Source organism: Citrus sinensis, chromosome 8 (genome assembly GCF_022201045.2).
Source record: "Citrus sinensis cultivar Valencia sweet orange chromosome 8, DVS_A1.0, whole genome shotgun sequence".
NCBI classification, from domain to species: Eukaryota; Viridiplantae; Streptophyta; class Magnoliopsida; order Sapindales; family Rutaceae; genus Citrus; species Citrus sinensis.
Window position 1 is genome coordinate 24,691,343 of NC_068563.1, and position 70,532 is coordinate 24,761,874.

General features: G+C 34.9%; 6 protein-coding genes and 1 long non-coding RNA gene across 10 annotated transcripts; 5 read left to right on the forward strand and 2 right to left on the reverse strand.

The window, feature by feature from the left end:
• Positions 1 to 12,051: 12,051 nt before the first annotated feature.
• Positions 12,052 to 19,349, forward strand: LOC102619745 (protein transport protein Sec24-like At3g07100). 2 transcript variants are annotated; one of them, XM_006487831.4, is made up of 14 exons: positions 12,058 to 12,488; positions 12,591 to 12,656; positions 13,534 to 13,587; positions 13,690 to 13,862; positions 14,116 to 14,302; positions 14,461 to 14,606; positions 14,686 to 14,840; positions 15,122 to 15,203; positions 15,288 to 15,403; positions 15,510 to 15,608; positions 16,946 to 17,069; positions 17,675 to 17,952; positions 18,424 to 18,638; positions 18,720 to 19,349. In XM_006487831.4, exons 1-14 carry the CDS (start codon positions 12,161 to 12,163, stop codon positions 18,929 to 18,931), a joined length of 2,235 nt encoding a protein of 744 aa, XP_006487894.1. In that variant the 5' UTR covers positions 12,058 to 12,160; the 3' UTR covers positions 18,932 to 19,349. The 2 variants fall into 2 exon arrangements, with proteins under 2 accessions (XP_052287654.1, XP_006487894.1); XM_052431694.1 differs by lacking the exons at positions 16,946 to 17,069; positions 17,675 to 17,952 and having other exon boundaries at positions 12,052 to 12,488.
• A 1,538-nt stretch (positions 19,350 to 20,887) lies between these two features.
• On the forward strand, positions 20,888 to 26,293 carry LOC102619248 (heterogeneous nuclear ribonucleoprotein Q-like). The gene is made up of 10 exons (XM_006487828.4): positions 20,888 to 20,906; positions 21,102 to 21,151; positions 22,554 to 22,977; positions 23,063 to 23,179; positions 23,429 to 23,569; positions 23,771 to 23,944; positions 24,220 to 24,427; positions 24,520 to 24,695; positions 25,691 to 25,776; positions 25,995 to 26,293. Exons 3-10 carry the CDS (start codon positions 22,588 to 22,590, stop codon positions 26,140 to 26,142), a joined length of 1,440 nt encoding a protein of 479 aa, XP_006487891.1. The 5' UTR covers positions 20,888 to 20,906; positions 21,102 to 21,151; positions 22,554 to 22,587; the 3' UTR covers positions 26,143 to 26,293.
• Positions 26,294 to 26,819: 526 nt separating this feature from the next.
• On the reverse strand, positions 26,820 to 29,072 carry LOC102618948 (DNA polymerase II subunit B4). Of its 3 annotated transcripts, none has more exons than XM_025101970.2 (4): positions 28,755 to 29,072; positions 28,369 to 28,487; positions 27,898 to 27,962; positions 26,820 to 27,214 (listed from the first exon to the last, which is right to left on the reverse strand). In XM_025101970.2, the coding sequence occupies exons 1-4, from the start codon at positions 28,928 to 28,930 to the stop codon at positions 27,146 to 27,148; spliced, it is 429 nt and encodes a 142-aa protein (XP_024957738.1). In that variant the 5' UTR covers positions 28,931 to 29,072; the 3' UTR covers positions 26,820 to 27,145. The 3 variants fall into 3 exon arrangements, with proteins under 3 accessions (XP_024957738.1, XP_006487890.1, XP_024957740.1); XM_025101972.2 differs by having other exon boundaries at positions 27,154 to 27,214; positions 27,860 to 27,962; positions 28,755 to 29,070; XM_006487827.4 differs by lacking the exon at positions 27,898 to 27,962 and having other exon boundaries at positions 28,755 to 29,055.
• A 1,115-nt stretch (positions 29,073 to 30,187) lies between these two features.
• Positions 30,188 to 33,463, forward strand: LOC127899412 (uncharacterized). The gene is made up of 8 exons (XM_052432790.1): positions 30,188 to 30,290; positions 31,073 to 31,203; positions 31,289 to 31,387; positions 31,493 to 31,654; positions 31,740 to 31,985; positions 32,072 to 32,527; positions 32,624 to 32,938; positions 33,009 to 33,463. The coding sequence occupies exons 1-6, from the start codon at positions 30,188 to 30,190 to the stop codon at positions 32,198 to 32,200; spliced, it is 870 nt and encodes a 289-aa protein (XP_052288750.1). The 3' UTR covers positions 32,201 to 32,527; positions 32,624 to 32,938; positions 33,009 to 33,463.
• LOC127899413 (putative ubiquitin-like-specific protease 1B) lies at positions 32,372 to 33,407 on the forward strand. The gene is made up of 4 exons (XM_052432791.1): positions 32,372 to 32,527; positions 32,624 to 32,719; positions 32,810 to 32,938; positions 33,009 to 33,407. The coding sequence occupies exons 1-4, from the start codon at positions 32,372 to 32,374 to the stop codon at positions 33,405 to 33,407; spliced, it is 780 nt and encodes a 259-aa protein (XP_052288751.1).
• A 5,699-nt stretch (positions 33,464 to 39,162) lies between the features above and the next one.
• On the forward strand, positions 39,163 to 41,521 carry LOC102608263 (probable calcium-binding protein CML48). The gene is made up of 5 exons (XM_006487873.3): positions 39,163 to 39,873; positions 40,164 to 40,210; positions 40,685 to 40,863; positions 40,975 to 40,993; positions 41,279 to 41,521. Exons 1-5 carry the CDS (start codon positions 39,480 to 39,482, stop codon positions 41,387 to 41,389), a joined length of 750 nt encoding a protein of 249 aa, XP_006487936.1. The 5' UTR covers positions 39,163 to 39,479; the 3' UTR covers positions 41,390 to 41,521.
• Positions 41,522 to 51,145: 9,624 nt separating this feature from the next.
• LOC127899182 (uncharacterized) lies at positions 51,146 to 52,544 on the reverse strand. Its single transcript, XR_008051135.1, has 2 exons — positions 52,362 to 52,544; positions 51,146 to 51,843 (listed from the first exon to the last, which is right to left on the reverse strand). It is a non-coding gene; the product is annotated as an uncharacterized LOC127899182 (long non-coding RNA).
• Positions 52,545 to 70,532: the final 17,988 nt, after the last annotated feature.

Below are 70,532 nucleotides of genomic sequence, written 5' to 3' on the forward strand. Positions count from 1 at the left end.
AGCAGAAACGTAGGCAACATGACAATGGCGAAGCAGAAAGAATGATGTGGAGATTGATTGATTCTCAATCAAATCTCCAAGTGGGAGAAATGTCAAACAAAGTGGGCATCTAGATAGTATAAAGTGGTCATCTAGATGGTCAACAACAACTTTGTTTGAAGAAGAATTTAGCAGCAGCAAATTTGGAATGAAGAAAAAGAAGAAAGAAGAAGATGGAAAAATAGGATGCCGCCCAAGAAAATTAAAATATAATAATAATTTAATAGCCAAAACTTTGGCTATAAATAGAGAGGCTCCCTCCTCATTTTATTCATTCCATTTTTCTTAAGTTTCTCTTCTCTGTTTTGTAAAAGAGAAAGAGTTGTGTGAGAGATTAAGAGTTTTAATACTCTTGTGTAATTAGTGAGTGAGAGATTGGGTGTATTGGGGTTTTGGGTAGTGAGCCAAAATATTACAATACTTGTAATCCTTATTTCACTAGAGATATATTTCCCTTCTGTCTTCGCCCGTGGACATAGGCTAAAAGCCGAACCACATAATTTCTGGTGTCCTCTTTTGTGCTTGTTCTTTATTTTCTTCCAATTTTATTTTAGCTGCGTGTCTATTTCACTCACCAATTTCCTAACAGGATAGATAAACAAGATAATGTCGCCATCCAAGCACATCTCGGAGTAGAAAATGAGATGAGCTGAGATTGGACGCTCTTGTAGAACCACATATTAAAATGCAATTTCGGCTCAATTACAACAAGAACAAGAGGGACTTCAAGTGCCGGGAGAATCCAATTAATGCATGCACGCATGCATGCATTGCCCATGCTACAAACTCAAATTGAAATTAGCTAGATTTCAGCTCAACTTGTTGAAAAAAGGGCAATATTAGTTTTTCACTTTTGTTGTAACTAATATGTTATGTATGGCTTTCAATGTAATTAAATAATTTTTTGGTTTATGAGAATTCATCTCCCGATTCTTGTCATTAACGAACGTTGTTAGAAAAATCTTTGAAGAGCTTTGAATGAGATCCATTTTACTCCATTCACAAATAAAAATTAAAAACAAAAGTTTTATATCTAAAATCAATTAAAAACCAAAGTTGTATTTCTTTTCGGAAATTTTATTTTCCTTTATTTTATTTTTGTCATTAAGAATAGAACATTAACTAAATGAAAAAATTCAATATTGTTACGCTAACTAGATTTCCTTTTTTGTTCTGATAAATAAATTCCTTTCACATTGACATGTCGTTTAAGATTTGCTAAAAGAAGAAAAAATAAATTTAAAGTAAAGTTAATCTATTGAATAAAAATTTTAACATGTACATATATCTCAATCTAATCCTATAATACATATTTAGAGTTAAAAGTAGTATTTAAAATAATATTAATAATAATAATAATAATAATAAGCGGACCAATTAACGAAATTACGTGAGTTAATAGATAAAAAAATTATAATACAACAAACTAAGCTAACAATTAAAAAAAAAAAAAGATTGAAGTCCTTTTAAATATAGTTGAAAAATGACAAAACATTTGATCACATAAGTTCAAATTAGATCAAGCCATGTAATATATGGTAGGTTTATCATTAATGTAGCTTTCCAATTGAGGGATATGTTGCAATAATATTATTCCTGTAAGGGAAATTATTATTGCACCACATTTATTTTGCCTTATGTCCATCCAACCACTACAAAATTTTAACATGTACTTTGCACCACTTTTTTTTTTTCACATTTGTATCAACTAACCACTTTTGCATTAACACTATTAAATAATTTTAATAAAATGACAATTTTACTCCTAAATAAATTAAAAAACTATTTTATCTTATAAAAACTTTTAAAATTAAAAATTATAATCATAAAAATATCCCTAAATTTAATAAAAAAATAAATCATAAATAGAGGTGCTCAACTGATTTTTACTAAATTTAGATTTTACAAAATTTTAATAATTATTTTATTAGAAATTATAATTTTACAAAATTTTAATATAAATAAATGAATTTATTTATTAAAAAATTATAATTTTGTAAAATTTTATTAAAATAACTGAATTTATTTCTTAAAAGAATAAATCCTAAAATTTTAATAATTTAGGGGATTTTTATTAAATCCCAAAATTTCGCAATTATTTTTATAATTATAATTTTATAATAAAATTATTTTTTAAAAAATAAAAATTCTAATTTTGGGATTTATTTTTATTAAATTTAGGGATATTTTTATCATTAAATTTTTATTTTTTAAAATTTTTATAAAATAAAATAGTCTTTTAATTTATTTGGGGGTAAAATTATCATTTTATTAAAATTATTTAATAGTGTTAATGCAAAAGTGGCTAGTTGATACAAATGTGAGAAAAAATGTGGTGCAAAGTACATGTTAAAATTTTGTAGTGATTAAATGAATATAAGGCAAAATAAAGGTTGTGCAATGATAATTTCCCTTCTTGTAATGTATCGAAATAATTGTGTTATTCTATTATTTGATGACTTGCGTGTGATTGTTCACTTTATTCCTCCCATACACACACATGTAGTATTGATTTATTCAAAGATTTTAAACTTTATTAAAGGAAAAGCGATTATCATATGGTGTAATAGCATAATAGTATTACCCAGTGGCAAGGCTACATGTGGACTGGGTCGGGCTACAACCCGTCCAAATCTTTGGCAAATTTACAAAAAAAAATGCCATTGTGAAAAATTTATAAAATTGCCACTATTTTATTTACAATTGTACCACTCTATTAATTTACAATTTTGCCATTTATATAATAAATAAATAAGAGCGAACATTTACTTTATTCGAGATTCCAGAATGTGCTTTCTTTCTTGACTTCTTCAGTTCTTCATTTTCTTCTTGGTAAGAATAGATAATAAGTTTATATTTTTATTCAATCATTTACAATATATTTATTAATTATAAGGTTGTATAGACTAAAGATCATATTCTTTAAGTCTTGTTCAAATTTCATTGTGTAAGATCAAGTTATTGTTAGGTCAAATGAAGATAATTTAACCATTAAATTCTAACATTAAATTGATTATTGATAGATTAGATAGAGATCATTTGAAATTGATTATTGATAGAGATAGATCATAGATTCGATCCAGCATATTATAGATGATATTAATTTATTAATTAAACTTATTCTATGGCTTTTGGATAGTGCCAATGTGTCATTAGTGATGGGCTGACGATTTTATGGCTTTTGTTAGCGAATTTGTGATTGCTTTTTTAACCTTTTTTTTATGTTTATCTATAGTTTCGACTGCAACGACTGAACGAGCATTGACACCGCCTTCAAAATAAGATGCAGAAGGAGTTTTAATCAGATTGTATGATTATCTACATTAAAAAAAATTTGTAGATACTATTAATTCTCGAAAATACGGTAAGACACAATTCAGATAATGTTTAATCGCAATTAAATTTCTTTTTGAATATGATGTATTTTCTTATGTATTAATGAAATTTTCTTTAAGATTTATATTTTTAATTGAGACTATATATATATATATATATATATGAGTGAGGATATTTTCATTTTAGTAAAGCGAGGATATAAAAAAAGCAAAAAAAAAAAAAACACATATTTCGATACACCAATAGACAAAAAAAATATAGTTTCAATGTATTGAAATCTATATTTTTTTGTTTGTATTTTGTGACATCTTCACTTTAACAAAGTGATGGTATCCTCACTAGAGAATATATATATATATATGTATGTATGTATATGTATGAATGTGTGTGTACACATACATACATTTTTACTAAAACATTAGACATAATAATAAGAAACGCATAATTTGAAAATTTCATACATAATACAACGATTTAAGTAATGTCCAATGTTAATGTTTTTATTTTGGTTTTTGAAAAGGTTCGCTGGCCCATTGGTGCGCTAGTAATTTCCACATACAAGATGGTAAAAGATACATATAGAGTTCTTTTAAGGCAATCGATTCTGTTGTTGAATGCTTAGCAAATTTAGGATTGACTCGAGCTGCTTTTGTTTGGCGTGATTTGTACAAAAGGTGCAAAAGATAATGAAATTATTCTCTATAGTTAATTATTTTTAATCTTTGAGTGATGGTTTATATTTTTGCGCTATTTTTTATGTACATATCACTGTTCAAAAAAATTGTATTAAAAGATAAGATCTGACCAGATTTTGTAAATCTTATCTGTAGATATGCAATAATGAATATATTTATGAACCATTAAATTCATGCATGCAGTGCACCAATATGCCATTTTAAGTCTCCTGCCTTTATTAATTAGAAGATTTTTTAAAAGTGTGGCAAAATCGATTAATCCGGCACTACTCAATTGCCCACGCATATAAATTCCCTGGCTTGCGACAAATATTTTCACAACAAAATCTCCTTTTCAAAATGATATGGAGAAGAAATACTGGCTTGAAATTTCTTCTCATCAATATGTCGATGATCATTCAGTTAGAAATTTTATTAGCTTGCTAATCAAGCACGATCGATCGCTGTTCATGACATTTCAGAAGACTTTTACCCCATTGCCTACTCCTCCTCAAGGTATATTAAAAAAAATCAAGTTATTTATCCACGTTTAACACGTGTAATATTTCTTTTATAATTCTTTAATATTGATGCCTTTTTTGACGCGTGTTTTCTTTGTACTATATTTTACATAAAATTACATCATTTAATTATTGTATTTACATGAATGCAGAAAGAAGCTTGGAGCGAGAAACAAAAATAAATTTATAATCCAAGCACTCCGAGGAGTAAAAATTGAGCTAAGATTGCACCCTCTTGCAGAACTACATCAAGGCTGCAATTTCAGCTATATGTGTATATCAAGAACAGGAGGGATTTAAAAGTGCCTGCGGATTCTACAGAATCAAATGGAAATTACCTAGATTTCACCTCAACCAGTTATTGGAAACCCCCCGGATATATGTTACAAATTAAGAGGGCAATATTGGGTTTTCACTTTTGTAACTAATATGTTGTCTATGTCTTTCAATTTTATTAATAAAACAACTTTTTTTTTTTTTTTGGTTTAAGAAAATTTCTCTTTCAATTCTTTCATTAATGAATTTTATATATAGCAAAACATTTAAGTGCTTTGAACGGGAAGTACTACCCACAAATACAAATTAAAAAGGAGATCAATCCAACAAAATTATACAAAGCAATCATAATGAAGTTTTAAACTCCATTATGGAACACCAAAATTGTAGTTCTTTGAGAGATATTGTTCTCTTTTGTGATTTTTTTACTTAAGAATAGAAATTTTTAAAACTTGAACACAAAAAAAAAAAAAAAAACATATAAAGAAACTATTGATTCTCCATTTGTGAAACTGATTCTATCAACATTTACTTCTTGATTGATCGACAAAATCTTATCTTAATTAATTAAAAACTTGAAAAAAAAATTGATTGCATTAGATTATGCCACATATTTTCATTTTTAAATGTTAAATGTTTCTTGCTAAAATACCCTACATATATCAACAAAACATATTATCAGTTTATAATTTTTTTATAAAAAAAAAAATGGAGTGTATTTGTACACTAAGGTGTTGTTTATTTTTTGGTCTAAAATCTAAATTTCAATTATTTTATGATATCTAGAATTTTTAGCTTATTTGTTTTCTATAACTTATGTCTGATTATAAGATAACTAGGTTTGAATGAAAAAAAAAAGCTAAATATTATGACTTTTATCTGAATTGCAAAACATCTTAATGGAATTTTAATATTCTCTTTCATTAATACCCCTATTAGATACATTTATTTCCTACTATATAAATTATCCATTTATTTTTTTATTTTTCAATTTTCTTTGTTTTGTGTGCATTCAACTACCAATTTTTCTTTTTTATTGTGAATGAGAATTTTAAACATAATAGGACTTTATATGTGTGTGTTTTGTAATAGTTTTATCTCTTTGTACTTATAATTACTGTTTTTCTAATAATTTTGAATATTATTTACTACATTAATTTTAATTCAAATGATTAAATAATTCTTGGTTGGCTTCCATAATTAACAAGAAAAAAATCATTTAATATACTAAAAATAACGTTATAAATATCATATATTAATGTCAAAAAATACATGTATTAGATTTATTTTTTTTATTTTTCATGCTTATTTAAGGTACACATTATCAAAGTTTTTATTAATCAAATAATTTATTCATAACTTGTCACGTGTTTTTTAGTGTTTTAATCTGCTTATAACCCTTAAGACAAATGAAAACACTTCCCAGGACCTTTGATAAAGAATAACTCCAAGATGCACAAATGAAGAGTGAACCCAGAAAAGTAACAATGTACCCAAGAACTAGAAAGAATAAAGAATCAAGAAACAAAAAAAATCACAGACACCACAAGAATCAATTACGTGGTTCAGTTGCACCAATTGGTACAACCTACATCCACGGGAAAAGTTTTCTGCAGAGCTTATATTACCCAACAATGGAGGATCTTTCTCACAGAGAGTGGTTTACAAGATTTCAGAGAACTCTCAACCACTCTTCTAATATGAATTTACAAGCTTAAACTAATTCGTTTCATCAGCCTGCTCTTATAGCAACCAGAGCAACTAACCAGCTTAAACCCAGATCGAACAGATTGCTCACACGTAGCATAACAAACTTAACGAACTGAGATGAGACCTTCACGCATCTGTCACGTGCATCACTTATAAGCTTCCTTTAAACGACATGGGTGAACTGCCGTTTTAAGCTTTAATCTTAAGTGACAACACACGTGCTTTTCTCGTGTCTTTTAAGTTCTCCTTCAATTGCCAAAACGTCATCGTTTGGTTCTGATAAGTTTGATTCACCAGCAAACCTCACAATTCTCCACCTTGAATCAATACTCCTCTGCATACTCCTTCTCCAACACTAAGTATCACTTAGACAATACCTAGTCCGAGTAAGTCTAAACTTAACTCAAACTTAGCTACAGGAACAATCTTTGTAAGTATGTCTACAGGGTTTACATTAGTATGGATTTTAACCATTTTGATCTCACCCCTTGAGACTTCATGCCTTATGAAATGCAGCTTGATGCCTACATGTTTTGTCTTCTCATGGTATGCTGGATTTTTGCAGAAATGAATAGCATTGGAACTATCACAGAATATAGAGACTGTGCTCTGCATTTTCCCCAGCTCAGATATTAACCCTCTAAGCCACAAAGCTTCTTTAACAGCAGCAGCAGTTGTATATTCAGCTTCTGTTGTAAAGAGTGCCACTACATGCTGTAATGCAGACTTCCAGTTAACAACACATCCCTTCAGCATAAACACATATCCAGTCAGAGACCTTCTTCTGTCTAAATCTCCAGCAAAATTCGAGTCAACATACCCCCATAAGCTATCTCCATTTTCCCTGTTTCTCCCATACACTAGACCTTTCTTCAAGGTCCCATTTAGATACCTCATTACCCACTTCACAGCCTTCCAATGTTCCCTTCTAGGTGAGGCCATATACCTGCTTATTACACTGACAGCATGTGCCATGTCAGGTCTTGTTAAGAACATGTCATACATCAGACACCCTACTGCATTTGCATAGGGGACTGACATCATCTCTTGCTTTTCTTCATCAGTAGATGGACACTGGGAGCTGTTGAGTCTGAAATGGGAAGCAAGAGGTGTCTGGACAGGTTTTGAATCAGTCATTCCATAGATGGTCAATACCTTCTTTAAGTAGCTTTCTTGTGACAGAAATAGCAACCCACTTTTCCTGTTCCTTCTGATTTCTACTCCTAGAATCTTCTTAGCCTGCCCCAGATCCTTCATTTTAAATTCTGTGCTGAGCAGCAATTTTAATTCTTTAATTACCTCTCTATCCTTACTTGCCAGTAATATGTCATCTACATATAACAGCAGATACACATATACACTTACATTTATCCTTTTAAAATAAACACAGCAATCATAGTTACACCTCATAAACCCATTTGACACCATGAATTCATCAAACCTGAGGTACCATTGCCTAAGGGATTGCTTGAGCCCATAGAGTGATTTCTTCAACAAGCAAACACAGTCCTTCTTCTTAGGGTCTTCATACCCCTCTGGTTGACTCATGAATATATCTTCTTATAGTCTCCCATGCAGGAATGCAGCCTTGACATCAAGTTGATCAAGCTCCATGTCTTCAACTGCTGTTACGGCTAGGATCACACTTATTGAGGCATGTCTGACTACTGGAGAGAACACCTCCTTAAAATCAACCCATTCCCTTTGAGTATACCCCTTAGCTACAAGTCTAGCTTTAAACCTCCTTGGTTCTGCCTGAGTTAAACCTTCCTTGACTTTGTAGATCCATTTGCATCCAACCACTCTTCTGTTTACTGGCTTCACAACCAATTCCCATGTTTTATTTTTATATAGAGAAGCAATTTCATCATCTATTGCTGCCAACCATTCCCTTTTATTTAAGCTCTGAACTGCCTCCTTGAAGGTCTTTGGTTCTTCATCAGCTATATTATGTGCTACAGCTAATGCAAGGGCAGTTAGATCTGCATAACCAAACCTTTTTGGTGGTTTGATTTGCCTTCTCTTTCTATCTCTGGTTAGTTGATAGTCTCTTATCTGAGAATTTAATTCTGTCTCCACATGTTGATAAGGTGCTTGTGCTTCCCTTGAGTCATTTTCAATATCTTCAAAGTATGTTGCTTCTTCTATGTTCCTCTGATCAGGCTGCTCCACCTCAAATTCCAACATCTCAGGAGGTTTTAAACCTGAGTTAGTTTCTTCAGCTGGTTGAGTTTTTCTTATCAACTCATCTTCATTGAAGATTACATCCTTGCTGATTATACACTTTGGGGGTCTTAGATCAGTGCACCAGATCTTATAACCTTTCACTCCATCTGGGTAGCCCATAAAGACTCCTTTCAATGCTCTTGGTGCAAGCTTTCCCTGTTTGATATGAGCATAGGCTGAACATTCAAATGCTCTCAGGCCTTCATAGCTTGCTAGTTTACCATGCCACATTTCAAAAGGTGTCTTGAAATCTAGTGCTGAGGAGGGACTGAGATTCACCAAATAACTAGTTGTCATCAGTACCTCTGCCCACAAGGACTTTGGAAGCCTGGACTGTATCAACATGCATCTTACTTTCTCCATAAGTGTTCTGTTCATCCTTTCAGCTAGCCCATTTTGTTAGGGTGTAAACTTCATTGTCCTATGCCTCATTATTCCTTCATTTGCACAATAACTCCTAAACTGTTGGTTGCAAAATTCCAACCCATTATCTGTCCTCAGCTTCTTAACTTTCTTGCCTGTTTGATTTTCAACCAGGCTCTTCCATTCCTTAAATTTTTCAAACACCTGATCCTTATGCTTTAAAGCATAAGTCCAGACCTTTCTAGAAAAATCATCAATGAAAGATACAAAATATATATTCCCTCCTAGAGACAACTCCTGAGCTGGTCCCCAGAGATCTGAGTGTATATAGTCTAGGACATTTTCTGACTTCTGGTTTGATCTCTTAAAGCTTGCCCTTGAAGATTTGCCAAACACACAGTTTTCACAAAACTCTAGACTGCCTATTTTTTCTTTGCCTAATACACCATGTTTCTCTGACTCCTTTAAACCTTTTTCACTGATATGACCCAGCCTAAAGTGCCACAACCTGGTGTGATCTGTTTTGACACTTCCAGAAAAGCCTGATTCACTAACTATGATTTCTCCATTTAGGACATACACTCTATTTTTCCTATTTCCTTTCAAGACTGTTTTAGAGCCATCTAATATCTTTAGATAACCAGATTCAAGCCTAATGCTATACCCCATTTTATCAAACATCCCCAAGGAGATAAGGTTCCTTTTAAGGTCAGGCACATGTCTTACTTGCTTAATCATCAATAGGGTTCCATCCTGTAATCTAAGTTTAACAGTACCAATACCAATGACTTTACACATGGCATTATTCCCCATCATTACCTTACCACCATCAAATTTATGGTATTCAGTAAAGTAATCCTTGAAAGGGGTCATATAAAAAGTGCATCCAGAGTCCAAGATCCATTTACATTTTTGGTTGCAGTCAGTTGCTACACATACACCTACTGACTCATACCCTTCTTCTTCAACTATGGCTGCATCTCCACTTCGATTCATTGAGTCTTTTGGCTTAAGCTTCCTTTCAGGGCAATCCCTTTTAAGATGCCCCTCTTTGTGACATTGAAAACATTTCCAGCCCTTCTGTTTCTTCTTCTGCTTCCCTTCGTTCTTCTTCTTTTCATCATGTTTATCAAATCTACCCTTTGCTGTCATACCTTCACCAACACCACTCTCTACAGCATTTTGTTTTCCTTGTAGCTCTCTAGTGTTAAGGGCAGCCTTAACTTCATCAAGAGTCAAAGATTGCCTCCCATACATCAAGGCATCCACAAAGTGCTCATATGATTTTGGTAAGGAGCTTATTAAAAGAAGTGCTTTACTTTCATCATCCAGGCCCTCATCTATAGATTCTAAAGTATCACAAACTTTATTAAATTCATCTATATGATGATCCAGAGATGAACCTTCCACCATTTTCAGAGTGAACATTCTCTTTTTAATAGAGAGACGATTTGCTGGGGACTTGGTCATATAGATACCTTCTAGTTTAGCCCATAAACTAACAACTGTTTTTTCTTTAGCCACCTCTCTGATAATTGCATCTCCAAGACTGAGGATTATAATGCTTCTGGCTTTCTTATCCACTTCGGCTAATTCCTTTGTAGTCTTGGAGGATGAAACTTCTTTTCCCTCATTCTTGTAAATAGGCTCGAGTGCATCCCCCAAACCTTGAGTGATCAGCAAGGCTTCCATTTTTATTTTCCACATGTTAAAGTCATTCTTGCCATTGAATTTTTCTAGATCTATCTTCAGTGTGGCCATTCTTGGTCTTGATCAAAGATGCCAAGCTCTGATACCAATTGTAGTGTTTTAATCTGCTTATAACCCTCAAGACAAATGAAAACACTTCCCAGGACCTTTGATAAAGAATAACTCCAAGATGCACAAATGAAGAGTGAACCCAGATAAGTAACAATGTACCCAAGAACTAGAAAGAATAAAGAATCAAGAAACAAAAAAAATCACAGACACCACAAGAATCAATTACGTGGTTCAGTTGCACCAATTGGTACAACCTATATCCACGGGAAAAGTTTTCTGCAGAGCTTATATTACCCAACAATGGAGGATCTTTCTCACAGAGAATGGTTTACAAGATTTCAGAGAACTCTCAACCACTCTTCTAATATGAATTCACAAGCTTAAACTAAATCGTTTCATCAGCCTGCTCTTATAGCAACCAGAGCAACTAACCAGCTTAAACCTAGATCAAACAGATTGCTTACACGTAGCATAACAAACTTAACGAACTGAGATGAGACCTTCACGCATCTGTCACGTGCATCACTCATAAGCTTCCTTTAAACGACATGGGTGAACTGCCGTTTTAAGCTTTAATCTTAAGTGACAACACACGTGCTTTTCTCGTGTCTTTTAAGTTCTCCTTCAATTGCCAAAACGTCATCGTTTGGTTCTGATGAGTTAGATTCACCAGCAAACCTCACATGTTTAATAAATAAATATAAGTATAGTTAATATTTATGAGGTTATATATGTCAAAACATCGTATTTTAGATTTTTTTTTTTAAAACAAACAACTTAACGATTATATTCAGATATTAAAAAGAATGTCATTTATATATATGTGTTCATACCTATTTAAACTTTAATCAAATTAAGAGCTATTTAAATTTTATATAAAAAAAAACATATGCAACCTAAGACAAATCTTCACTATGCTCAATCAATACATATATTTTTGAGCTATGCTCGACGAACTCTTCTATTATAATTAAATGGATTAATCTTTAGTAAATTTCTATTTTGTAATATATTATAATTCCAAAAAATCTTTAATATTAATTTTCTTCAAAAAAGAAAAAAGAATACGGAATATATAAGTCAGCAGTCTACATTTCCGATGTGGCGCAGTTCTACTGGTTAGTCCTACGTGCCTCTGCGCAACGAAACTTTGTAAGCTCCCACCTTACTCCCCCACTCTTCCACAGTCCTGTTTATTTCCCCAGAAAACTAAATAAGAGGGGAAAAAAAAAACTAAAAAGAAATTTCAGAACCATGGCGGTTCGAGCCACGGTGTCACGGTTTCCATCCGACCCGGACGCGCAAGAAGCTTCGGGTCTGCCATGGGGCGTGACGGTGACGCCGTTCGCGACGAAGGACGAGAACGGCGCAGCTCCGGTCTACGGATCCGACGGTCATATGCTTCCTCGTTGCGAGAACTGTTACGCATACTTCAACACGTACTGTGAATTGGAGCAATGGGCCTGGACTTGCTCTCTCTGTGGGTCCCTCAACGGCCTCTCTTCTCAGGCCATTGCCAGATACTCCCATCCTCATTCCTGCGCCGAGATGATCTCCTCTTTCATCGATCTTGACTTGCCCTGTAATTCTTTTCTGAAAAAAATTGAAACCTTTGTTTATTAGAATTTTGTTTGTTTTCGTTTCTTCCTTTTTTTTTTCATAATGTTGCTGCGCTGCGTTTCAGTGGAGGGTTCCGAGGAAGAGACGATGCAAGCGCGTCCGGTTTATGTTGCTGCTGTTGATTTGTCATGTAAGATTTTGTTAATTGCTTTTTTACTGTTATTATATAATCATCTTTATAGTTTTACTCATTCAGTTACTTGAGTCAATTAGATGAACATTATGATGCTAATCGTTTGAACTGAAAGTAATTTTGACTTAATAGAAGCTGAATCTTGGATCTCCTTGTGTTTCTTAGATTTGTTTTTACTATTTATGTTGCTAGTATATGTTCGAATGAAAGGTATTGTTAGGTTTTTTTAAATTGTAGAAACATGCATGGAATGTGAATTTCATAAGTAGCAGTAAATTGCTCTGCATTGGAAGATTTCTATGCATTACAATTTCATTGATAAAATCATAGTGAGAATGTATTAATTGTTTGCAGCTGATATCAATTGGAATTCAGTTTGATTAGGGATCCTCGTTCCTTTGAAATTTGCATTTTTTTTCTTCTTATGTTAATTTTATGTTGATGATGCTACTCATTGTTGCCTCTCCTTTTGCGCTTAATTATATCTAGCCTAGCCTAAGCTCTTTATCATGAACAACATGATAATGACTAGTATGTATCTTTGATACTTTTGATAATATGGGGAAAAAATTATGCCAAATAACATAGAATGAATAAGAATATTGAGCTCGTTCACATAACAATTCATGATAAACGTAATAAGAAATGACAATGTTGATCTTTTACTTGATAAATCTGATTTAATAACGTAACTTTTAATTAGAAATCGTGGTGATTGATTCTCACTTTACATACTTTACTTGGAGCTTATACTTCATTTAAAATATGATTATTCTTTTTTGTTAGAACAGTAATATATGTTTACTTTTTTTAATGTGCATGTGTAACATTGTGTTTGCATATAATATTTTAATGATCTTGTATTTATCTGCAGCTTCAGAAGAATTTTTAGAACTCACTAGAAGTGCACTGCAGGCAGCTTTAGAAGGTTTGCAATTGCTGATTCAAAATGATATTCTGATCTCTCTTCTGTATGAGCTTTGCCTTAGAAGCGTGGACTTTTCTTTCATTTTTTTTCCCTCTTTTGCAGCTGTTCCGTCTGGTGCGCTCTTTGGGCTTGCAACTTTCAGCCATAAAATAGGACTGTATGATGTTCAAGGGGCTATTCCAGTTGTAAAGAATGTCTTTATTCCCTCAGATACAGAGGACACCCTGTCACTTGAGCTTGAAGATGTCATGCCTTTGTCACAATTTTTGGCTCCAGTATGTTAGTTCGGGATATCTCTCCATCCTTTCTCCCTTGTGTTTGTTCACATTGCCGTGGCCATTGCTCAATTAGAGCTAAATGGCTAAAGGGTCTTTTGCTGAGCCCATGTGCCCAAAATGAGGAATAGTTGACTAGTCTTCTTTATTATTCAGTGTTTTGATTGTCTGGACCCCTGTTATTAACTGAAACCACACTCATGCCATGTGATTTTTCATCAGTGCAGTCCTAAGCTCAGAAAATTTGCTGCAGGTGGAAACTTTTAAGGAAAATATCACATCTGCGCTTGAAACACTGAGGCCAACAACTTCATGGGAGAGAACTGCTGGAGCAGCTCAAGGACTAGATGGTGTCTTGATGGGTGGGCGAGGTTTTGGTCTGGCAATGGAATCCCTCTTCAATTACCTTGGATCAGAATATGGAAACACATTTGCACTAGGTAGGTGACAGAGTTTTGAAGCTCCTGTCACTCATTATCAAGCTTGGATTATGTTCCTGAAGACCCTGCTTTGAAACACATGACTTTGCCTTGCTCTTTTGATCTTGTTCTTTCTAAGATATGATAAACATATTCATCTCCATTGAACATGAATGCAGCCAGAGTGTTTGCCTTTCTATCTGGTCCTCCTGATCATGGAGCTGGGCAACTGGATACACGAAGGTATGGTGAACAGTATGCTAGTAAAGGAGAGGATGCAGACCGTGCTCTACTTCCTGAACAGACACCATTTTATAAAGATCTGGTCAGTTGGATTTGGATTTTGTTTACTTGAACAATGGTCATGTGGTTTTTGAACTGTAGCATTAACATTTATTTCACAGGCTGCTGTCGCTGTTCAAGCAGGTGTTTGTGTAGACATATTTGCCATTACAAATGAATATACAGATTTGGCATCCCTGAAGTTTCTTAGTATTGAAAGTGGAGGCTCATTGTTTCTGTATTCAAGTACTGATGATTCAACTTTACCTCAGGACATGTAAGTACCAAAAGGTCGTAGTGGAACGTTCTGGGATCCCAGTGACTCTTAAAATGGCATTATGTGATCATAGTTTTCAAAATAAGATAGTGCTAAGATTTAAAAATGCATTATGGCAAAATAAAGGGCTTACTTTCATAAATTGTATAAAATATTAATATGTCGACTGCAAAGTAAGTTCATTTTTCACTCTCTCTTATTTAAGAAATGACCAGACATGGTTCATTTTCAAATAATCTATCATCCAGAAGATAATCTTGGAAATATTGTTCTTTCTGCAGCTACCGGATGCTAAGTAGACCATATGCTTTTAATTGTATAATGCGGCTGAGGACATCTTCTGAATTCAAACCTGGGCATTCTGTAAGTAAGACTATAAGTGTGTCTATGGATCATATTTTTCAGGGTTTAGTACTGGTATATGCTTATGACATTTGCATTTTGCAGTATGGGCATTTCTTCCCTGATCCACAATATGAAAATGTTCAGCACATTATTTGTTGTGATTCTTATGCAACGTATGCTTATGACTTTGATTTTGCCAACGCCGCTGGTTTTGCCAGGTACAATTATGTCATGATGTACTTGATACACATCAGAACGATTTATTACTTTCTATAATTTGTTTAGATTATCAATTGGTTTGTTAAATGTTATCTCATTATGCAGACATACTTCTGAACAACCTATGCTACAGATTGCATTTCAATATACAGTTGTTGTGCCTCCTGAGGAACTTTCAAGTGAAGGATTGGGTTCTGTAAGTAGGTATGGTTAATCTAATAGAAAGCTTTCCTCAAGTTGGTTTACTGCTCATTTTGTTTATGATATTTTTTCTTTTTCGGTTTTATGTGAATGTCAATCTTTTATATATTATTCTGAGTATGTTTGTAAGATCTCCCTCTGTCAACCTTGCATGTAAATGTCTGGTGCATAGTATTAGTTAGGGATGGCAAAATCCGGGTGCGGGTCCAGGTTTGGCCTTCCCGTTTCCGGACCCGGATGCCAATTTTACTTTACCGGACCCAAATATAAACCCGGTTTTTTCGACTCCGGGTCCGGTACGGGTTGAACCCGGAAAAAAAAACCGGGTTTCCGGATTCCGGGTTTTGAACCCAGATTTGATTTCGGCTGTGGAAAACAATCATCTTTGATTATTTCTTACAGCTCTGAATTTCTAACTGCAAACAGATGAACACACAACGACAATAGACGTATGAATGCTCACACCCAAATCTGCCTATGGTTCTCCCTAAGCTCCACCCGCAAGTTGTCACAGAGATAAACTTTTGGTGTAAAAGGAATCTTTGGGCCTTACCATTCCACACAGCCAAAGCTCCCAACGACACCCAAAAAAAAAAAAAATAATAATAATAATAGATAATCCTCCAAAGCATCTAACCCAACGTTTCCTCCCATGATCTGCGTGCAACTTCAACCCGTATCACAATCATTGCCAATCGCGACAGAGAAGACTAGAGAGGCGGCTGATGACGATGATGATAGTGAACACAACTGCGAAGGACAAGGTGGCGAAGCGATGAGAGTGACGACGATGAAGATTTGATGAAGGGAAGAGGAAACATGCGATGCGGCTGTGAATTGCAATTTGCAAATTAGGGCACATGATTTTTTTTTTTAACTTCTCTATTTATAACTTAAAATAGTTTTAAAACTTAATATAAAAATAAAGATATACGGGTCCGGGTTCAGATAAAACCGGATCCGGACCCGAATATATGCGCGGTCATAGAATTACATCCGGATTCCGGATAAAATTAAATCCGGTACGGGTTGAACCCGGACCGGATTATCTGGGTTCGTCCGGGTCCGGAAAATATTGCCATCCCTAGTATTAGTTTTGATTGTGATGGTTCTGCTCCTTTTCATTACAATCTTGCAATATCAACTTTTGATACTCTACAGTTTAAGAGGAGTCTTTTGTTTGCACAGATTTGCTTCTGCGGTCGTTCAATTGTCTTTGAGATCCTGGAATAGACCCTGTATATTGATTTCTCAAAGTTTTCATTTGGCCACATCTTGCTTGCCATACTTTACTACCCCTTTAGAACTTTTTGTCTTAACTTGACATTATGTTTATGCAGAGGCAAGCATTCCCTAAAACGACGACTAAGGATTAGGACATTGCAATTTGCAGCTGCTCAAAACATTAATGAAGTTTATGACAGTGTTGACTCTGAAGCTGTTTTGTCGGTACTTGTGCATAAGGTATTTTTTTCTCCCTTCCATCACTCTCAATAATAAAGAAGATAATGATATAAATGAATAAAAATGAGGAAAGAAAAGATTTAGCTGGTGCCATATTCCTTTTGTCAAACTTTTCAAGGTCTGACGAGACCCTGTTAATTCTGGTAGTTGACTACATATCTATGTGTTTGTCTTATCAATTAATCTAATTGTAGACATGAGTTGAAAAAGATTTATGGGGAGGTTTGGTGTCAATAGAAATCCATTTGGCCTTGCACAATGGCATAGTGAGAATGGTGGCAAACATCTTCCTTTAATTCGGGCTCTAATAATCCTTAAGGAATACTATGCTTGCCAGGTGCCGATTGTCAGCAAATACGATTTGGTGGAATGCCCAGACATAATCATGATAACTTCTTCTTTGTTTTTTGGTCAATGTTGCATGATTAAGTTGTGATGTTCAATTGAGTGGTGTAAAGACCTTTGGATTCAACCAAGTAGTCTGGGGTTCAGTCCCACACATGTCCTGATCTCCAAGGCTGTAGAGTACGAAGAAGGTTTATTTCTTTCTTTAATAATGAAAATTGCTTTCTGACTGTCAGTAAATGTACTGTTTGTTTAAATAGGTTATATTAGCCTCTCTTGAGCAAGGAGTTCGTGAAGGCAGGATGTTGCTTCATGATTGGCTAGTAATCCTTACAGCTCAATACAATGAAGCTTTTAAACTTGTTCAGCACAATATTGGAAATTCAGTAACTTCTCAGATTGATGTTGAATTCCTACAATGCCCCCAACTACAGCGTTTACCTCGTTTAGTTTTCGCATTGCTTAGAAATCCTCTTCTTCGATTCCATGAAGAAGGCGTTCACCCTGATTATCGGATTTATCTGCAGTGTCTTTTCAGGTATTTCATATTCTCATTATGACATTAAGGTTTTCTGAGCAATCAGGAGTTGATTTTTATTATCAGGAAAAGATATGAGTTCAGTTGTCCCTGTAGTTCAGGATATGAAAATTTATGGATTTTAGAATTTTGAGAGTAAGACAAAGAATTTTCAAAGCACAATGTCCTTAACAAAACAGCTAGTCATTCCCCTTTCTTTCATTATTATGCAGCAGGCATCTAAAAATTTGGCATATGCAATTATGTGTAGTGTGTTTTGTGACCTAATTTATCCTTCTTTTAATTTTTTATTCTTATCTTTTCTGTAGGAAACTACAGATTTGTTGTTCAAGCTTGTACAATTATTCTGGCTGTTACTATTGATTTGTCGCATTTTATACAATGTCTCTTTGGAGGATATTTTTGACGTCCACAATTGTAATTCATTGATGACATTATCATGTGAATCATTACCTATAATTTGTGATGCAGCGCACTCGAACCAAGTTCTCTTCAGCGTGCTGTTTATCCGCTGCTTACTTCGTATTCTACACCAGATAAACAAGCATTTCCGCGCCACTCACTGAGTCGTGCAGCATTGATCACTAGTGGCAGTCCAATATTTTTGCTCGATGCTTTTACAACTATAATTGTATTTTATTCTTCTACAGCAGACCCTACACTTCCTTTTCCTCCACCCCAGGATTGTAAGTTCTCCCTCATTTCTTTAGGATTTACATAAGCATACCATTTTCCTCTCTTTCACGTATAAAATTTCATTTTCTCAGGTTTGTTACGGACAACAATCAACAAAATGAAGCAAGAGAGAAGTATCACTCCTAAGCTGATATTTATCCGGGGAGGGCAGGATGATGCTACAATTTTTGAGAACTATCTTATCGAGGAACAGGATGTAGACGGAAGTGGCCTCACCAGTGTCATGGGTTTTGTTTCCTTCCTTGAAGAAATCAGCCAGAGTGTTGTGGAATACATGAAGTAGAAGTCCCATGCTAGATACAACTGGCAAGTCATGCGATCCATTCTGGAAACAGTAAAACTTTCACATTCATCAGACATGCATATAAACCAGCCAAAGAAATAGGCTAATATTTATACAAATGAATTTACTTCAACACTGTCTGGTCAGTTTAGATTGGGAAGTTAAACATTTTGTTAGATCCAAGTTGGAAATGGTTCTTCGGGAGTAGTGTGTACCATTCTTCGGCCTTGCAAATTTTACAGAGAGCACATTTAGGAACACATATATTCATCATTTTGTAAAACAAAAGTAGCACAGATTCAGCTAATTAGCTGACTGTACGAATAATTCTAAGGCTCTTTTTCAATCTCCTCAAAATGTGTTGGAATGAAACTCTATTCAGTTTGATTAGGAATGGTTGGTAGCTACCATTTGATAATTTTTCCTTTTATCCTGAAATACTGCATTTCATACATTTTGTTTTGACGTGTAATTTTGTCAAATGGTTCAAAGTGATTCCAGGTTGATCGAATTTAGCTCGTCGTTCGTCGTTGACTTTGTGTTTTTTTTTTTTTTTTTTTCAAATCGGTGTCATCCGGAGCTATATTCCAAGGGTCTATTAGAAATTTAAATATATACACTTACATTTACAATATGCAGGTCTAATAAGCATTGCACGTTAATATGTTTCTACTGATATCGGGAAAATATCTACTTTTATATCATATTTTTTATGGAAAGCGAATAAGACTCAAATTAGTGCTTTCAACAATGCTGAAGGCAACTAATGGGTCTTTGGGTCTTTGGTCCAGTGGGAGAATCCTTACACTTAGAATAATGAGTGCAAGGGTTCAATCCTCCATAAAAGTATTTATGAGACTTATTTACAATCATTTTTCAATTATCAAATAATTGAGTGGAACTAGTCTATTTCTCACGAAATGTGAGTAGAGTGGACAGCTCTCAAATATTTTAAAATTATAGAATCTTTTTGTAAATATTAATTATAATACATACAGTCTTATATAACATTATTAAAAAATTGAAGAATTTGGGCAGCGCAATAAGATCCCAATTGTAGAATCTGTTTGTAAATATTATTAAAAAATTGAAGAATTTGGGTAGCGCTCCAGATGAGTACATGTCACGAATAAGGTCCCAATTATAGAATCTGTTTGTAAATATTAATTGTAATACATACAGTCCTGTATAATATTATTAAAAAAAAATACAATACTGAAGGCACCAGTCTATCATCATTAAGCAACAATTCCAGTGATGAATTTATTTATAATTAAATGAGGATATTTAAATGAGGGGGATTGTGACTTTCTCCCTAATATTTTTTATTTTCACCGCCACTTACCCCTAACAATTTTGATTGTTCTCAATATAACATTAGACAATGCATTACAATAACTATGGAAATAATTGTTTAGATAATTTTAAATGCAAAAATGGCAATGCTTTAAATGAATTTTCTTTTCTTCAATAACGCACCGCATACTAGTATAGTTCAAAACTAATATTGAATCTTAAGAAACCATACTTTATTACTAGAACTAGGCCTTTTCAAAACTAATATTGAATCTTAAGAAACCATACTTTATTACTAGAACTAGGCCTTTCCTCTCTAAATGAATGAAGTTATGTTAAAATTAATTATTTTTAAAAAAATTAGAATTATTAAAAGTGTTTTTGAAATGAACAAATATATATATATATATATGTATGTATGTATTCTGTAATGAGATGCTAAACTTCTTTTAAATATCTACTTTGCGTCAAGATCTTTATTATAATATATTTGTCAAACAATTTCCTTTTTCCTAGTAAATTTGGTGAAAAAAAAATTAAACTGCTTTCATCGAAATTTAAATTCTTTTAAAAGATTTTATTTCATGAAAATTGAACCCTCAAGTCTCATTCAGTCATTTGTCCTGTATGATCGCCAATCATTTAACTGACTGGAGCTAGATAAAAGTATTCTTTATAAGTAAGACAATGATAAATAAAAAATTCCTTTAATGATAAATTTATTATTATTCAATTTAACTGTCGCTCTCTTAGGGTTCTGTTCCCTTTACAATTGCATCAAATTAGACTGAGATAGTGCTATTTAATTCAGTTTAATTTAATTTAATTTTTTTGATTATTTTGCATGCAACACGACTAATCGTCGTTTCGACAGTCAGTCGGTGATCAACTTTCTCTGCAAATCTTCGCTCTTCAGCTTCTCCGGTACTCTCTCTCTCTCTCTCTCTCTCGCGTTAGGGCTATGGCTTTGCATTTTTCTTTATTTTGTTATTATTATTATTATTTTTTTGGGGGTATGATATGGGTTTTGTCCAATTTCATCTGGGTGTAAACAAATATTAGTGGGCGTGATTTATAAGTGAGGATTGGAGTAGTAAATTGTAAAAGTTGAAGTGAGTAAGAAATAAACCGTTTGGAGGCTGTTCATTGTAGAGTCAACCCATCCCTAATATTAAAATTTACTTTGTTTTTTTTTAAGCTAGAGAATTGCTCTAGATTTTAAATGTAGTAACAAATAAAACTGTTAGGGAGGCAAAAGAATAGAGATAAATTTAAGTGGATGCAAGTTGCAACACCTTGATAGCATCGTAAAGCTTATGGGTTCATCGTTTAAGTTAATAATTTACATCATAGCTTGATGATGGATCATTCTAATGAGTATTCAGTATTGCAATCCCTTACCCGGTTCATGATAATATATGTGTGTTTTTTAGTTATAGGAAATTCTTCATTTATTACATTGTTAATAGGGGTATTGAACATATTCTGTTTATTGAATCTCTTGTGTGTCGTTGGTTGAAGAGTCTGGATTATTGATGACTAGCAAGTCTGGATTATGTTTATGGAACTAGCAAGTGTGATCGTCTGAATTCTGATTTTGTTTACTGCATTTTCAAATCATGCCTATCAATGTCCATCCCAAAATCCCTGTCTCAGTTACCATGCATTAATCCTTTACAGGGTAGGTGCAGTGATTGTCACATTTAGTTTGAACCTGGTATATTTTCTTTTTTGTGAGATTGGAGAATGTTCTGGTTTGGTTCTCCTTTTAGTTGCCGCAGTCTCATTCCTTTTTTTTTAATAATGATTGAATAATAAAAATCATGGAAACGTCTTTGTTGCATTACCTTTGCATTATCTTCAAACATTATAGTTGTATGCATACTTCAGTTTTTATCTCTAATTTAGCTTCATATTTCTTACATGCCACTTCCTTGTTATTCGCACTTTTGTTAAGGGGTTATATTTACCCCTTGGAATGAAGCTGATTAAAGCTTAACTTGCCAATATCTCTTGTTTTTGGCAGCACTCTTGTTCTGTTTTCAACAAATTGATTTCTTGATATTTTGCACCACCTTCATAAGCCTCATAATTATCACTCAGATATCTCTTTTGCCTGTCTCATTTACAACTACTACTAATGTTAACATTATTCCTTTAGTACAAATTTCTTTCACATTGCAACACCCTTGAAACTTATATAATGACACGTTTCAGTTGAGATTCATGCTCTGCAACTCCTTTTGGCCATTCATATTGTTGCCTCCTTTCAATATGTCTATATTTCTTCCCATGAATTCTTCTGGCCTCTGTACCTTCTTCACAGTTGCCTTGCAAGCTTGTATAGTTAGATACATAGAATGCCAAGGGAAATGGAAAGTGCATCTGCTGCTGCTGAGCCCGTGGAACTTGAAAAGCCAGTTGGGTCTGATGAGAAGGTTAATTTTGATGAAGACAATGATCCTGAAGAGACAATGGAAGAAGAATATGAGTATGAAGAAGTAGAGGAAGAAGAAGAAGAGGAAGTAATAGAAGAGGAGGTGGAAGAAGAAGTGGAAGAGGAGGAGGAGGATGCTGATGCTGGGAAAAGCGGTGATATGCAAATTGAAGATGAGGATGAGAAGAAAAAACATGCTGAACTTCTTGCTCTTCCTCCCCATGGTTCTGAAGTGTACATTGGTGGCATTCCTCATGATGCTTCTGAGCACGACTTGAGGGATTTTTGTCAGTCCATTGGAGAAGTTACTGAGGTAATATTTATCTTTGTATAGAAAGTACCCTGTTTTCTGCTCTTTGTCAATACTTGAACTAATCCTATTTCATCTATGACAACAGGTCAGAATTATGAAAGGCAAAGATTCGAGTGAGAACAAGGGATTTGCATTTGTGACCTTTAGAAATGTGGAATTGGCCTCCAAAGCTATTGATAAGCTAAACAATACCGAATTTAAGGTAATTTAACCTTGTTTGTCAGACCTATATTGTCCAGTCTCTACCTGACTTTATGTGATGATTTGACTTGTAAGAAAAGTGGTGCATTCTTATCTTGAAAATATAGAAGACAATATGTTTATAGTTCTTTCTTCTCTTGGTCTTTCACTTTATTTCTCTTCATTTGTCTTCAATATCTGTGTCTTTAAGAAGTACTTGGTAGTTTGTTGTAGTTTTTAAACACCTTCCTGTATTCTCTCCATCTCTCAGGGTAAAAAAATACGATGTTCTACATCTCAAGCAAAGTATCGGTTGTTCATTGGTAATATTCCTAGAAACTGGGGATCAGAAGATCTGCAAAAGGTTGTGTCAGAAGTTGGACCTGGAGTAACTGGTGTGGAACTAGTGAAGGTTGGTGTTATGTTGGGCCACTCTCAACTTTGGTTGTTTATATGTTTGAGATTTTTTATTGACATCTTTTCTTTCTTGTGATCTGACTGACTAGTAATTCCCTTAAAAGATTAAACTTATGCCACTGCTTGAGGTTTTTAGTTATTTTTTTAATAGATTTAAGCGTATTTGCTCATTGTCAATTCTTTTGACTGGTGACAGGATATGAAGAACTCGAGCAACAACAGGGGTTTTGCCTTCATTGAGTACCATAACCATAAATGTGCTGAATATTCAAGGCAGAAGATGACTAACCCCAATTTCAAATTAGGCACTAATGCGCCAACCGTGAGCTGGGCTGACCCTCGAAATGTCGATTCTTCTGGTGCTTCTCAGGTCTTGTTTATTTATTTATTTATTTATTTTTTGTTTCATCGGGAGATTGGCCTTTTCATCAGATTACAGCAGTTATGTTATGTTACATGAACCATTATTTATCTTTTAACTTTGTAAGCTGGTATTCTATGTTGGTGAAGCATCATGACCTCTTCCATTTTCTTTTAAAGACCTTGGGACATAAGTTATTGCCTTTTGTTGCAAATTTTTTTCTGACATTCCTTGCTTTATGAGGTATGAATATTGTCAGTTTTACTTGAAGCTATCTTGTACAGGTTAAGGCAGTTTATGTGAAGAATTTACCAAGGAATGTTACCCAAGACCAGTTAAAGAAGCTCTTTGAGCACCATGGGAGAATCACAAAAGTGGTTGTCCCACCAGCAAAGCCTGGACAGGAAAAGAATAGGATTGGTTTTGTACATTTTGCAGAGAGGTCTAGTGCCATGAAGGCACTGAAGAACACTGAAAAATATGAACTTGATGGTGATCATTAGCTTGTAATCTTATTGGCATCATTTGTGTTCTCAAAGCCAATTAACTATCAGTAATTTTGACTGGTTTGCCCTGATGGTCAGGCCAAGCTTTGGAGTGTTCTCTTGCAAAGCCACAGGCAGATCAGAAGTCAGCTGGAGGGTCAGTTTCCGAGAAGCCCAGTTTACTTCAAAATTATCCACCTCATATTGGTTATGGTTTAGCTGGGGGCACCTATGGTGCTCTAGGTGCAGGGTTTGGAGCTGCAGCCTTTGCCCAGGTGAGAAGATGTGTGTGTGTTTAGGTGCTTCTTCAGTTCTGAGTCAAAACTTTGCTTTGTGTAATATTTACATTTAGAGCCTTTCATTGCATGAGAATCAATCAATTCATGTTTATTGCTAGTTGCTTGTACTTAGGCCATGGTTTTGTCAAATATTTCTTATCTTGTGTGCTTTTTCATTGAGATTTGAAAAGAGTTGGGATAATCGTGAAATAGTGACTAATGGCTTTCTGGGATTGATTTCCTCTCGCTGAAATAATTTTCTTCTTTGGTACATTAGCAGCTTCATAGCTGTGGGCACTCCTAGACAATGCTGGTGTGCATTAAAAAGTAATAGTTTGCAAACCATTTTAGCGAGCTTGTGTAACATAATTGATTACAAATTATAATTATTTAGTGTAGCCACTTGTTCTGAGCACTTCCTTTGGTATCATTATTGGTTTTTATTGGTTGTTTTACACACTTTACTTTAATGCCTATTACGGTGGACGGTGTGCTGTAGGATGTTCTCAAATTTCTAGGTTTTTCCATCATGCTCAGTGACACTATGAGTTGTTTATGGTATAAACAAGTAATTCAGTCTTTTAATGGGCTACAATATAAGTATCTATTGTTGAGGTTGTAAAATTTTTAAAAGTTGAGTGTGCATATTGAAGTAGTGAAATAGTTATTTATTTTTCTTCCTATTTATTTTAACTAATTTCGTTTAAGGTTAACATGCAATACATATAATGATACATTTAAACTCCTGTCGTGATTCTTGGTCAAAAGCTTTGCAGTGCTAGGATGACTGATTGCCCTTTGTTCTCTTTATTGAATCCCAGAAGGTCTTTTCTGTTTAATGTAGTGGTGACAATGGTAGTAGAACTGTGTTGTGAGTCTGTAATTGGAGGCTGTATTGCCCTTTATTCGTATTTCCATTTCTTTATTTAAATGATCACTTGTAACTTCTCACTTAATTGATGTTGTCTGTTAAATATGTATACTTCTTGCAGCCCTTGGTCTATGGAAGAGGAGCAAGTCCTGCTGGCATGGCAATGATGCCAATGCTTCTACCTGATGGGCGTATTGGATATGTCTTGTAAGCATGATTGCATCACTTTAGCTACAATGCTTAGTTTAGGAAAATATATTAAAACCACCATTAGGAAAACTGAACTTTTTAAATGGAAGTTACTGGCTGTATGCACATATAATTTTAAATTTTATATGAATAAAATTACAGCTGGCTGTGACACTGATACCTTGTTTAGGCTGTGCCATTTTAAACGGAAGCTCTTACTGTTTTTCTCATTGTAGACAACAGTCTGGAGCTCAACCACACAGCTTGCCTGCACATCATGGGAGTAGTGGTAGAAGTAGTAGTGGAAGTCGCAACAAAGGAGGCAGTTCAAGCCGGGGGAGGCACGGTGATGGTGGCCATGGGCAACGATATCGTCCATACTAGTAGCCTTTTTTAAAAAGCCTATAATTATATATTGGGAATGTGTCTGCATTCCTTTACTGTTCTCATTGTAAAGTCCCAAGATTTTCAGGCATCTGATTGTGGCAACATCTTATTATTTAATAACGTGGTTATGGTATTAGTCTTCTAGTTTCATACTGTCTCTGTACTTAAAATACCATGCAGTCATTTGGTTTCCCAGTACATTTATATCTGTACTAATTAGGAAGGCTAATGCAATCGTTCTTTGTGCAATGCAAGGCTCAGTTCGGAAACCCAAATGTACAAATCTAGCTTATTCTGTCATTGAACGTTAAGGCCATCTAATTTGCCCACTGCTTTGTAGCTGAGTTGCATTTGCAGCCAGTTTCCAAGAACACGTTAAAGTGGCTAGAATTAAGTTTCTCAATTAATGAATTGCGTAGGTTTCGGAGAATTGAACTTTACATTGTCTCCTAAACCACGTGCCTTTTATCATAGCTATCACCGGAGGAGTTAGTAAATGAATTAGCTAAACTCTCGAAAATGTTAGTTAATGTACCAGCAACCGGGCATCTGTAGGCAGTTGCTGATCCATACAGAATTCAAGCTAACACTCTCCACGGACTATGGACAATGCATGTTATTCAACTTGACTGATCTTCATGGATACATCCAGCAAAATGACTAGAGTGTTGAGATAAACAAAAAATATTGTAGTATCTCGAAAAGAAAAAATGTAAAATTTTACAGGCGCAATTCAGTGTCTAAGACAAATGGCCTCTCTTTAGCCACCTCTGCAGCAAATAGAAAAATTGATGCTTGTTTAATCTTACAAGACCAACCTACAATAGAGATTACATCTTATAGAGATTTCGTCTTGATTAGTATTCTACACTTCAGTTTTCTTGGAATGTAGATAATAATGTTCTTGCTCACTCCTTTCCACCAGCATAATCCTACTCTTCATTCTTTTTATCTTTTTCAGTTTTACCACAACTTTTCTTTGATGCCTCACCTTCTACTTTCAGTTTCTTTTTCTCTTCTTTTGACTTCGATGTTCCGGCTCTCTTTCCAGCATTCTTCTGCCTAAATTCTGAATGGAAACCAAGGATCCATCAATCACTCAAAACAGGGGAAAAAGAAGTTCAGTCAATTGTTACAAATAAAGAGTTGATTCCGAGCATATTCACACTCAAACTCAAACTCAATTTCGGGCATGCATCATCCCACCATTAACAAGATTAAAACAGTTGAGTAGCTCTATTAGGTGGGATTGGAGATCATTAGAGGTTGCAGCAGGCCTCAGCTATAAAAATCCAATGGTATCACAACAAGCTGTTTGCAGGTTAAATAAAGCATCCTAACATTGGTTTATGGCAGAAACAAAAGGTTAGCAAGGTAATCAGCCCTCACTGTGCAAACGTAGACAAGCACATTTCCCTCCTTAAAAATAGTCCAAATGTTAACACAGAGGGAAGCATTTCAAAATACGCATGTTGTTCAATTAGTGCTTGTTATAAGGGTCATGTAGTTGAAAGGTCAAATGGTTCTCATGAACGAGCAGGAAACAAGATATCTCTCCACCTTAGAGTCAAAATACATGTTCCTATTGCAAAGTATCAACATACAAGAGATAACACGCGTAACTGATATATATCTTAAGCAAGAGAGGTATAGCATCAGCTGAAAAGTTTTTGCTTGAACAAGCAGAAAGACACTAGAAAGATACAAGATGTACCATTCCAATATGATGCAGTGACAAATGATTCGTCTTACATGGTTTCCTCGAAAAAAGAAAAGAGGATTTGAAGCAACCACCTTTTGGGAGACAATTTGTTTTGCTGAAAAGACACCATATTGCTTATCATGTTTCCGTTGATAAACTGGCATGACTTAAGTAATAGATTGCAAAACTACTTTCCCATCACACTAAAAGTTATTTTGCTTCTGATACAGGTGTACCCTTGACAGGTGTTGAGGGTGATCACTGTGACTATTTTGTAACAAAAATATATTAAAGTTATTAGTCTACCAATCTTTTATATTTGACTAACTCAAAGATACTTCACAAGCTGCTCAATTAAAAATTTCAGTCATTAGTTAGGTACATTTTATCAGAATCAAGTCTTTGCAGCCATAACCAGACAATGAACTAGATCAAAAAGTACTAAGCATTCCTTCTTTTAAAATAAAAAGCAGGAAAATTACAGCAGAAAATGAAAATCCAGTTTCTGAAAGTTAACTGACCATCAAGGGAGTCTCTAAGAGGGTCTACAAACTCATTAAAGTCGATTGCTTCAATTGCTTTTAACACATCCTCAGCGTTAATCGTTTGCCTCTTTGACTCCTTGCATATGTCATTAGCCCTGCAAATTATCATGAAACACTTTGATATGAGCTAGCATAATACTCTTTGCAAACCAAACGCACCCTTACTAAACAACTTGTTTCGAATCCGAATGTGAGCTTCCACAGAATATTTTAATTTAATTTAGTTGATACCCACTTCGAAGATTTTTCCCAAAATTCAACCTTTTCAAAGAAAAGTTATCAAATTTGCTTAAAAAAATTCTAAATTCAAAACAATTAAAACCATAAATAACGAAAATTGATTAGTTGGGGGTTCAGCTTACGTGGCGGAGAGGTAATGGATGAAGATGCGGGCGCTTTCGCAGAAAGCAAGGAGCGCGTCTTTGTGAACGGAGATGTCGGTATCGGGAGAGCAATCGTGCAGCTTATCCTTCACCACACGGCGCACGATAGTCTTCGGCAGCTCTTCTGCTTCCGGTACTACTTTCTCTGTTTCCATTTGCTGATTTGATTTATTTTTCCTCGGTCACAAAGAAAATTTTGGGATTTGGGGATTATATATATAATTTGCGATCGTTTCTAGGTCTTGTTTCCCGCCATTACTGTCTTGGGCCTTGCATTATGGGTAAAACTTAGGGCGGCCCCATTGGGTGGCATCGTATGTCCGTGAGTCCGTCATATGACAAACACATAAAACAACTTTATAACTTTGCGAATGATACAGAAATTGTAAACCAATTATATAATACAATGTGGCCGTGGTACTCTTACGGGAAATTTACAAAAATAGCCAAAAAAACTAGGCACTTTTCAACTTTAACCCCTCAAACTTTTTTCTTTCAACATTAGCCAAATCACCAAATTATGGATGAAATTACCCTCCTCATTCTCACGTTTCCCTCAAGCAAATTCCTTCCCCTCTCACCAAAATCTCATCACCGGAAGTTCTATAGATTGTCGGCGGTGGCGTAGATCGGCAGCGGAGGAAGTTGTTGGCAGCTGAAAGAAGCTAAATCACGTTGAAAATCTTCAGAGATCTCCAAAATCAAAGAAAAAAATTGAAAACCCTAGGTGAGTTGTTATTGCTGTTTTTCTTGTTGTTGTTGTTGTTGCTGCTGTTGTTTGGGATGTTGTTGTTGTTGTTGTTGTTGTTGTTGTTTGGGATGTTGTTGTTGTTGTTTGGGTTGTTGTTGTTGTTTGGGATGTTGTTGTTGTTGGTGATGTTTTAATGGCGGTGGTAGGTGAGATGCATGTGGGAAAGGGAAGAGAAGAGAACGGGAAGGGGAAGCCAACTCGCTCGCGCAAGGGCGTGGCGTCGCACGCGCAGCGCGCATCTCACATGCGACATGCCCTGCGTCGCACGTGAGATGCGCGCGGCGTGCGCACCTCGCGCGCGCGACATGCCCTGCGTCGCACGTGAGATGCGCGCGGCGTGCGCACCTCGCGCGCGCGACATGCGCCTGTTGCACGCGAGATGCGCGCGGCGTGCGCACCTCGCGCGCGTGACATGCGCCTGTCGAACGCGAGATGCGCGCGGCACGCCCATCTCACGCGCGAGGCCGCGCCCTCGCGCGTAGGCTTGCGCAAGGGAAGCCAAGCGCGCGCGAGTTGCGCGCAGGCACGCAGTTCGCGTGCACGCTTGGCTTCCCTCGCGCGAGCCAGTCGCACCAAGAGGCAATGCGTAGTGTTGCCTTAATTTTTTTTTCTTTTGTTCAAAATTTTTTAATGTGTGATACTTTTAACTTGTACCAGATAAATGGGCAAATCAAAATTAGCATTGCATAACCCACCCGGACCGATTAAAGAACCGGGAATGATGAAGATACCTTATGTTGATCACTTCCCTGGGCGTATCACGAGTATGTGCAAATTAGATGTCGTTGTTAATGCCATCCGGGAAAAATTAACAAGGCAACAGTTGCAACTGTTCAAAGACAATATATTTTGCATTTCCTACAGTGCCGAAGCTATCCGTTCAGTGGCGTAATTGTGCACAATATATTGCTTCGGCAAGTGTCACATGGCGATGGAAATGACAAAGATGAGTTATGGTTTCAAGTTGGCGACCATTTGATACAGCTATTGATTGAAGAGTGGTGCCTTGTAACGGGACTTTGCTGTGGCGAAAAAGTATTCCTGACGAAGCATAAAACAAAGCATAGGTTACTTAATAAGTACTTTGGAGGCAGGAATCGGGATATAAATCTTGGGCAGTTCGAGGAAATATTTATGAACTTACACTTCAAGACTATAAATAACACTGATGCACTAAAAATTGCCATGTTTTACTTTGCCGATAGAGTGCTACATGGAAGAAAGGATCATTGTCAAATCAATTTCAATTTGCTTAATGAGGTAGATGACATAAATTACTTTCGAAGTATTCCGTGGGGTTGTTTGTCATGGGAAACAATATATAAAAGCATTGATAATCTATTGAATGGCAAAGCCAAAAAATTTAAGAAGGCAAGCGCAGAAAATCCATTGCATAGAATTGAGAAATACAACTTTTACGGCTTTACGTCAGCAGTGCATGTGAGTGAAGAAGTTTTTTTTATAACTTAGTTTTGTTATAATAAATATTTAATGACACGTTTTTTTACTTCATATCTTTCCTTGTTGAAGGCATGAATTTTTTAAGCGGTTGAAGGACTACCATTAGAGTGGGTGGAGAAAATTAGGAGGAAGGGTCCTCGGATCGTGCGATGGAAGCTCGTGGCTTCTTCAAATATTAACTTCGGCGAAGTGTATTCATACCTGAACGAGCGTCTTGTAAGTCATTTATATGTATGTCTGTATATAACTATTACATAAGATATGGTTATACTAATTGGAAATTTAGTAATCTTTACGACAGGATGGTACCATTTTCCAAACCCTCAAACCGGATGCAAAGGAGAGAGCCACAAATTATTGGAAGAGTGTTGAGGATTACGTGCCATATTTGCCAAGTTGGGTCCGTAATATGGGTATCATCTACAGTATCATTGAAAACCGGATGCAAAGTCATTTATATGTTTGTTTTTTTGGTATTTACTGTTTTCTGTTTTACTTGGTGCAGCACCAGCCTTTAATCAATGCGCCATCCAGTACAGGGCCAAACGAGGTGGATCCTGACCCCACGAGCCAAATAGGACTGGAGCAGAGTCCTGTTGAGGATGCCGGTGCTACCGACGACCATTATGAATTCGTACATGATTCAGATGACAGAAATGAGCCAGAGGTAACTTCTGTTGTCCTGAACATTTACAATGCACATATACCTATCCGGCATTTTGTCATTACTTTCTTATTTGCGTAAATTGTAGGCAAGGACTAAGTTCCACAATGATTATTTCATTGGACGACTGGATAAAATAGAGTCTTCTATTCACGAGTTGAGGTCAGAACTTCAGACTGGACACAGTTCCATTAACGAACTGAGGTCAGAAATTATGGCGGAACGCAGAGAAGCACAACAATATAGAGCATCGGTTATGGGGTTTATGGCTTCGTTTGGCGCGGGTGCTTCAAAGGGCGCGTACGGTGATTCTCCGTTTGGCCCCTCGCACACAGTGAGCAAGTTTCATATGTTTTCGTTATGTTATTATGATTTCAAACCCGAACTTATGTTAATATGTTCATCTCCTCGAAACAACAGGCCCCAGATGGCTATGGTCCGAACGTTGATGCTGGCTATGGTACGCATACTGATGCTGCTAATGACGACGAGCACACCCATATGTCCTTGTACAGTGTATATGGGGACATAAGTGATGACAATGTATAGATATTCACGGAGGCACCTCCCGACGTTAGTAAGTTTGGGCGTCCGTACTGACCGTCGTATATATTTGGCAGTCCTTACTTCATTCCTCCTTTCAAGAGAGTTAGGAATGCCAGGCCTATACCCGCACTCAACATTACGGACTATGAAATTGATGAAAGATCGAGTGTGGATATGAATCCGCTTAGGGGACTAGAAGACTCAAGGCTATGTGAGGAGTTTGATCAGTGGTTTGCCGACAACATTTCCGTGGATCGGTCTGTCCAACAATCTCGAAATTTCTTTGAAATACTCATGGGCAATGCTTCGATGGGGTGGTTTGGTGACGGGGTAAGTGTGTTTAATGGTTAGTACATTACAATACACAATAATATTTCTGCTGCCATGGATAATGATATAAATTTACTTGGTATAATCCCTTCACAGCATATTCACACGTATTACCGCTTGATCAGTGAGAAGCAACGGCGGTTTCCAAATGCACTACCACAGCGCGTCACGCATATAGATACATTCTTTTGGGCATCTTTTCGAATTTTATACTCATTAATTAACATTTCGATGTTTTAAATATCTCGAAATGTTATTAATTTTCTACTCATCGTGTAATAGGTGTTCCTAAAGCAATTATGGAACAATGGTAGTTGTAATGTCCATTCATTACAATATGGCAACAACTTGAGCAGCTATATGGATGGGCGGGAAGATCTCATGTCCAAACCGTTTACGGATGTCGATATGGTAAGAATTGTCACTCAATCTTATGGTAATTGTGTATAAAATATACTAATTTACCAATTTATTTATGTAGATATTTATCCCTGTGAATTTGGGCAGCGATCATTGGGTACTAGCTCGAGCGGACCTTCGCGTGAGGAGGATGCTGATTTACGACTCGTTGGTTACCTTTCGCGAGGATAAAACATATTTGCATAAATTCAAATCTCTTCAGGTCGTCTTCCCTCAATGGCTTCAAGATGTTGGATTCTACAACATTCGACCTGAGCTGCAGAGTGCCGACTCTTGGAAAGTAAGAATCGTTAAGGATGTGCCCCAACAAGAGCCTGAAAGTGGTGATTGCGGTGTATTTATGTTGATGTTTATAATGTATTTGATGTTCGGGCTAAAACTTGATTTTGATAGTAGCCACGGGCATTACTTCAGGAAGAAAATTGCTGTAGATATATTCACTGGCGATATTGCCTTGTAAGTCGTTGTATTGTATTCAGACTTGATGTATGGATGTAGATTGTTTTTCTAATAGATATAAACTTTTGATATATTCATATATTTAGCTATAAGTAATTATTCATCTACTTTAGTACTCATTATGCAAATGAACATAACATAATATACCTCATTACATATAATTGTAATATAAATTAAAATAAGAGTTCAGAATCCATAATTAGTTACAATAACACAGTCAGTTTGGATTCGACACAATGGGATTTTTACATCTCTTGCAGTTATGACCGGGTTGGTTGCATCGACCACATCTCACAGTTCTTCGATTAACATCTTCACCGATAGAAGGAATTCTTAACTCTGGACGACGACCAGGTGGTGGTGCTTCGATCGGTGGGTTAACTATGATTTCTTGGATTTCTTCTGGAATGTCCCAATCTGTCATGTCCCCAACCGGCTCCACTGGTTCTGCATATGCCATGACCAATGAATCTTTAGAGTAATAATCAGAGCAAAGACTTATGTAATCCACACGGACGATCAAACAAGCAGCAATTGCATGCGCACAAACAAGCTGATCGAGTTGGAATACTCTACAAGAGCAAGTTCTTTCATGAATGTCAACTATCCCTTCCTTCATACCACCACCCAAAACATGAAATCGATGCTGAGACACTGGCCGAACGGTCATTCTTTCGGCCAAAATTCTCCTTTCGCCGACTATCTCATCTGCCCACGTCGTTAGACGAGTGCTCATCGATTCAGCCACAAGTTTCCTATCATAAAACCATTGCTGTAATGTTTTTCTAAAGTGATCAATAAGATGAGCAATAGGAAATTTTCGCGGTTCCCTCATTAAAGAATTCACGCTTTCTGCAATGTTGGTGGTAAGTATATTGTATCTCCTACCTTCAAATTCGGACCTTGCCCAATTACACGTGCCCACATTATTCTCTAAGTAATCAGCCGCGGCCGAGTGGAGCATCCACAACCCTTCAAGTTGTCTTTTAAATTCTTCGTGTCCATATGCCTTTGCTGCATTAATAAAAGCTGGCTCGAATTGATCCCAAATAGCTTTGGACATCCTGAATTTAGACTTAATGTTGCCTTTGACATGGTAAAAACAAACTCCATGACCAACAATGTGAAATGCTTTTAAAACGGCTCGCTTGATGGCAGTGCATCGATCAGAGATAAATACTAACTCTGGCCTATCGCCAATCACTCCGTGTAACTTCGTCATAAACCATTCCCAAGCATCATTGTTTTCTGAATCCATGACCCCAATAGCTAACGGATACAGTTGATTATTACTATCCAGACATGTTGCTACAAACATGCTTCCACGATATAGCCCCTTCAAATGAGTGTCATCTACAGCGATCACATGCCTTATGTACTGTGTGAAGCCCTTGATGGAAGATCCAAGCGCAATAAAGTAGTATAAGAAATTATCATCTTCATCCCGCTGGAGGTGTGTCACTGTGCCTTCATTCGCTTTAGTCAAAACGTGAGAGTATTTGGGAAGTAAGTTGTATGACTCTGCAGAGTTCCCTCGTACTATTTCAAGACCGACTTCTTTAGCTCGATATACTTGCTGATATGTTAACTGAATCCCATATTCTTGCTGCATGTCTGCTCTAATATCATTCGGCGTGTATATCCGTTTATCCTGAATAAATTTATCCGCGATAAGATGGCTAACAACCCGATTCCTAACTTGACGGAGGCCACTAGGCAAAACCTCATTAGAGCACGTATGAACATTGTCAACTCTTCTCACTACCCAAGGAACATTATGCTCATCCGAACCTCTTGTTGCGCGAAGATGCCAATTACATGATTCCGAAGAACAGTGAGCCTCAAAGCGTGTTGTTGTGGACCGTGCAATCTTGAAATCAAACTTTTCCCGCAAGGCCACTTTGCGCAATTCCAGTATTAACTCATTCTTCTCAGCGAACAACTTTCCCACACCAATGTCGGCAGAATTACAGCTTCTAACTAAGTCTGGAGCAACCAAGTTTGAAGGCAAAATTAGAGCAAGACTCACCAGGGGATCAACTGTTGTCCTCCTCCTCGAACGGGCCATCGGAGGAATAGGTCGATTCTCTCTATTGTTAACAGGAATATTATACTGATGCTCATCCTCATCATTGATAGGAATATCGGAATGACCAGTGTCCCTATCATCAACTTCAGTATTGGAGTTCATGCTTTGCACATTATCAGCTTCTGTGTTGTTGGTGTTATAACCAGGATCATCATAACTGCGGAACTCATTATTCTGAAATGGAGAGTAATGTTGCCCTAACGATGTCCGTAATGGTAACACATTATCTTCAACATCCGCTAACGTAATGTCATTATCATCAATAGTGTCATTGTTTTCGTTGACTGGTGAGTAATGTTGTTAGAACGACATTTGTTGTGGTATCACATTTTCCTCAATATCGAGGACAGACTCGTTTGCTCTAAACGAACTTTCACTTTCCACAAGTGGCTCAGGATTTTCGGCCGGAACTCGAGGATGTGTGGTGACAACTATAGGGATGCATCCATAATTGACCACATCAGAGGCCATGTGCAGCACAACATTAACCATTTCATCATTAAATATATCCATAGGTAGTGAGCATGCACGATACATTGTGTTACTAGATCTCAAAGTTGTCTTCATTGACAAACTATATTCATTAGGATTTATCTGTAAAACTTCATACACTCTTGCCATAAATTGCTCAAACGTAGAATCTTTCCGAACTAAAAATGTTGTATTCTTCGCATTCACGTACTCCGTACGGCCATCTGCTAATGTCTCCCACCAACCGTCATAACATAATTGAAATACAACGGAATCCATTAAACCTAAAAAAAAATAAAAAAGATAAGATTTCACGCTACAAAACCTAGTAAAAATGAATATGTAGTACATTTATGTGGATGAAATGAAGTATGCAATTTTGAATTTACTTCGTCTCATCGTAAGCTTCGAAACGATATATTATACACCTAAAACGGACACATGTAGCCCACGTTATTACTTTCAGAAAATAACTTAAATTTAGTGAGACAGGCAGTGGGACAGGTGTCTGTCTCACATAAAACCAGCAGATTTATGTGAGACAGGCGCCTGTCCCGCTTGCCTGTCTCACATAAAACCAGTGGTAACAAGTGAGACAGGCGCCTGTCCCGCTTGCCTGTCTCACATAAAACCAGTGGTAACAAGTGAGAAAGACGTCTGTCTCACACGCCTGTCCCACTTGCTTGTCGCACATATTTTGGTGAGACAGGCAAGTGGGACAGGTGCCTGTCTCACATAAAACCAGCAGATTTATGTGAGACATGTGCCTGTCTCACTTGTTCTAGGCTTCTGTTTTACTCGATTTTTCAGGGGTTTCAATGATTGATTTTCATTTCTCAACTCAAACTAACTACTTTAACAAGTCACATTGTTTTGTTAATGAAAAATAACAACATTTGCAATAAAAACTCACTTCAATTTCGAACTCAAATGATAAAATCAATAGATTAAAAGTTTAGGTTATGGTAAGAGTATAAACTAACCTTAAGAAGCTCTCCAATTGATAATTATATCTTCAATTATGTAATGCTTGTTTGATGAAATTTGCTAATTTATTGAGAGTAATGGAATTTGTTGAGTGATGAAATTTGTTATGTTGAAAAGAGAAAAGTGGTGGAAGTGCTGGAATTGAAAAGGAAATAGTGGCACGCCTTTGTAAATTTGATGAAAATGATGAGGGTAATGTAGTCCAAGAATAGGGTGTTTGGCTACTTATGATAGAAAAAAGTTTGAGGGGTTAAAGTTGAAAAGTGCCTAATTTTTTTGGCTATTTTTGTAAATTTCCCTACTCTTACGGTGAGATTGACACGAACTCAGAGTGCTGTCTAAATTATTTTATAGTCTCACCCGTGCCTAGGGGTGGGTGGCAAAATGAATAAACAAATTGCATTTAAATAGTAAACGAATTGGATCAAAATGTTGTTAATCTCGATTTGATTTATTTAATTCATTTAGTAGAATTAATAAACAAATCGAATCGAATTTGGATTCGTTTACAATTCGTTTATCCTATAAGGAAGCAAATTGAATATGAATTCTTTTACAAAAATTATGATTAATAAACAAAAATTATGCAAAATAAAATATAAAAGACTATAAATTTAGCATCATATAAAATATGAACTTATTATCATTTAAAATTACCATATTAGTCTTCAAATTTTAAAATTTTTACATACATATTTAAGTATAAATAAGTAAAAAAAAATTTCTACAACTTGAAACGAAAAGCTCCAATTTACCAAATATAAAAAAAAAAACAACAATTGAAAGTCAGCATTATATACAAACCATGGGAAGAGACTATCAAGCAACAAATAATTCTAGTATAAATAAGTAATTTAATTAAACAAATTTTAAGCAAATATAGATCATATTCAATTTGTTTATAACTCATTTATTAAATGAATCCTAAACAAATAAATCAATGTTCTCAAACCCAGATTCAATTTATTTAATTAGCTAATCGATTCGAATCATCTATTTATTAAATGAATTAATTTTTTCAAACCCAAACTCATTTAATTTGCATCGAATCGAATCAAATAAACGAATCTTGACCTAGATTGCCACCCCTACAAGCTCCCACGTCTCCCTGAAATGGACGGTGTCGTTTTAAGTAATGAACAGAAACAACATCCTTCAATTCAATTAAAATTAAAAGACTTACCCTCCAAAAGGTATTTTGGACGAAAATACCCCTCATTTCAAATCCAAATCCAAACGAGTTAATTATAGGTTGTTAGAGGACAAAAATCAAATGAAATTTTATTAACAAGTTATAACTACTGCACATAAGGTGCTCGATGAAATTGTCTTAGGCTTTAGTTTTTTTTATTTATAAATTAACTGTTAAAACAAAGTTTAGTTGCTTCTTGTGTTGGTTTGAGTCAATGGAGAAAGATATGTTGATTTAAACCATTTGAAGATGATACTGGTTCGATAGGCACCATGTGTGCCTTTGTTTTGGTGCCTATGGCACCTGTGATTGATGGTGCTCGGCGGCGTAGAGCTGCTGCTGCTGCTTGGTGTGGATGAGGCTTTGGTGGGTGAGGTTAATGCTTTGGAACTTGAGCGGGCTAGATGCCAGTGAGTGTGATATCGTGTTCATAAAATGGTGCCGTTTTTCAGGTTCGCGCGGAATGCTCGTGGGAAAAGTATCATTTTGGTCCAAACATAAATAACAAATGACGAGAAATCACAAATGTTATTTAATAAACGATTTGTAATTTAGGGATAAAAATGTTATTTAATAATTTTGTAGTTAAATAAAAAGAATTTAGATATATTTTTTATATAGTAAAAGATTTATAGTTTAGTGATAAATGTATTATTTGATAATTTTAGAATTTTAATTCAAATATCAATAGCCACGTCATTTTATTTTTTAAATATTTTACAAAAATTACCTAAAATAAGGATATTTATATGTATTTAAAATAAATTTTTTTATATTTTTATAAAATTTAAATAACTAATCAAATTTGAGTTTTTGAGTTTAAAATGAATTCAAGTAAATATTTAAAAAAAATCTTAAATCAAATAAATTTTTTTGAACTCCTCCTTAATTTAAGTTTCTGAAGCAAAGCCAGAAAGCCATAACGTTCGTTGTGATAATAATGATCAGACGAAAGTGAAATTTCAGGCACGCGCTTACGCAATTAAGCTGACCACGCACGTTCTCATAAAAAATGACTGAAAAAAATATCTTAACCGTCTATCTTCCCATCGCAGCCGGTTACCGAACTCTTTCAACGATGTACAGCAAATCTAATTACGTTTTTAAAACGACAAGCCACCACCGCCAACAATCATAATTTGAAAAAATTTAAATAGCTTCGAATTTCATCCATCACGTTCCTTCAGGAATTCCAGAAGTCTCTCTCTCTCACTTCTCACGTTTGTGATCTTGTTCTGCTTCTGCTCATAGCGTTGACGTTTTAATTTTTGTAAGTAAATTATTAAAAAATCCGGTACCAAATCACAAATCATAATCACCATCAGCATCATTGAATGTCAAATTACAGCGGATCCTACTCTTCATCTCAATCCTACGCGCCCTCTGCGCCTTCGCTGCCGGAGACCCACAACAACTCCTCTTACAATAACTCATCTTCGGCTCAAAGCTATTATGCCCAGCCTCCTCCGCCTCCGCCGCCGTCGCAGCAGCAGCCGTACCCCGCGCCGAGTTACGGGCAGTTTTCGGCATATGGGCACTCCGCGTTTCCGCCGGGGACCCACCCAGATGTGATAAGGAGCTTTGAAATGGTTGATAGAGATAGAAGTGGGTTTATTGATGAGAATGAGTTGCAGCAAGCACTTTCTTCTGGGTACCAGAGGTTTAGTCTCAGTACTATTAGATTGCTCATGTTTCTTTTCAGGAATCCCCATGATTCGTTGAGAATTGGTAAGTTTTTAGATGCCCTTTAAGGGGGGGAAAAAATTTAAGTTCATATTTGGTTAGAATGAGATTTCCTTTTTTTGTGAATTTACCTAATTAATACAATTATTGAGATGGGTTTTTGGATCGCAAATTGAATAGGTGACTTTCAAATTTTAGATTACAATTTTTCATTTCTATGCCAATGGTTTTGACTTCTGTATCAAATTGGCTTTTTGGCTTTTTGCTTTACTTTGTTGGTATCTTTTAACTCTCCATGAAGATGAATTGATGTTAGCCTAAATCTACTGTTGCAGGGCCTAAAGAATTTGCTGATTTGTGGAGTTGCCTTGGTCAATGGCGCGTAAGTATCCTTACTGATTATTCTTTGAATTTTCAGAATCCTTCCAAGTAATTGATGAAAAGTTATATTCCAAATTTTTTTCATGCAACTCTCTTTTGTCATGCCTTTAACAACTAGCTTTTCCGGCTATGCCTGTTTTATGTTGGCATGATGGTTTCAATGTGTCAATCCTCTCTGTGTGGCTGGTTGGAATCTTTTGAAGGTTGAGTAAAATAGAAAGAAGTAATTTGCATTCTGTTAAAGATGTTGATCTTTGTCTTCTTGAAAACACTACCAAGCTTTTTGCTAAGGCAGAGTTTCTGAAATTCATTTTTGTCACTTGTTCAACATAAGTTTGATGAAGTGAATTCCCGCCTGAGCAATGAGTTTTATTCACTGCCGTGACTATCTAATGTTTTTCCAATATGCAAATTTTGTTTATATGATGTGTGGTACTGTACATTTTGTTTGTGCTTATGAAATTTGCTCTTGTAGGCTATATTTGAGAGATATGATCGAGACAGAAGTGGGAAAATTGATCTGATGGAATTGAGGGATGCTCTCTACAGCATTGGGTATGCAGTCCCACCTTCAGTTCTCCAGCTTTTGATGGACAAGTATGATAATAGAAGTGGAAGGCGGAAGCTTGGACTCAGTTTCGACAGTTTTGTTGAGTAAGGCGCCTCTTCCATTAATATCAATAGTTATTTTTGTTTATTCGTTTTCAGTTTTTTGAGAATTTTGATGTGCTATATTCATGTTGTTCTGTTTAATTTGATGTGCAGATGTGGAATGGTTGTAAAGGTGAGTCCACAAATTCCTACTATTTCTGGCTTTGAAGCTACGTTAGAATAGCTGTTACTGACCTCTTCAAATAAATTATAATTGGGTCAATCAATCGCCAAAGTTCATGTTCTGATGGCAGTTTGTAAATCTAATTTGCTATGCCAATGTGCATAGACGCCTATGAAAGATAAACTCAGTTTTTCTATTTGGAACCTAATAAACATTCTCTATTTAACAAGTCCAACTCCCCTCCTTTCATATTCATGCATTTGATCTCATTATGCAAACTTATTGTGATTTCAGGGTTTGACTGAAAAATTCAAGGAGAAGGATCCACGGTATACTGGGTCAGCCACGCTTACCTATGAATCATTCATGAGTATAGTCATTCCATTTATTGTGTCATATGATTGATTTAATTTGTACAATTAGCCTTGCAATGTTGATTTCTTTATTGTTAAAGTTCAAATACTTATCTGGGTTTGAAGTTGTATATTGAGAAATGGTAGGTATGAATGTGATATGGGATTCCCTCTTTTGTGAGAAGCGAGTATGACAATAATTCTTCCCATTTTTTCATTTTTAAAAATCTGAAAGGAAACATACTGTTGTTATTTTAATCTACAAAAAATTGAAAAGTGTTTTTTTTAGTTTTTTCTCTTTCGCTTAATAATTCGCTCTTCTCTTTCAAATTTCATTGTCTTCTTGGTTTCATTATTTTACTTTTTATTTAGCAAGAAGTGATTTCCATTGCTTCACTAAATAATAAAATCCCTTTTTTAATTTGCCTCAACCCACGCAAAATATAAATTATTAACGCTAAAACTACTTGATCTCACTGTCTTATTTGATCAATTTGATGAACTGTGAGTATGTCAGTTTAGTTCAGCTTGCTCCAGTTCCAGTGTTACTCTTCGAAGATTGACAAGCTTGGCTTAAAATTACATGCTACTTCCAACCATTCTCGTGACCCTCCTACATGCTTCCCTTCACTAGCACAACGGAGCGAAGGCAAGTAGAATTCCTTTGAAGAAGAGTTAAAACCAATTGGTTATCTCCAATATCTCGTATAAAAAATTAAAAATAATAAAGAGCCATTCATTAGTGTTTACTTGGATTGGATGAGATTTGTGTCGATAATTGCTTTTTATATTAAATGAATCGGACATTAGTTTTATATAATTTTTCCTCAGCAAATACACTCTCATAAATAAATCATGTAAATTGTTTAACTACTACTTCACGATAGCATGATTGTGGAACAATAATGAAATTTGGAAAGCAACGCGATGTGATAAGAGCTGCACTTGCTCGTCATAATGTCATATAAAAGCAAGCATATAATTATCATTAAAAACACGCACACACACACATTTCGTTTATTTGTCATGATATCATTTTTGTTACACTCATTTTGGTATGTTTTATAAAATATGCAAACGTGGGATGATTGTGAAGTTCAGTCCAGCCACACTTATCAATGACTCTGTCATACGATTGACAATCGAGTTTATATAATTTCATTAAATTTTTTTTCTCTAAAGTTTTTACTAAACTATTCGATTAAATTTATATTTAACGAAGAAGGTGTTGATATTAAGATTTTATTCACACATTGCTTTAAATTATAATTAATATAACCTAATATTCTGCTAATTAATGCATAAATTAATACTAATTTGAAATTAAATACATATGATATGTACATAAGACTTTTATCATATAACTGTTGCTTACTTCTTCTTAAAATTGATTTCAACTCGAATCTCGTCTCTAACTTTTTGTAATATTGAAAGAAGTTCCAGCATAGTATTGTCACTTTGCAACAAGAAATTATCCAATGCTACTATTGTTTTGAGAACTTATTTACATGGGAGAGGCTCATAGTAGAACTATCATCTTCAACTTTTTCTTAAATATTTAAGGATTATCAAGGGATTGCTTTACTCGATCAAGATTAAATCAAAATCATATCATGCAACTTAATAGAATCACTAAATTATCTAATTATACTACCTCGCTCTTTTTTCATAAAGATTCTTATTATGAATGCGATATTATCTTTATAAAATAATAAATTATTATTAATTTATTGATATATTAATATTCGTTAAATTAATAGTTTTTTCAATAATCCAAAAACTATTAATTTATCGAGATTCTATTGTGCCATATTATCCCATCATGTTAAAACTGGCAGAGAGAAACTCATTATGTCATAAAACAATCACTTTTCTATTTTGGTTTTTAAAAAGTATATTTTTGATTCATTTTAAAAAATATGAGAATCAACTGAGCATTTGGTGTAAACCCTTAAGGATCAAAAGATCAGTCAGCATGTTCAGTATACAACCGAAAAGGCTTTACCAAGTGTTAATGTTTAGCTTTAAAAAAAAAAAAGGAATGTAATAAGATTTCGACACTACAAATTGCTTTTCCGATATGCATCCACTTTAAGCACATCCTCGTCAGTCAGCACTACTAGCAATTTTTTTCCTTTTTCTTCTTTTTGGCAGCCGAACTACTCGTACAATAAAAATTTTTATTCTTTATTAATACCATTATCTTAACAATAATTTTATTAGGTATTTGAAAACTATTTTATTTTTTTAAAAAAATAATAGATTCTTTTTAAGACAAAAAAATAAAAATAGATGTTGAAAGCATTTTTGTGAGTAAAATAGTCGCATGTTTTTAACATGTTAGTCAGCGAATTTTGATAAATTACAAACTTTCCTTTACTGGAAAGGAAAATTTTATGAAATAGCAGAAAGTTCCATGACTAAGTGAAACTATTTAAAACTATATATCATTTAATTCATGTATAAATGAATTATAAATTACATGATTAATCAATTGTCTACGAAACTTAGAAAGGAGTTCATATACTTTGTGAATAAGGAAAATTATCATAATCTGACGAATTTGAACATGAAGGTGCTGTTCGTTCTTGTTAGATGAATGCACTTGAATAAAGTTGTGTGATCATTGTATCAACTTTCTTGTTTTCTCGTTTTTGTCATTTTTAATTGTTTCTGTAGATCCATAACCGAGCATGGTTATAACATTGATATACTCAGTTTGGTTTCGTGCACAATTGAGCTTCCTTCACATTTATATATTGTTACTTAGTTTTCTCTAATATCTCGCACGAGAAAATAACAAAAACATTTATTTGTGATTATTGAATGATGTTTTTGATAATAATCACTTATTATATAGAAAGCAATAACACTAGTATCGTTTGTTATAGATAAATACATTTTCATAAACAAATCATTTATATTGCTTACCCACTACTATACTGGCTGTGTATGAACGTCACACAATTTAGGTTTGTAATTTTTTTTTTTCTAGAGAGATTGTGTGTTCACTTGTAAGACGTGAGAATCAGATTAAGAATATGAGGGCTACCACCGTGTTTCCATTTCGTTTAGGCGGATTAGGGATTTTGAATCATTGATAATTTTTGCTGGAATGGATTAAAGAATCGGAATTATTCATAGTTTTAACGGAAATTGAAATTAAAATCGTGGTTCCAGATAAATTTAGAAATGGGAAATTTCCCATTTGTTAAGATTTTTTTATTTTATCTCCATTAAAATTTTTATTATAAATTGCCTTCAACCAATTTTTGTTATTTTTATATTTGGTCCTTATAAAATTTATGAAAATACTCAAAAATTTATATAATTTGCAAGTAGATCTTTTATTATTTTTAATAATAATTAAAATAATATATTTTAAATAACATTAATATAATAATAATAATGAAATTAAATAATAATATTTATTATTATTATTATTATTAAAATTTATTAATTTTATTGTTTTAATGAATATTATTTTCATTATTATTGAGGATTTTTTAGTAATTTGTAACAATATAATTTATTTCGATTTCGATTCCAAGATAAATTAAACACAATTAATAGTAATCCAACTCATTCTGATTTCGATTCCTCCATTTCAAATAAACAATTTATTTTGATTCTCATTCTTGCATTCTCTATTCCAATTCCAATCCATTTCTATTTATGCACATTCCGATTTCATCTCATTTCGATTCTATTTTAATAAACGCAGCATTACTTTTTAAGAATTTGTTTATTATTATTATTATTATTATTATTATTCTCCACTATAGGCTAGAATAGTTTGTTCCCTACATTCTTTAGAAATCATTAGAATAGTTTGTGTTTGAGGGATAGAGGGGGAGCACGATTGGGTGCATTTCAACAAAAATCATGTTCTCCTCGACATTCGGGTGGTAGAAAGCCTCCTCAAGGTATTCTCAGATGGAGCTCAAATAATAAAGAGGCAAGCAGATTTCTTTGCAAATGTGCTCACGAAAGGATTCTGTGAGAAAAGACTTAAACCCAAGTCAACCTGGAGACACGGCAAAGAGTCAACGCATAGATATTCTCTCAAGAATCAGGACATGACCCACATCCACTAGTGGCTACTCTACTTATCAGTAACAGGAGTCTCGATCCTCTATAAAAACCCTTGAAAATTCAAAACCAGGTAAGTAATCTTTTTTCCTCTCTACCGTTGAGCTCTTTTCTTCTTTTTCTTTCTATCTCTAAAACTTTCTCCAATTTCCTTTAGATTTCTTTTAAAGCTTTCTTGTTTGAAAGTAAATGGTACAAGTTTTTCTAAAAGGCCGAGATAATTGACTTGAGCATCAGAGGATCCATATTGAAAAATCTCTAGCATCTCCCTAACCATTCTCTGTGAATGCAGATGATCTTTCACAGGACATGCTCGAGGTTGACATTACCTGCTCTAGTGAAAAGCTGCAGCGTCAAGCCATCTCCTCGAAAAAAAATTAATGTGTTGGCGTGGATATTGGCCGTAACAAGCTTGATTAAATTTCTAAATCAACATTTTGACGACGCCATCTATGGGGATGAGATGAAAAGTTACTTCTACCAGAGCAAATTTAAGAAAGAAAATTTGTATTTAAAAGAAAGCGCAAATAAACATGAATATAGGGGATAACGACGCCCAAGGAACTAGATCCAGTGGAAGAAATTCAGTAGAGAACCAAGACATCTCGGAGCCTAGCAATAGAATGTTTCGAAACGAGCAGAACCTAGGGGCAGGAAATCTAATGTGAGGCAAGCAGAATCCAACAATGCTGCAGGAGGGGTGAATATTGAAGAAAGAGAGCTACGGTAGTATTTGCGAGACATTGAGTAAGAACGTTAATAGATTGCCGCGCAAAATCCTCGTCAGGTAGGAGAATTAGAAGGTGAAGTGCGAAGGCTGGCCCAAATTATTAAAGAAATGCAAAGTCAGGGAAGGGCCGAAGCTGAAGAATCATGCTAGATAACGGATCCTCACTGTCAGCGAAAATTATGCGAGCAACAATGCCAAAGGACTTTCGATTCCCCAGTCTAAAATATTCCAGGAAAAGCGTCCCTTCGGTGTACATTAAACGTTTCAATGACATGAATGGGGTGCAAAGCTTAATGCCATTACAAAGGTGTAGAGTATTCCCATTGACGTTGGAGGGGCGAGCTTGTGAATGGTGTCATAAGTTAACACACGGGAGTAATGGAAGTTTGGAATAGATGTGTAGGGACCTTATAGAACAATTGAAGGAGCAATAACTCCAGAAGACAATATGATGGAGCTGATGGGGATCAAACAAGGAAAGGATGATTCTTTTAAGGCGTTTGTCAAGAGGAATCGCCATGCAGTCCTCGATCTTGGAGCCTTCAACCACCCCTAAGCTCTAAGGGGATTAAAGGAGTAAAGATATAGCGGTTGTGGTACAACATGAGGAGTCTAGCAATACACACTTATTTTGTCACTTACGAGCAAGCAAAGAGGGATATTGAGATCGAGGAGGAAAAGACAGCAAGGGTTAGGAGCGAACAATCGGAGGAGCTGAGATGCAGGGAGAAGAGAGCTTAGAAAGGGAAGGGGCCAGTCAGGCACAATGAAGACCATTAGCGAGCAGGGGAGCAGAAGGCCGAGCAGCTCCTTACTCCTGTTACCAGAAACCACCATCATTTCCTCATAGCAAAGACCCACCTTACCATTTTCTGAACTAGCTCTATAACCACCCTACCACACAACGCTCCAGCAGCTAACCCCACACAAAATACTAGATTCTATAGGCCGAATCCGCAACCATCAACCCCTGCTCACAACAGTTTTCCAAGGGATAAAATGATGCAAATGATTGACCAGAGTACTACTTATGGGCAGTATACACTCTTGAAGATCTCGCTGCAGGAGTTGTTCTATGCAATAAAGGATCGGGGTCTGCTGCATCCTTCAGCACCATTTGCAAATCACATTTTATTCTCGTGTAATTACTAAATAAACCCATTAAACATACTGAGTTTTCAATTTAGCTTTTGGCATATTTTGCTTTACTTTGTTGGTATCTTAACCCTCCCTGGAGATGGATTGATGTTAGCTTAAATCTACCGTTGCAAATCCTAAAGAATTTGCTGATTTGTGGAGTTGCGTTGGTCAACTGTCCTTCGTGCCATTAACAACTAGCTCGTTGGGTTATGTCTTGTTTTATCTTGGCAAGATGGGTTCTGTATGTCAATCCTCGTAGTGTGGCAAGTTGACGTTTTTGTAGGAAAATTGGGTAATCTTGAAAGAAATAATTCGCATTCCATTAATACCAATAGTTTATTTTTACTTTTTGTTGGGCTACTGTCCTTTTCAAGTAAAATTATAATCAAACAATGAATTGCAAAACATCATGTTCTTATGATAGTTTAATTTGTCATTATCAATTTCTATTTGGAAGCTAAACATACTCTAGGATAAATAAACCAGCCTCTTTTCATGATCATGCATTTTATCTGATTACGAAAACTTCTTGTGGTTTCCGGGTTTGACTGAAATATTCAAGGAAGGATCCGCGATGTGGCTCACCCACGCTGACTTGTGAACCATTCATAAGTACGGGCATTTCATTTTTTGTGATGTATGATTGATTTAGTACCTTGATTTCTTTATTGTAAAGAGTTTAATTACTTATCTAGGACTGAATTCGTTTGTATATTGAAAAATGGCGAATATGACGGTAAAATAGAATTCCTCTCTTCTCTGACAAGCAAGTATGACCATAACTCATCTCAATATTTTCCATTTTTAAAATTTGGAAGGGAACATACTGCCGTTATATTTATCAGCAATAAAAAAAATATATATTCTCTCTTTGGCTTAATATTCCATTCTTCTCTTTCAAGTTCCATGTTTGTCATTGAGTCAATGATTAGTATTAAAAATTGTTTGATTATCAAGCGATAAAAATATTATTTTGTGCTTATATTATAATTTATATTTGTGTTTATACAATATATTAAGAATTATTAATTATGTCTTAACTATATTTAATTGTGTATTTTTGTGTGTTTATTAGGTAAAATATTACTTTCACGTAATTCGAGGCTCCAAACAGATAAATGGATGTCAAATTTGGATTCTGAAGGTCCGAAAACCTTAAAATAAGTCAAGATCGGCTTAAAATTGAGCTTGTGTAAAAAAAAGTCGACTTTTTATGTTGATTGAGCACTGATTGGATGATAAAATGAGCTTACAGTAGATACGATTGCATTGGATAACTGTCAATTTTGACTAAATCTCAACCATTCATAATTCAATGATCATGATCGTGCCACATGACAATGGTTGGTGAAAATTACATTATTGTTTTAATCTCATTACATCTTTTTTTCCTTTTCACTCAATTGTTCAACTAACTAACAAAAAATTATCTTCTTATCTTCTTACCAAAAGCGATTGTAGAAACGAAATTTATTTAAGTGCATAATCACGCAATCTGCTAGTAACATCATCTAACTTAATCCTAGATTCCTAGTTGTTGGCTATTAAATTACTTGACAAATTGAACGAATTAGAATATTAATTTTGTAACGTATGTATGCATTTACCTTCAATCCCTAAATTTGCTAACTTTAAAATAATTAACTTTAACACAAACTCTCGAATTAATTGAAAACATTAATAAATAATTCTAATCAAATCCCATTATTTAAGTGTTCATGAGAAATGAAAATATCACAAGCACATATCTCTGAATTGTTGAGTTGTGTCTCATATTAGTTAGTAAATGAGAGTTATTGGGTTTACAAGTAGGATAAGTCTCTCCATTTAATAAACTAGTCTTTTGGTTTGGATACTTAGAAATGAGTGGTACCAGAATTTAATGGGCATGTCAGACGAAAGAATCTAATGGTAGAATAACTCAAGTGTGTTGAACGAAAGGATTGTCTAGAGGTAGTTTCATCTGAGGGAGAAATTTTTTATTTGTGTCTCATATTGGCTACTAAAATGGATTTACTCATATTGTATCTCATATTGGCTAGTAAAGGGTAGTTACTTGGATAGGTAGTATAGGTCCATTCACTTATAGACTATTCTTTTGAGTTAGATACCTATAAATCCTAGCTAGGCCCAACCCCTAGCATGAATCCAAAATATTAACTTCCTTTCTAGAAATTTCAATATAATATAGTATATTATTAAATTGACATCCAATTTTAGCTACAGATAATGCCTTGTGCTCGAGGGGTTTTTGCATGGTATCTCAGTGTGTTTATGGTCGAGCTGCTGAGACCTCTCAGCACTTATTTGTTAACTGCCAGCGGGTCCGCCAAATTTGGGTTTATTTTCAATGGATAGTGGGTATGCGAGATATTGTTTTTCTAACTCCCCGTGCTTTGCTTCTTCATTGGCGGTGGTGTGCCCCTTCTTGGCATCATCTTCGGGTCCTTTTGCCTTGCTTTATTTTGTGGAAAGTTTGGAAGGCCCGTAATGCTTTCCAATTTAATTAGTGGTCTTTCTCTATTGATGCGATCATCTTTCAGGTGGATTCAGATCTCAGGCTAACTAGTTCTGCTTTTGGTTTTAAGCCTTCTCAATTGAGGGGGAGTCTTCGGTTCTCGGATTGCAGAAAGTTTGCGAGTTATGGCCCTACGTAAGAGGCATATTTGATTGGTTTCTTGGATGAGGTCGGCTCCTGGGGTGGTGAACCTGACTGTGGATAGGTGTTCTAGAGGTAATCTTAGGATAGCTCCTTCGAGGTTATTCTGCGAGATCATCGAGGTGTGGTTTTGGGTGCTTTTGGATCCTTTCTTGGCCGCCAGCCGATACTTTATGCTAAGCTCATGGCTGTGTGTGAGGGGTTGGAGCTTGCTACTCAGCATGGTTATCTTATTCTTGACGTGGAGTCGAATTTGGCTACGGTTGTTTCTTGGATCCATTCTTGGGATCCTATTTGTTGGGATTGTGCTTACTTGCTACGTCGGGTGTGCTATTTCACATCCTCTTTGCCTATCTTAGCCAGGCATGTTTCATGAGGCTACCTCTAGCTGCTGATTTTTTGGCCAATTGGGCGTGTTCCCACCGTGTCAGTAGGTGTTTCTCTTGTTCCCACGATTTTTCCATTGGCTTATCTAGTATTCTCCATTTAGATGTTCGGGTTGTTCCTCATGTCAGCTGCTAGCATTGTTGGCTTTCTATTTCTTTTATTCTTTATTGGCTATTCATGTGTATTTGCATTTACTTTTGGGGATTTTTTCTATGTCCCCTCCTTTTGTATTCATTATATTTTTTAATTTATATTATAGGTAAAGGTATTGCCTAACCCCCTACCTTCAGATGATTTTTTTAAAAAAAAAATCAACATTCATTTGAACACGGCCAATGAAATGAACTAAATTGCACATAATTCGAATATGTAATTTATAAAATATGGACGTCCAAACCTAGTTACTGAAGAAATTGTATGAATCAATCATTTATCAATGAGTAACATTACAATTTATACAAGTTAGGCATACTTGGCTGATAAGCCAAAACATTATAAGATAAGTCATAACATATATGATAAATACAAGCTAAGCCATAACCTATATGATAATTACAAGCTAACAGTAAAGAGCTATAAGATAAGATTACAAGTTATTGAAACATAGAGTAGTTATCTATGTACATGTTTGGCTAATACGCCCCCGCAAGATAGGTGTTCCATCTAGAACTCCTAGCTTGGAACGTGCAGCAATATAACGACTGTGAGACAATGGTTTAGTCAAGGTATCAACCAACTGATTTTCTGAAGGAATATAAGAAACACAAAGAAGACCTGCTACAATTTTATCACAAACAAAATCAAAATCAATTTCTACGTATTTCATCTTTGAGTGATAAATCGGATTTGAGCATAAGTATGTCGCTCCAAGATTATCACAATGTAGAACAGGCGTAGAAAAGTTTATACCAAGTTCAACCAACAAGTTCTTAATCTAACATATTTCTGAAACAGCAACAGCTATTGCTCGAAATTCTGCCTCTGTAGATGATCGAGCAACAGAATGTTGCTTTTTAGATGACGATGAAATTGGATTACCTCCAAAATAAATAACATAGGGACTAGTAGAACTGCGATCAACAAGATTTCCTCCCCAATCAAAATCAGAGTAAGCTATCAAGGAATGCGATTGAAATGAGCGTAGATGTAAACCATGAAAAATTGTCCCTTTCAAATATCTAAGTATTCGCTTAGCAGCTTGCCAATGAATTTGTGAAGGTTGTTGCATGAACTGAGATAATTTGTTGACAACAAAACTAATATTCGGTCGAGTTAACGTTAGATACTGTAAGGCTCCAATAAGTTGACGATATAGAGTGGAATCGACTGGTGGTGCCTCATCATTTAATTGAAGTGTAACTGATGAGGAAAGATGAGTACCAATTACTTTAGCATCACACATGTCAAAACGCTGCAGGAGCTCACGAATGTAAGAGTGCCGTGACAAGACAATTCCAGTGGTTGTTTAAAGCCCCCAAATCTTTAAGAGAGAATTTAGCTGAAAGAGCATCAATGAAGTGAGAAATAAATGCATTATGGTTGACCGTTATAATAATGTCATCAACGTAGGCAATAAAGTAGACTCGTACACCATTTTTGTTATAAATAAACAATGATGCATCAGATCGACATTAATGAAAACCATAAGCAAGCAAGAAATAATGTAAAGCTATAAACCATGCACATGGAGCCTGTTTTAAGCCATAAATTGATTTATTCAACCTGCACACAAAATTAGGTTTGTTAGTATCAACAAAACCACTGGGTTGTTTCATGAATACTTCCTCTTGAAGATGACCATGGAGAAAAGAATTATTAATAGCTAGTTGCCGTAAGGACCAACCACATGCCAAAGCCAGAGAAATAACCAATCGAATTGTAGTAGGCTTAATAACTAGACTGAAAGTTTCATGAAAATCAATCCCAGGATGCTGATGGAAACCTTTAGCTACTAGACGAGCTTTAAATCGATCAATATTACCATCAGGTTCCTTTTAACCCGAAACACCCACTTACTACCGACAAGGTTCTGATTAGGTGATGGAGGTACAAGGTCCCATGTGTTATTTGAGATAAGGGCACGATATTCAGTAGTCATGGCAGCAAGTGATTAAGGATCTTTAAGTGCATGTGTAATGGAGGTGGGTTCACAAGAAGTTGGCAATGGATGATTGGAGCGTACTTGTAGATGGTCTAAAGTGGAAGAAAAAAAAAATTGGTTTATGGATGTTATTTTGGGAGCGAGTTGTCATTCGGTGCATTCGAACAAGTGGATTTGATGAAGAATTAGGTTTAGATAAAGTTGAATGAGGATTATTGGGTTCTGAAATGGTGGTTGGAATTTCAATGAAATTAGGAGATGATAAGGACGTGAGGATCTGGGGACTTATGGTGATGAGGCTAGTATTTGGTGGGTATGATGAATGATTATTGGTGGTGGGGTCAAGAGAGTTCTCTTGGAATGAACTTGGAGGTTGTATATTTGAATTAGAATTTGCTGCAGATAAAGAACAAGAGCCTAAGTGCGATGTCATTGCATTGTCAGATGAGGCAAGTGACTGAGTGGCATTAGAACTGGAAGTTGAAACTATGGGACTAGATATATGAAATACAGGAGGAAGCCAAGACGCTGTAGGTGAAGTAGAGAAAGAAGACAAAGTAGAAGTAATAGAGTTATAGAGAAATACAGACTCAACAACTTGCACATCTCGTGAAACAAAAATTTTCCCAGACTTTGGCTACAAACATTTATAGGCACTTTGTTAAGAGCAATATCCTAGAAAAACACATGGAAGTGAACGTGGTTCTAATTTGTTGTGAGTGTATGGCCGAAGCCATGGATAACAAAGACACCTAAATATTTTTAGTTTATTGTAATTATGAGTCTCTTTAAACAATAATTGGAAAGGACATTGCATGCCAGTGGTATGAGAAGATAGCCTATTAATTAAATAGACAATTGTCTGGAAGGCAAATGACCAAAATTTTGGTGGTAATGAAGCTTGGTGCAATAGTGTTATCATGGTTTCAACAATGTGTCGGTGTCTACGTTCAGTTGTTCTATTATGTTGTGGGGTATAAGGTAGTGTATATAAATAAGAAATGCCACACTTAAGAAAAAAATCTTTGAGTTTAATAAATTCCCCACCTCCATCAGTGTAAACAGAAACAATATTGGTCTTAAAATATTTTTCAACATTATTCTTGAATTGGACAAAAGTACCAAAGACATCATATTTGAATCGCAATGGATAAAGCCAAATATACTTCGTAAAGTGATCAACAAAAATCACATAGTATTTGTAACCATTCAATGATGTAACGGGAGCAGGACCCCACACATCAGAATAAACAAGTTCAAGAGGACTACTATTTTTCAATGTGGACTCTCCAAAAGGGAGGCGATGACTTTTATTAGATAAACAGGACTCACATGATGGAGGAACTAAAGACCCAGAAATAGATAAATGAAAAAATGCCAAAGATGATTTAAAACTTCTGTTGATGGATGACCAAGACACTGAAGCCAAATGGAAGATGAAGGTTTAATAGTGACACAGGAAAGCGCTGAGACGATTTGCTGGTAAAGAATGAATTTGGCCACTTATACACTCCATCATTATTCTGGCCTTGCAATAGAATCGCCCCCGTGGTCATGTCCTTCACCTGAAAAAATTTAGGAAAGAATTCAATAGAGGTATTATTTGAAGCACAAAATTGAGATAACGAATATTAGATTTTTATTCATAGAGGGGACATAAAGAATATCATGCAAAGAGAATTTGGTATGAAGGGAAGATAAAGATAAAATCCAGTGTGAGAAATACCCAAACATGTACCATTTCCAACTAAAACTGAGTCAGAACCTTGGTAGGGAGAAGCAGTAGTTAGATTTTTAAAATCTCCTGTGACATAATGTGAGGTGGCACTATCAACGAGCCAATTTGGGGAAACCATACTGGATGTAATAGTGTAGTTCAACATCGGAGTATTTTTGCGAGAGGAGAAAACTGGATAGTCTTTGGCTGTATGACCTTTTTGCTTACAAAGCTGAGAAAATCCTTTATAGCCAGATCCTTTCTTACGAAATTGAACATTATTATTGGTGAAATTTTGATAGTTGGAGGCATTATGGGATTGGGAAGAAAATTGACCATTATTAATTGGCCATTTTGATGTGGCATAGGAGAGCCATGGTTGCCTTGCTTGTAATTTGCACCATGCTTATTATATTGTCGTTGTGTAGCATTAACCGTAACAAGAGAAATTGACATGGGATCCTCTCGTTTCAAAGTTGCTTCAAAATCAACCAACTTATCATATAACTCGTCAAAGGAAATAGCAGTTTCACGTGTTCTTACCCCAGTAATTATTTCTTTGAATTATGTGCCAACTCTATTAACAATATGAACTACAATATCGTCATCAGTGATGGGTACATCAATCAATGATAATTCATCAGCAGTAGATCTCAGGGAATTGAGATAATATGCCACAGATTGTGATCCACAACGGGGGCGAGCTAGACGCTCTTTTAGCGAAAACACACGGCTATGGCTAGGATTGGAATAAAGTATTGCTAACTTATCCCACGCTTGTTTGGACGTTATGGAACAAGCAATCAGTGGAGCAACTCTTTCTGAAGAGGAGGCAATGATGGAATGAAAGATTAATTGATCTTGACGTTTCCAGTGAAGGTATGCTGGGTTTGGGGTGGATGCAGTTTCACTGCTAGAGGCCAATGTTGGGTCTGGACAGGGAAATGATCCATCTATGTATTTGATAAGATCATAACCAAAAGCAAGGGATAAAAATTGAGCTTGCCAAGTAAAACAGTTTTCTGGTGTAAGTTTCAAAGGAAGCTGTGCAGCAGCATTAATAGAGATACCCATTTTTACTAAGAAACTGAAAGTGAAAGAAACCTCAGAAACGGAAGAAAGAGATGTAGAAATAGAAAAAACTTTCGAAAGGGGGGGGACTAAACAGGGACAAGAGGTATCCGCCGAAGAAGATCCTTCTCCTTCCCTTTTTTCGGAAGAAAAGGAGGATCCGGACAAAATCGAGGAAACGGAAGAGATCCGAGTGAATGGAAAGGAAAAAAAAAAAACAAAGCATGAATTCCACTTGCGCTTTAAAGAGACATGCGATAAAAATAGCCCTGTTTATGAAACTTCTTATCTGGATGGGAATCAAGAAAATTCGAAATTCGAAATATTTCAATTATTTAAAGAAAAAAAAGAAGAGAAATATTAAAAAGAATAATAACGAAAATAAATATAATAAGAGATAAAAAGAGATGCGACTTCCCCCTAAATATTTTATACACCCAGTAGATTGTTGGGTTGATTGGGTAGGGGAAGTGGCTGTAGAAGTAGGTGTTGTTTGATCAGCCATTATAAAAAAGAAAAATGTGCTCTTTAGAGACTATAGCTCTGATACCATGAAGAAATTGTATGAATCAATCATTTATCAATGAGTAACGTTACAATTTATACAAATCAGGCATACTTGGCTGATAAGCCAAAACACTATAAGATAACTCGTAGCCTATACGATAAATACAAGCTAAGCCATAGCCTATATGATAATTACAAGCTAACAGTAAAGAGCTATAAGATAAGATTACAAGTTTTTGAAACAAAGAGTAGTTATCTATGTACGTGTTTGGCTAATAGTTACCAGGTCTGTTTAATAATTATATCAAGTTATTATATGAGTTTTTGTATTTTAAGGATGAATTAAACTTCAGTTAATTTGTTTCGATTATATCTCCGTGCTGTGTTTACATGTTCAATATTAAAAAATGTCACGGTTGTGACATTTGTATAGAACTCGGGCTCACTCATATGTTTCAATATATGAATTTTTCCTGAAACTGAATAATGCTGACCAATTTGTAGCCATCAATGGTAACATCGTAAGTTCATGACCATGCCCATCAACAACGGTCAGGTAGTTTTCCGAACCAATAATAATACTGGACAATCTGGTCAATATTTGGTGTTTGAATAGTTAGGTCAAACTGTTGTGATTAAAGGAGAATTTACCCGTTCTCTTAATCTCTTTTTCATAAATCCTTCATGATCTCTTAATTAATCTGAACTCACAGCAATGAAATATAGAATTTCATTGAGTAAACACATTATATCGCCACATAATTATTTTCATTAACTATCACATCATTTTGCCCACACTTACTTATACAAAATATTTGTGGTTGTATAATTATTTTTCAAACATTTTCCAAATAAGAGTACATAATTAAGCAATGTTCATTATTTAAGTGACATGATGACATAAACGAGAGAATAGTTGACAACAACATGAGACAAATGAAAGTATCATATATATGATATCCCCCCTCCTCTTAATTGTTGTCATCTACGATATTGACAGCAATCAAGACAACAATAGGCACTGCTTTAGCGACAACTCCTAGAACTTTAGACATAATTTTTTTCTTGCTCTTGAGTTTAGTGAAAATGACATTAAGCACCCCATCCTCCACGGAAGCCTTGAAGCAATTCGGCTTCACAATAACACCCTCTGGCAAGTTGAAGCTCTTGGAAATATCAATCTTGCCATCACCGCTGCTGCAGCACTCCTTGAGAACCCACATCACAGCTGCCTCGTGCTCGCCGTCGCCGTTGTCTCCCTCTGGCAGCACTTTGCTTAGTTTAAGAAGCTTTCCATCTTCAGTACTCTCAATCTTCAACTCCTCCATCTTTGTCCCCGTGGGAAGGGTGGCCTTGAACACGAGGTTGTCTCCAGCATCATCCCACTCCCCGTTGATATTCAGAAACTCCAAGGCTGGTTTAACGGCCGTCACAAAAGCATTTGCAGCGGGGACCAGCTCCCAGTCCATATCTGTATCGTCAGAGGACATGTTGATGTTTGAATTCAAGATTTTTTTTAGGGATAATACCAAAACACTTGTACTAAATTAAACTGCCAATTTATAATAGTGAGAAAGCGCGTACTGCGTTCTTGGATTTATACATTGTAAACAGTCTAAAATACCCTTTGTTTTTTTTTTTTAATTTTAATTTATATCTAGGAAAATATTGATTTTTCATTACTTCTCTCCATTTGGAATTTAAATCCGATGCTGAGCTAAGTTGTGTTGTGTTGAGTTTAATTTACATATAATTTGTCATGCACGCATTTATAACAATGTATAAAAATTTAATCACATATTATCGCGTAATCTTTGGTGCTGTTGTGGGAAGTCATAATTGGTAAACATTTTAGTCCACAATTAAAGAATTTGAGGTTGGTTTCATGCTTTCACCTTTTTTATTCTACTTGGAAAACACGGAACAAGCACCGCGCGCTTTGACAATTTTCGGCCTTTTATTCAGAATGTTCAAGCTGATTGTGTTTCTCATCTTTTACATATTGCGGGATTTGCCCAAGTTATATTGCTGCATATACGGACAGGGCGGTCCTGGATGCTTCAGGGATCCCTCTCTCAAATTATTTTCTGGCATTGTCTCTCCTGCTGGCTGGGTTAAAGTGCCTTTCTAAAGGTAATCCAAGGGCTGCTGCTTGTGGAGTTATTTTTAGGTAATTACTTGGGTGGTTTTGATTATTTTCTTGGCCATCACACGGCTATCTTTGCTGAATTAATGGTTGTTATCCTTACTATTGAACCGGCCTACGATAAGGGCTGGATGCAACTTTCGTTAGAAAGTAATTACATGCTTGTCATTCAATTCCCTAGCAATGTTGATTCGTCTCCTCCTTGCATGTTTCACGAGCGGTGGCTGAATTGTAAGTCCCTGCTTTCTGGTATATCTTTGAGATTTTCTGAGTCTTTTAGGAAGGGTGACACTCCTTCACAACCAACATACACACACGCACACGCCCCAAAAAAAAACAAATGTTAATTACAATATAAAGGCAACAGATAAGTTTTTAATCTCTATAACTTTAAATATTTATAGTGTAGAAGACTGTCATAGTTATCTCCTAATTAATCGTGATTAGATTCCTGTATTTTGTGTATATATCATTTTTATCTCTTACTATTCTTTAGGAACAAGTCTGTATAAAGAGCTATGAAACGCCATGTATCTATAGTATCAAAGTATGAATAAAAAGATATAGGGTGGGGCTATTTGAACCCATATTTATACTCTTTATATCACAAAAATATCCTCATATATAATTACAAAACCATCCTCTTCTTATTTCTTATCTCTCTTGCATCAGGCTTTGTGTATATTTTTCTCATTAAATTGATTTTGGTTAAGGTGGAAAAATGCCATTCCATAAAATTATATAATTTATTAATAACTAATTCAAATATAGATGCAATTGAAATTAAAAATAAGCTCTTAGTTATCACAAGAAAATTGATTTTTTCCAGAAAGCAATTACGAACTACCATTCCTTTCCAGTCCAAAATATTTGCAGGTGAACCAATATTTTTCAAGGCACTAGTTTCATATTTCAAAAATGCTTGCAATTGATCAACTCATTAACTTTCATGTTGGGGTGAAAAAAAATGTATCAAAATAGTTACCTTTATAACTTCTATCTATTCTTGTATATATTTGGGAAGATATTTGCTATATTTATTATTTTTTAGGTTAGATTGTGAAGAGAATTTTTTTTTTCTCCCCACTCCAAAAGTATTAGAATTTTGGGCAAAATTCTTGCTGGTTGCTGCAATTTCAGATTTCGTTTGTACTCATGTGGAAGCATTTTTTGGAAGCAAATGCATAAGAGAAAAAGATAAACGAAGAAGAGTTAGTTTTGGAACATGAGAGGGTTTGTTGAGTAAAAATGGATGTTTTCAATTGTAGTGATGGGTGTATAAAGAAGAAGAGTTTAAAGAGTAAAAAATTGGGTTCAAATAGCTTCACCCAAAGATATATATTAGTTCCTCAAATCTTCATATACTAGTTTAAAGGAAGATGAAAAAGATTGGGGGTCAAGAAGGCACTTCAATTGGATTGACAAACCAACCATGGTTATTAGATTTTAGATATTATCAACATATAATTTATGAATAAATGAACAATTATGTATAAAACACTCATATTGAGACTTTATCTAGTGAAATTACAATATAAGGCGAAGGGATGTTAGAGACTTTGTTCTAGGTAAATTATGGTCACTTTTAAGGCTGTTGGAAGTTGTCAGGCATAGCAAACGGAAGACCAGTCGTCAAAAGGTTGATGAAGCAAATGTCAAAACTTTTGGTAATAAAATGACAAACGACGTGTCATCCAGAGAATGGACTGCGCATGCAGTTTACGCTAATTGGTTTCAAAAATTATAATTAACGACAAGTCGTCTTGCTCTTAGATTATCGAATGGCAAATTGTATGGTAATAACAGGATAAATAATGCTTCATCCAATGGATGCACTTAGAGGTGGCCAATGGGCCGGACGGCACAAGGCATGGCACGGGCACGACACGTATTTGTACAGTACGGCAGGGCACGAGTACGTAACACGGCACGGCGCGGCAAGCACGTGGGCCAGGCTGGGCTTAGATTTTGGGAACGTGAGCCTTAAAAGTACGGCAAGTGAAAAAGCACGCAATAAACACGTTTCATTTTTTAATGGAAGTAAACTTAAAAATTTATGATTTTATTATTTATAATTTATAAATAACTTGAAATTGAATCTTTTAATATATTTTATTAACTCAAGTTTTTTTAAATTTATTCAATTCTTAGTTTCAAAAAAATTATAATTGATTTATGTTTATAATTTATTAAATAAATAATTGATATCATGATTTTATAAATATGTATTAATATTATTATAAACTATTATGTATAACTCTACGTAATTCCAAGTTAAAAATTAAGTTAACCCTAAAAAAAATTATTATTATTGTTGTTGTAAAGTACTAAAAAATAATTCTAATACCATAGAGTTAAATGTAGCGACTAATATTATATTTTTTTTATTATTAATTTATTATTATTGAATATGGACTTGAGTTTTGAATTTTTTATTCTATTAAATTTAAATAAAGGCACGTGGATCCAAAAAAAAAAGACAACTTGACATGCGCTCTTAAAAAATAAAAAAGAAAAAAAACTTAGTGGGTTTTTTTTCTTATGCACAGTACGACACGAAACGCATAGTGAGCACGGTACGGCACGAGCACAAAACACGTGTGGGCTTCCTTTGATGGGCCTGGGCTAGCACAGCTCATTGGCCATCTCCATATGCACTGCCACAAACACTTTATTCTTGTCGATTCTGAAAATTGAGAAGGATGTCATGTCGTCTGTCTATAGGGTGGGTGGATATCATGTCGTTTACTAAAACAATGACAAATGACTTGTTATCCCGAATGATGCTTCGAATCATACTGTTTACGCTTGTTGATTTAAATAAATTTAAGTATAACGTACGACAATTAACTTATTAATTATTAATTTAATAATTTAAATTACATTATAGCTTTTTTTAAATTTACTTTATAATGAATATTGAACGCGCAATGATAAAGGTTTAAATTGTCCAAATGAAAGTTACCTAATTTCCTTTCAAAATTTCCTTATAAAATTCTATAGCAACCCAAACATTAAATTTCATTGCACTCTACTATCATCTCCTTTTCTCTCTTTTATTTTCATTTCCTCTCATTTTTTATCACCAAAAACCATCTCGGGGTGTAGTGACAGTGTTATTTATCATCATAATTCTTATTCCCTTTCTATTGTAAATATTATATAAGAAAAGATAACAACACCTATAATTTGGCGAACCCCAGCAATCCGCCATAAAAATATCCTCTATTTTCATTAATGATCATGTATATCTCTTTATGGACAGCTACACTCTATGACTAGTGACCTAAGGACGTGTTTGGCGGCTTGCATAACACGGTATTAGAACTTCACATTGTATTAAAATATTACAATATAATGTTTTGCAGTTACTCGGTATTGCATAAGAAAAAAAATAATAATGCGTTAAAGCACGAATAATAGAAACCCGCGAGAGAGTTAGGTATACATCGCATTGCATTACATTTTCATTCATTGTTCGTTTTGCATAACTACCAAAACTATGGTCGACCCATGTCATGAAATCTCAAGAGCGGTCCAATTGAGCATAAAAGCAAATCCCTTGCAACTTTCAAGAGTCCAAAATCGGAGAACAAGCCAGTTGCTAGTAACCAAAAAATAAAAAATTCATCTTTTCCTCTTCCAAACGTGTCAAGCAATTTCTTCTTCTCCTTTCCTCCAAATGCACAGCATCTTAGCTCCACCACCATGCCATCTTGATTTGCCACGCAACACTGCAACTCCACCACCTCGCGTCGTGTGATAACCAACTTCACCGCCACTATCGCACGACACCACCAGCTCCAATGCCTTCACTATCTACCTATGTCAAGCTCATATCACAAACCTTTAAAAGAACATAAACCATTCACCAATAAACAACCAAAAAGAAAAAAACTAGATTCCAAAATCAAGCTCAAATCATAAATCAATAAACTCATTCGCTAATCTCTCAAATAAACCAAAGATCAAAACTTTATATGAAAAAAATCAAACCTCTTTTTGATAAGTAGCAGTCTTTGTGCCCGTTCAAGATGAAAAAATGATTATGAATTGACACTTTAAAGAAACAAGATTTGTGTTGCGATCAAATTGTGGTTGCCAATTGGGAGTTGTGACAAAAGGCAGTTGGTGATTAGTTGATAAAAAAAGGTTGGAGAGAAAAAACGAAGTGGGTAAAGGGACCAGGGAGGTGGTTGGTGATTAAATTGTAGTTGGAAATTAGGAGTTGTGATGGGTGATTGTGGTTTTGAACTAATCTTGTAAATTAAATTATTTATTTATGTTGCGATATTATTTAGAGGCTATTTAATTGAATGATTTGATTTAATCTTTATTTCATATATAATATATTTAGAAAATGCTGAACAAAATAAATGTTATACTGTCGAAAATTTAAGGTCACAAGTTTAAATCTTTATAAATAATTATAATATATTTTTTAATATTTAAATTAAAACAATAATGTTAAATTTTCAAAATTGAATTCTATACTTAATATTTTTCTAAATACTAACTACTAATAAATATTATTTTCTAAATATATAATTTCAGTTAATTACCAAAGCAATTAATAAAGTACAGTGCAATATCAAACATAGTATAACTAAAAATTAATACAGTATAGTGTAATATTAAAATTTTTACAGTATTATTATAATACATTGTTAATGTAATATAGTATAATATGATACACTTGCATTAAAATAATGCAATACATCATAATACAATATAGTGTGCCAAAGACACCCTAGGTGTATTCAACTAGAAATAATTGTCCAAAAAGAGATATGTCTGGTAATTTTTTTTAGTTAATCATATAAATTAATTTTCTTAATACTTTTACAGTCCCAGAAAAAATAAATACTAACAACAACAACAACACTTTTTTTTTTTTTTGTTAGAGTGATGAGATTAAAGAAATTATTGAAAAAAATATAGGGATAAAAAATTTTATTGGAAAAAAGAAAACTTAATTTTTCACATAATTGATTTTGATGATAAATAAATACAATTAATCAAAATAATTAAATGGACATAACAATCATAAATATCGGAAACTTAATTAAAAGATTTAAGAAATCTCCTAAAGCCGATTGATCCGTAAAAAAAAAAAAAAAGGGATGTTTCAATATAATGATAACAACTACGTTTTTAATCTTTGTAAGGTGAAAGTCATCCTTGAATGGGAGCCTTCCATTAAGGTGCCTGAGTTGCGACTTGTCGTTTTGAGGTTTTGCTTGAAGCTGACATGTCATATCTTTATTAAGTTTATAAACGACATATCATCCATTACATTTATATAACCACATAGTATGCACAGGCGCTCACTATTGTTGACTCATCGTTCATATTTTAACTGAAAAACGTCATGTCTTTCATATTATCGGAAACCAGACGACATGCCATCTTTATCTTTTCTTGATAAATGACGCGTCATCTATTATATTGAATTCCAGATGATTTTACTAAAAATGTTCTTTTTTTTTACTCACTAGTCTTCCCGGAAGAAGAGCTAGAAAAGGACAATGTTCTACAGATCAGAGGATCCATGGTCAAGACCTTATGGTCTATTTTTGGTTTGGTCAATATGGCCACAGGTATGGATTTATAGCCCTCAACGGAATCCTTATCCTAAAACGGGACTTACAACCAGTAAAAATTCACCACAAAACAAAACTTCAAAATAAAACACAAGATTTCAAACACGAAACTCTAAACAATAAAACACTTTCCTCCCCTTGGCTCTGATACCAGAAGGAAATAGGATCGAAGGATGGATGTGTTTTCGAAATAATTCTTTATTGATTGCTTTAGATAAAACAAATTGGATCGCGTTTGTTCAAATTTTAAATTCAGTTACCAACTTTAGATTAAGTAGATTTGCTTTGGATCGCGGTTGGTCAGGTTTTATAGTTATTAAATTAGTACGTGGCATTGTTAAACCAGATCGATGCAGAAGGGAATCTGCCTTTGGACCCAGATCTGACTTAGAACAGATCAATAGCCAGCACGTTCGGGTTTCCAGCCGATATACCAACTTAATTTTGCTTTACCAAATAATAATTAAGTTCTTTAAACGCGGTTGTCAGATTTTAAACAATTTACCAAATCTTTATTAAATTATTTAGCAAGCCTAGCAACACATACATCTAAAGGCTTGGGAACAAACACAGTACCAGATCTGGTTCTCGGAAATGGTGCTCTGAAGGAATAGAGGGAGAAGAGAAGATTTACAACTGAGGATCGAGATCTGGTCTCTTTGCCTCAGAGGAACGTACAGTTTATATGGCAGAACTGATACAGATCAGTCTGCAGAGCATGCCTAGAAAGCTTTAAAAGACTGAAATTTTAATGCTTTAAATGTAAATTGCGAAAATTTAAATGTTATATAAAATTAAATTACTTTAAATAAAATTACAAATGCTTTAATAAAACTGGAATGAAATGCTTACATCGGTTGATTTTCTTTGTAGAGAAGAAAGGGAAATAATGGGAAATTAATCTGAAGACAGAAGAAATTCCTTTTTGTCTTCGGATTCCAGATTCCTATTCCCGGAGAGAGAGAGAGAGAGGATTCTAGAGAGAATGGAGAGAAGAAGAGAGAAAAGTTCTAAACTTAAAAATGAAAAACCTGAGGAGTCTGAGTCTTCCTCTCGGTTTTTATACAAAGATCTTTAAACTGTTCACTGTAGCGGGATTTTAAGTGCACAGTAAACTCTGGAAATCTGCACTGTTCACTGTAGCGGAGCTTTAAGTGCACAGTAACATCTGGATCGTATCTCTGAATAGTAGATTCTTTGTACAAAAATTGAAATACGATACGGGTGAAGAGACATGTGCGCTCTCACTTGTGTCCAGAGGACCACCCGAAGAAACAGAACAAATAATTTTTTTTTTTAAGTAAATAATCAAATAATTATTTACAATGCTTTATTGGAGAGAAAATTCCGAAACAGTCATCTTCATTATCATCTCCAAGAGAAATAAATGACTCTTCATCTTCATCTTCTTCTTCGTCTTCAGAGGTGTCAGCTACTGATGACTTTGACCGGGAGGCGAGGAGCTGTTCCATGGTTTTGAAGTATTCTTCTTCTGTTTTGGCACTTGCCAATAGGGATTGGGCTTTGGACTTTTGGGTCAGAAAGGTTTGTTGGGCTTTGGAATGTGTTATGGTGGGTTAAAGAAGGCCTTTGGCAGAGAGCCAATCTCGAACCAAATTTTCAGTCAATTTTGACTGTTCGTCAAATTTGGACCACCATTTTACTTTGAAGGTTCTTTGAAGGATGAGTTGGGAATCTTGGGTATGAAGCCTAAGGTTCCACATCCATACCCATGGAAAAAAGAAATTTGTACAGAAACAGAGAAAGGGGGGAAACCTTTTCTCGGATTCAGAAGGAGTATAGTGGGCTTTGAAGAGGTTTAAACAATGGGTGGCATTCGGGGTTAAAATTTGTGGTATTGGGCCAAAAGTATTCCACCAATGATGGAACCAGTTTAGAAGGCTTTGGACGGTTATTTTTGGGTTGAAGAAAAATAACCAAGAATGGGATTTTTTGGGATTTTGGATAAAAAAAGGTGTTATACCAGGCTTGTTGGTAATCCCAGTAGGAATAAGTCCGACAATGAGGTAAACGTGTTTGAAAATTTAAAGGGAAAGTTTTAAAATTATGGAGTAGGTCACCCCATTGGTTTGGGCTCAAAACTTTTAAAATAGTAGCCGTGGAATAGGCTGGTTCTGAATGTGATTTACTGAGAAAGAAATGTTTAAACTTAACTGAATCAGTGATTTCTAAAATGCTTTGATAGTAGGACTGGGGTTTTGTTAAATCCCATGGTTTAAAAAACCAGCCCTTAGGGAAACTTTGAAATTGCTTGGAAAGGATCAGCATTGTAAAATCCATCTTCTAAAGAAAGAATATTTTGAAAATGGGTTTTATCAAACCAATCGGAGGTTTTCTTTGAAGGTGATGGTTGGGAAAGCACAATTTGGGAAGAAGAGCTTTCACCAGAGACAATCACATTTTGAGAAGAGGGTTTTGAGATTTCTTTGGAGATAGGGTTTTTTTTTTCTTCTTTTGAGAAAATCTGGCTTTGGGAAAGGTTTTGTAAGGCGAGCATAAGTTCAGGGGACTTTGTAATGGAACTCATCCATTGTTTTACTTGGTCATCAGAAGAAGTGGTTTTGTAATGGGCACCATGTTCTTCAACCATTTCTATCCAAGATTTAATATGCATGGCTGAGGAAAGTAATTTGTCTTTAGAAGGGGTAGCTTGGGGTTCTTTAGAGGTTGCTCTAGATTCAGAATCTTTAAGAACAGCTTTACCTTTGTCTTTCTTCTTTGGCGGCATTATTTGTTTTGAAGAAATTCCCGAGTTAGAAAATCAGGAATAAAATTTGTATCACCTTTAATATATTCAATATCAAAATCAAAAACACTTAAAATGGCTTGCCATCGTGCAAAAATCTGTTTTGATGCAATATTTTGAACATCTTTTTCCAAAACATGTTTTGCAGCTTTGCAATCAATTCTAAGTAGAAATTTTTGATTTAATAAATCACTTTGAAATTTTGTAACGCATAAAACAATGGAAAGGATTTCTTTTTTGATAGTAGAATAATTTTCTGGCAATCATTCCAATGTGCAGAAACATATTGTACTATCTGTTCTTTATCCTTTTCTTTTTGCTTTAATATGCCTCCATAACCTAAATCAGATGCATCAGTTTCAACAATTTTAGGTAATATAGGATTAGCAAGATATAAACATTGAATGCTTTTCACAGAATTCTTTATAAGCTTTACAACCTTGGTATGTTCATCTGTCCAAGGAATAGGTTTTTTCATTAATCTATCATGCAAGGGTTTAGACATCCTATTAATGTTAGGACAGAAATCAAGAACATAATTTAAACTCCCAAGAAATCTTTGCAATTGGGTTTTGTCAAGAATTTTATCAGGAAATTTATCAGCAAACAAAGGAGATCTCTCGATTGGAGTGATTATTCCTTTAGAAATATGATGACCAAGGAATCTAACTTTTGTTTGAAATAAAGAAACTTTAGAACTGGAAATTGCCAATCCAGGCTTTCTGGTGGCAAAATAAAAAGTCTTTAAATGTTTGAAATGTTGATCGATAGAATTTGAAAATATCAATACATCGTCAATGTAAACAATGCAAAAATCAAAATAAGGATTATAAATATCATTCATAATTCTTTGAAATTCTGAGGGTGCATTCTTTAAACCAAATGGCATAACAGTCCACTCATACTGTCCAAATGGAACAGTAAAAGCAGTTTTGTAACGGTCATTAGGATGAATTTGAATTTGCCAAAAACCAGATTTCATGTCGAATTTTGAAAAAATAAGAGCAGAACATAGTTTTTGAAGTAAATCCTTTTTATTAGGTATTGGGTACCTAATCCATTTTAGGGCGTTATTAAGAGATTTGTAGTTTATAACTAATCTAGAAGTGCCTCTTTCAATTTCAGAATTTTTATTAACATAAAAAGCGGCACAAGACCATGGGGACCTTGACTTAACAATGAATCCTTTTGACTCTAAATCTTTGATTTCATTTTTACAATGTTGTTCCAATTCCATGTTCATCTGGATTGGACGTGCTTTAGTGGGGATCTGTCTTTCATTAAAAGAAGTTTCATAAGATAGATCTACCATGTGTTGTTTTCTGTCCCAAAAAGCAGAAGGTAGATCAGCACAAATTTCTTTTTCAATGAGAGTTTTGAAATCAGAAATCTTTCTTTTAATGAAATTACTTTGTAATTGGCTTTCAATTCTTTGTAAGTTTAAATCCTTTTGTAAAAACATTAGATCACACTGTTTTGATTTAAGTAAGTTATTTATTCTGTTTTGATAAACAGAACAGGCCTTAACAATATTCTAATTCCTTGTTTTAGGTTTTTTCAATAAAAGGGAAAACAAGTTTCTTGTTTTTTGCTTTGAAGGATATACTATCATAATTGACAGTATATGGAGTTATAAGATTTATAAAAGGAGTTCCCAAAATGATGGCATGATGAATATCATTTGTGAGGACAAAAGAAGTTTTAAAATCAAAATCATTATTATGGATTGAGGCTTCAACCTTGGAACTGACATTCAGTTTTGAATTATTAGCGGCAGAAAGTCTTTCTTTTGTTTTTTCATGAAATCTTTTGGGGACGATGTCTTCTCTAATGCAATTTAAATCGACGCCAATATCAAAAAGGGCAATGGCGTCCATTGCAAAATCATCAGAAAAAATTAAAGTGACTTTAATCAAATACTTTCTTGTGGTGATTTGCTTTAAAACAAATAGAAAATCATTGGGTACTGACTCAATGTTTTCTACTTTAATATCATCACCATCATCAGGATTAGATTTATTGTCTAAATTATCCTGCAATTATTTTTGTAAAAGAAATTGGATAGTATTAGAATCACTTTTTTGTTTTTCTTTTAAATCTCTGATTTTACATTTGATTTCTTTTATCTCTTTCTGAAGATCTTGGATATTAGGAACTGTCTTCTTTGTTTTCTTTTTATCCAAAATTTGAGTAAGATCATAAGAATTCTTTTTAACAATTGGGACTTTAGAAGTCTCGGCTTTATTAAAATCCAAAGTTTTCAAAGTTTATCAAGATATTCTTTTTGAAGATTTGGATCAGAAATATGCTTTACAAGTTCAAGAAAAGTTTCTTGGTCTTTAGTCAAAACATTGATTTTTTTTAAATATGAATCAGATTCAGATCCACTACTGCTAGATACAGAGTCATCTGAGTCAAAAAGCTCATCAACTTGATATGGATCACTGTCTCCCGACATGGAAGATTCGACAAGAAGGGGGGCTAATTTGGAAAGGATCTCTTCGTCGAGGTCAAGTTCATAAAGCTTTTTGTTCATCCTGCAATAATTTGCAGTATGACCTTTCATGCCACATTTATGACATATAGCTTCTTTGTAATTGAAAGAGGTCTTTGGTTTGGCTCTAAACTCTTTTCTTTTAGAGAATTTGGGTTTCTTATAAGGCCTCGAAGGTTTCTTATAAGGAAGTTCTCTAAAATTACGAAAGGGTTTCCTAAAATTTTTTGATTTGTTATGTTTCCTGCGAGGTTTAGTAGAACACTCGCCATTACAATCTTTGGAGATAGAAGTTTTAAAGGGGTCATAATTGAATTGTTTACAGAAACTGCCTAATTCTTGTTTAGACTTCTTAAGCTCCCACTTAAGTCGTTTCTGTAATTTCAAATCTTGACAAATCTTTAATCCTTCTTTATTGACAAAACTAACGAGTTCACCATAGGTGAGCTCATCATAAGGAATACGGTTATCATAAAGGGCTTTAATGGAATTTCTTACCTTTTCACCTAGAAGAGTAGGTAATCCAGCGAGAAATTTTTCTTTCCAAGTTATATAATTTGCATCATCCCTTAGAAATAGTCTGGTAAAAAATGAGGTTTTGTAACTTTAAAATTCACTAAGTTTCCTACATCTTAAATTATGTAGTAACTCAGCGTTTTTATCACGAAGGTGTAAAGGGTCACCAATGAAATGGAGGGAAATGGTTAAAATTAGAGTAGCAACTGCATCCTGAATTGGATTGTTGAACTCATCAAGAATAGGGACCTCATTTTCATCGACTTGAATGGAATTTAGAATGTCTAATTGTTGCTGATTAGTGAGAATATGATCCCACCAACCTTTTAATTGACCAGTAAAACCGACAATGAGGATTTCTGATATAGCACGATCAGAAGTTCCTGCTTGGGTTTTATAGGCATTGGCTGCCATTGTCATTTGTTGCAACAATCCTAGGATATTGTATTCGGACATGCCGTCAATATTCCACTCATAGACTGAAGATGCATTATATCGGGATTGATTTAATGTACTTGGTCTATTATCTATTGCTAGATCCGGTGGAGTCTTGACAGTGGGAAGGGTTAATTCCCAATGAATTTTGTTGGCTTTAGGAGTAGAAGGTTCTTCTTTGAAGGCTTCTATATCAGAAGAGGCTATAGACATTTGGACTTATTCTAATACTCCAATCTTGCTAGATTGAGGAGTATCATGGGCTATCTGAACTTTTCTAGATGAGGAAGAAGCAGCTTCTATCATATATAATTGTTCTCTAATGGCTTTAGAAAAATCTGATTTTGACTCTTGAACAAGCTTTTGGCTAGTTTTCGAAACCTGAAAGGGTTTGAAAATAAGTTCCTTAAGCTTTTTGTCAGAATCCGATTTTGTTGGAATAGGAGAAATTGATGGAACAGTAATAGTTGACTTCTGGATTTGGTTTTCTATCCTAGTCAACTGCTTTCCGATTGTATTTAAGTTAGTATTACAGAAATTATTCTGTTGGATAATACTACTTAAATTTGCCTCAGAATCATTTGGTTTTGGAATTTTGTAAGGTGAAGCTCGGATTTGGACAAGAGGTTCACCGTGATCAACGGTTACACTCCGAAGAGGTGGGTGTTCAGACTCTATAGTTCTATCACTATCAAGAAGTTTCCATTCAGAAACTTTCTTCCTAATAGTAATAGGGTTTGACTCATTAAAAGGATAAGAGATGTTGTTATCAGAAGAATATATCTCAAACCAATCAAAAAACAATATATGAATTTTATGAAAATTCACAA

What these genes read in the sequence shown, in the direction of transcription:
- LOC102618948 (XM_006487827.4), bottom strand. Translation starts at nt 28,930, where the DNA reads ATGGAAACAGAGAAAGTAGTACCGGAAGCAGAAGAGCTGCCGAAGACT. An exon ending in ATCCATTACCTCTCCGCCAC is followed by an intron (nt 28,488 to 28,754) that starts GTAAGCTGAACC and finishes GATAATTTGCAG; the next exon opens with GGCTAATGACATATGCAAGG. An exon ending in TCTTAGAGACTCCCTTGATG is followed by an intron (nt 27,215 to 28,368) that starts GTCAGTTAACTT and finishes GTTTCCATTCAG; the next exon opens with AATTTAGGCAGAAGAATGCT.
- LOC127899412 (XM_052432790.1), top strand. Translation starts at nt 30,188, where the DNA reads ATGGGCAAATCAAAATTAGCATTGCATAACCCACCCGGACCGATTAAA. An exon ending in CTTCCCTGGGCGTATCACGA is followed by an intron (nt 30,291 to 31,072) that starts GTATGTGCAAAT and finishes GAATTTTTTAAG; the next exon opens with CGGTTGAAGGACTACCATTA. An exon ending in CATACCTGAACGAGCGTCTT is followed by an intron (nt 31,204 to 31,288) that starts GTAAGTCATTTA and finishes TCTTTACGACAG; the next exon opens with GATGGTACCATTTTCCAAAC.
- LOC102619248 (XM_006487828.4), top strand. Translation starts at nt 22,588, where the DNA reads ATGCCAAGGGAAATGGAAAGTGCATCTGCTGCTGCTGAGCCCGTGGAA. An exon ending in CCATTGGAGAAGTTACTGAG is followed by an intron (nt 22,978 to 23,062) that starts GTAATATTTATC and finishes CTATGACAACAG; the next exon opens with GTCAGAATTATGAAAGGCAA. An exon ending in TAAACAATACCGAATTTAAG is followed by an intron (nt 23,180 to 23,428) that starts GTAATTTAACCT and finishes TCCATCTCTCAG; the next exon opens with GGTAAAAAAATACGATGTTC.
- LOC102619745 (XM_006487831.4), top strand. Translation starts at nt 12,161, where the DNA reads ATGGCGGTTCGAGCCACGGTGTCACGGTTTCCATCCGACCCGGACGCG. An exon ending in AATTCAAACCTGGGCATTCT is followed by an intron (nt 15,204 to 15,287) that starts GTAAGTAAGACT and finishes TGCATTTTGCAG; the next exon opens with TATGGGCATTTCTTCCCTGA. An exon ending in TGTCGGTACTTGTGCATAAG is followed by an intron (nt 17,070 to 17,674) that starts GTATTTTTTTCT and finishes TTGTTTAAATAG; the next exon opens with GTTATATTAGCCTCTCTTGA.
- LOC102608263 (XM_006487873.3), top strand. Translation starts at nt 39,480, where the DNA reads ATGTCAAATTACAGCGGATCCTACTCTTCATCTCAATCCTACGCGCCC. An exon ending in CCATGATTCGTTGAGAATTG is followed by an intron (nt 39,874 to 40,163) that starts GTAAGTTTTTAG and finishes CTACTGTTGCAG; the next exon opens with GGCCTAAAGAATTTGCTGAT. An exon ending in GTTGCCTTGGTCAATGGCGC is followed by an intron (nt 40,211 to 40,684) that starts GTAAGTATCCTT and finishes TTGCTCTTGTAG; the next exon opens with GCTATATTTGAGAGATATGA.
- LOC127899413 (XM_052432791.1), top strand. Translation starts at nt 32,372, where the DNA reads ATGAATCCGCTTAGGGGACTAGAAGACTCAAGGCTATGTGAGGAGTTT. An exon ending in ATATAGATACATTCTTTTGG is followed by an intron (nt 32,720 to 32,809) that starts GCATCTTTTCGA and finishes ATCGTGTAATAG; the next exon opens with GTGTTCCTAAAGCAATTATG. An exon ending in CGTTTACGGATGTCGATATG is followed by an intron (nt 32,939 to 33,008) that starts GTAAGAATTGTC and finishes TTATTTATGTAG; the next exon opens with ATATTTATCCCTGTGAATTT.